This window comes from Papio anubis, chromosome 8 (genome assembly GCF_008728515.1).
Source record: "Papio anubis isolate 15944 chromosome 8, Panubis1.0, whole genome shotgun sequence".
Taxonomy (NCBI): domain Eukaryota; kingdom Metazoa; phylum Chordata; class Mammalia; order Primates; family Cercopithecidae; genus Papio; species Papio anubis.
The window spans coordinates 36,223,228-36,294,551 of NC_044983.1; the positions used below are offsets into that span (position 1 = coordinate 36,223,228).

At 47.0% G+C, this 71,324-nt stretch overlaps 1 protein-coding gene across 3 annotated transcripts; it reads right to left on the reverse strand.

The window, feature by feature from the left end:
* Window positions 1–3,026: 3,026 nt before the first annotated feature.
* On the reverse strand, window positions 3,027–46,878 carry RAB11FIP1 (RAB11 family interacting protein 1). Of its 3 annotated transcripts, none has more exons than XM_003902645.5 (6): window positions 46,424–46,878; window positions 23,596–24,038; window positions 20,735–21,542; window positions 17,485–19,383; window positions 16,627–16,735; window positions 3,027–7,978 (listed from the first exon to the last, which is right to left on the reverse strand). In XM_003902645.5, exons 1-6 carry the CDS (start codon window positions 46,792–46,794, stop codon window positions 7,760–7,762), a joined length of 3,849 nt encoding a protein of 1,282 aa, XP_003902694.3. In that variant the 5' UTR covers window positions 46,795–46,878; the 3' UTR covers window positions 3,027–7,759. The 3 variants fall into 3 exon arrangements, with proteins under 3 accessions (XP_003902694.3, XP_021797896.2, XP_009211146.2); XM_021942204.2 differs by lacking the exon at window positions 46,424–46,878 and adding an exon at window positions 36,277–37,173; XM_009212882.4 differs by lacking the exon at window positions 17,485–19,383 and having other exon boundaries at window positions 46,424–46,874.
* Between the last annotated feature and the right edge of the window lie 24,446 nt (window positions 46,879–71,324).

Here is a 71,324-nt window from a genome sequence, read left to right on the forward strand (position 1 = left end):
TTTTAGTAAAGTTGGGGTTTCACCATGTTGGCCAGGCTGGTCTTGAACGCCTGACCTCAGGTGATCTGCCCACCTCGGCCTCCCAAAGTGTTGGAATTGCACATGTGAGCCACTGCGCCCAGCCCTCCGTATAATTTGTATGTGTCAGGAAATACTGTTGTTTTGGTTCTTTTCTTTATTTTTTGGAAATAGGGTCTTACTCTGTCACCCAGGCTCCCTGCAGCCTTAAACTCCTGGGCTCATGCAGTCCTCCCTACTTGGCCTCCCAAGAAGCTGGGACTAGAGATGTGCACCATGCCTAGCTTATTCATTTTTTATTCTTTATTTTGTAGAGATGGTGGTGGGGCGGCAGGGGAGTCTCACTGTGTTGCCCAGGCTGGACTCAAACTCCTGGGCTCACAGTATCATGCCTCAGCTTCCGAGGTGCTGGGATTACAGGTGTGAGCTTCTGCACCCAGCTGACTTTTTTTGAAGCATTTAAAAAAAAAAAAAAAAAAGTAAAAACCGTTCTTGAAGGTTATACAAAAACAGGAGGCAGGCTGTAGTTGGCTGACCCGTTCTAGGCCTGCAAGTCAGACAGGTTATAAGATCAAATCCTCTCTTAACAACTCACAGTGTGACTTAGGCAAATGACAGTGCTGCTGCCTCTCTGGGTCTGTTTGCTCAGCTGCACAATGGAGACATTATTGACCTGGATGAGAATTATTAAAAATAGTACATCTCGCTGCTTTAAGAAGCAGGCCTTCCTTTTGCAATCAGGATTTAGCCTGAAGTGAGCGGTCCATAAGGACAGAGGCAGCTTTTTCTCAACTCTGTGAGAGCCATATCATGTCCCCAAGGCGACTCTTTCCCAGGCTCAAAACACAGGTATCTGCGTAAAGTAACAGAAAGTCAAAAGGCCAAGTAAGGACATAACCCCTCAGGAGGCTTTTTGGCATTGGAAAACCCTGCTCTCAAAGGGCTCAAGGAAGCCAGTTTTGAGTCAGAAGTGATAGTTCATGACGTCCCAGTAGGGGAAAACTGCAGGGCCCAAAAGCTGACACCCGCAGAGCAGCCCAGGGGCCAGGCTGCCTTTGTTGAGACTGGGTCCAAGGGCTAATGGAGGCTGTTGTGCTGACCACTGGCCCCAGTTAAAGAATGGTAACCACGCCTGGTAAGTGACTGTTTTCCTGGTTGGGGGTGGGCAGGGTGTTCCCCGGCAAGTCCCCACTGTGATCCACAGGTGGCTACGATTGTAACCTGGGCCGGAAGGGACCTAGATTGTCTTTGTGACTGCTGTAGCTTTTTTTTTTTTTTTTTTTTGCCAAGGGGAATTGTTAGCCAGGAAAAGTTCTCCTGGGAATTCTATCAGTCCTTGTTGCAGAACACACATAGCTGCCCGCTACCAAAAGGCATGGAGATACGTTCAAAACAGTACAGACAGTGTGATCCTATCTTCCTTGTAAGGTGTGGCTCTTTATATGAGAGGAAAAAATCCCAGGACAAGTCAAAACTACGGTGGTTACCTCTTGGTAGTGGGGAAATTAGGACTTTTTTCTTTTCCAAGAACAAACATGTTATGATGTTACTTAGAAAAATCTAGAGTGAGGGCTGGGAGCCGTGGCTCATGCCTGTAGTCCCAGCACTTTGGGAGGCGGAGGCAGGTGGATTGCCTGAGGTCAGGAGTTCGAGACCAGCCTGGCCAACATGGTGAAACCCCATCTCTACTAAAAATGGAAAAATTAGCCAGGCATGGTGGCGGGTGCCTGTAATTCCAGCCACTCAGGAGGCTGAGGCAGGAAAATCGCTTGAACCTGGGGGGCAGGGGTTGCAGTGAGCTGAGATTGCGACATTGCACACCAGATTGGGCAACAAGAGTGAGACTTCGTCTCAAAAACAGAAAAAAAAAGAAAAAGAAAAAAAGGAAAATCTAGAGTGAGTCAGCAGACGGGAGTGGAGGAGGGGAACAGTGTCTATTGCTCCTCCAGAATGGAGCACAAGGGAATTCAGGTCACCTAAGAACAACTGGGGCCACCTAGCCGAATGGCTGGCCGCCTCTAAACCTTTGGGGCTTGACTTCACCTCAGAATTCTGGATTTGGGAAAGTTCGCCTTTTATGTTGTTCATATATCCTGTAATTATTTCCCTTATTTTCTTTTTTTTTTGTTTTTTGTTTTTTTTGTTTTTTGTTTTTTTGAGACGGAGTCTCGCTCTGTCACCCAGGCTGGAGTGCAGTGGCCGGATCTCAGCTCACTGCAAGGTCCGCCTCCCGGGTTTACGCCATTCTCCTGCCTCAGCCTCCCGAGTAGCTGGGACTACAGGCGCCCGCCACCTCGCCCAGCTAGTTTTTTGTATTTTTTTAGTAGAGACGGGGTTTCACCATGTTAGCCAGGATGGTCTCGATCTCCTGACCTCGTGATCCGCCCACCTCGGCCTCCCAAAGTGCTGGGATTACAGGCTTGAGCCACCGCGCCCGGCCTCTTTTTTTTTTTTGAGATGGAGTCTGGCTCTGTCACCCAGGCTGGCATGCAATGGCATGATCTTGGCTGACTGCAACCTCTGCCTCCTGGTTTCAAGTGATTCTCCTGCCTCAGCCTCCCAAGTAGCTGGGATTATAGGCATGCACCACCATGCCCGGCTAATTTTTGTATTTTTAATAGAGACAGGGTTTCACCATGTTGGCCAGGCTGGTCTTGAACTCCTCACCTCCGGTGATCCATCCACCTCAGCCTCCCAAAGTGCTGGGATTACAGGAGTGAGCCACCGTGCCAGGCCTGGTTATTTATTTATTTATTTATTTATTTTATTTTATTTTATTTTTTTCAACTTTCCATTACTAGCTACTGGGCTAAGGGGACTCAAGAGAAAAGATGGTTGTGTCTCCCTCCTTGGGCCAGAATTTGAAAAATACAATTGCCTGGCTCTGAGAGCTAGGTTTGGTGGCAGTAGCAGGAATCAAACAGAGAGAACTCCAAAGCAAGGGGGATAAATCTGAGAGAGAAAAGTTGGGGTCATTTGTGTAATTAAACTTTCCTTCCTTGAAGACCTTCCATTTAGAGGGCTGTTTTATTAAGAGATTTAATAAATAAAATAACATGTATTAAGTGTCTTCATGTCACTACACATGGCGATCAATGTCCACTTGGAATCACCAGGCCTCTCCACCAAAACCAGGGAGGCCTTCAGGGAAGCTCCCCCATCCCAGCCCAGGAGTCTCACAGGCACCGCCTGCCTCTGTCGTACAATGTGACTCATCTGTAAAAGCAAAAGCATTGCCTCTATTCCAAGAGGTCTGGGACCTTGGAGTGTGGACCACGTGCACTGCTTGCGGGGCAGGCACACCTCTCACCTCCTTGGGAAGGGCCTGGGGTTTGGCGAGATGAGCTCCAGGAGACTCCTGTGCATCCCTAATACCCTCTGTTCACACATGGACCAACTAAGTCAACTGAACAAGGACCTGGTTCCCAGATGGGGCAGTTGAGCCCAGCCTGAATTCAACTCATGCCCGCAAAGTGAAGACATTACTCTGTGGGAACCTGTGTGTGTGGTGGGGGTGGGAACTGAGGAAAGACCCTGTCCATATGCTCAGCCAAGAGTACTGGCTGCAAAGGAAAAGGGGGCAACACGTTCCAACTCAGTTTCTCTGGCCAGTGCCATGGTACTTCAGGCCAAGGTGAAGGGTGCATCCGAAGGGACCAGACATGTCCGTCCTCTCTGAGAAAAAGGACCTTGGGACTCCTGGGCACCAGGCAAGATGGCAGCAGCAGAAATCCCAGTGAGAGACCCTCATGGGATGAGAAACATCCCCCGACCCCCACCAAGAGAGGTTTTCCAGGAAGACAGAATAAATTTTTATTGCACCCATACCAAACTACAGACACAAATCTTTGAAAGGTAGTACCATTTCATTTAGTGTTGTAGGAAATGTTGGGTTACTTCTTAAAAATGAAACCAAAGAAATTCAAAAGTCTCAAAGAAAGAAAGCAGGAAATAATTCTATAATCCAAAAACATTGGGCGATCCTTCAGTTGGAGGAAGGGGGCGTCAGTTAAGTAGCTCACACAGTAGATACGGAGACACCACGGAGTTAAGTTTGGTGGATACTAGGAATTAAGTTCTCTACCTAAGGCAATTAATTTTTCAGTCGTGAGAGATAATTATTAGTTCTAGAAAAAGAAAAAAGTTGACTGGGAGAAGGGACCCGGGAAGGAAGAATGGCGTGTCATTTAACATTAAATTGCCTCTCCAGTATACGGCTGAGCATCATGGACCTTCCTCCCTCTCTGCCCCGTTGAGCTCCCACTGTTAGCAAAACTGAGAAGCACACGCCTGTGTCTTCTTCATACAGGCATGTGCACACACACCTGTATCTCCTTCATACAGGCACGTGCAGAGCCGTCACCAATCGGGGCCCACAGCTGTTCAGCATGGCAAAGGGCAGGCTTGCTCCTTCATCCACTCTGCTGCCTTGATGAGGTGAACACACTGGAATAAGACGGAGGGCAGGATACCTGCCAAAGCCTGAGGAATGAGATGATCTGAAACAATCGGGCAAATGCTGGACATTTCAAAAAGCTGACCTCTAACTGCAGTTTATGGGTATAGAATTTGATGCTTCCTTCAAGTCCTAACTGCTCTTTCTGAGGCAGCCAGGCTAGGCCAAGAATGAGCTGCTCCAGTTTCTCCAGAGCACAGCTGCCTCCCAGGGCCTGTCAGCATCTGCAGCAGTTGGAAGGAGGTCCCACCTCTTCTGAGATACAGTCCATTTGTAGGATTCTCCAGTGCTCCAATTCACTAATGTCTGCTAATGGCTCAGAACAGGCTAAAGCTTCTACCAGATAACCCCGCCCCTCAGGGACAGTTGTTGACTGAATGATCTCCAGGTTATCTACTTTGGGAGGTGCAGAAATGCTATAAATTGAATTTTTTCTCAGCAGCAGCAGAAGCCAGGCACCCTTGAGTCAATTGTCCTTCATTGTCCAGAGCTCCCAAGTGGCATTTCAGAGCACAGGAATTCACTCCTCCACCCAGATGTCCCTCTCATATGGCCTGAGTCACACACCCCAGGTCCTAGCAGCAGACATCTCCAAACCAACATCCTTATGAACACTCCAGCTCTCCAATGGAAGAAGAACCACGCAGAGCACAACTGCCCCCAGTGCATTTGGGCTATCACAGTAAAAATACATTTATATCAAGTAAAAAACATAATGCGGGACAAATATATACATGCACACTTCCTTTCTTTCTTTTTCTTTTTTTTTTTTTTTTGAGACAGAATCTCATCTGTTGCCCAGGCTGGAGCACAATGGTGTGATCTCGGCTCACTGCAACCTCCACCTCCCTCGCTCAAGCGATTCTTGTGCCTCAGCCTCCCAAGTAGCTGAGATTACAGGTGGCTGCCACCACACCCAGCTAATTTCTATATTTTTAGTAGAGATGGGGTTTTGCCATGTTGACCAGGCTGGTCTCGAACTCCTGACCTCAAGTGATTCACCTGCCTCGGTCTCCTGGGATTACAGGCATGAGCCACTGCATCCAGCCATACCTGTACATTTTCAGAGTTCAAGTGAATATACAGTTTTCTTTATAAGTATGTAAATAAATTTCATAACACTACAAAAATACAAGTCATCTGAGAAGTTTACAGTGTTACAGTGATCCCAGTACTGTAGGAGAGAAATAAAATAGCTGTAGATAATTAAAAGCTAATTAGATAAATCAAGTTACAGTATCATCCTTCAGATTAAAGTGCTCTGATACAGCCAATGCCACAGCAAACAAAATCCTGGAAAGGGATTGCACTGCCAATGATTTTGCCTTTTAACCTCAGTGTAACAAGGACATACATAAAAGTGATTCTCGATTTAATAACTGCTAGCATCTCCACCCCTGCCCACGCTATTGGCCTGTGACATTCTTCCCCTAGGAGAGGTGTCAAGGTTAGATGAGATTCTATCATAGCCAGGAGAAAAAATGAGCAATATCGGAAACATACTAATTCCAGTCTTAAGTGAGTAACAACAAAATTAACTGAAAAATCTGAACTGGTGCTTTTAGCTAAGAAGGAAGCAAGTGTCCTAGTTTAAAAAAAAAAAGTCTATAAATCTAGTTTTAAAAATACAAATTCAAAAATAAGTATCATCTTCTTGCTCTGCACAATTTTATAACAAGGGGGTAAAATACTGGTGAGTCTATTCATGAGGAAAAATGGAAAAAAAAGCAACCATTTGAAGGCTGAGGCATTTCTGTTTTCTACTGACTTTTCACTTTTATTGACTACATTAAGCCCTTCACTACAATTTCCCCAGTATCCCAGAAATAATTTGGGTTTCCTTTTGGGCAGGCAGAGAAAGTGTTCAAAGGACAGACATGCAGATGCAGTTCAATCCCTTTGTGGTCCAGTCCGTGGTCTCCTGTCCCCTGCACAGTGAAGGAGCTTTTTTCTTTCTATTTTTTTTTTAAGACGGAATCTTAAAAAAATTGCCCAGGCTCTTTAAGAGTCTTAAAAAACCTCTTGCCCAGGCTGGAGTGCAGTGGCGTGATCTTGGCTCACTGCAGCCTCCATCTCCCAAGTTCAAGTGATTCTTCTGCCTCAGCCTCCCAAGTAGCCGGGATTACAGGCACGCACCACCACACCAAGCTAATTTTTGTATTTTTAGTAGAGACAGGGTTTCGCCATGTTGGTTAGGTTGGTCTCGAACCCCTCACCTCAAGTGATCCACTCTCCTCGGCCTTGCAAGGTGCTGGGATTACAGGCATGAGCCACTGCGCCTGGCCTGAAGGGGCTTCCTCATCTTGGGGAGTTGGTGGACCCTGTCTCTGCCCCTCACAAGGAGTGTTGCTGAGGAAACCAGGGCACCGAGCAAAGGCACAGGGGGAAAAGGCCAAGCAATCCTATTGACATCATTCCACACCTGCCAGAACTGTATGAGCGAGTGCGTGGACCACCCAAGCAAAGTGCTGAACAGGCTGGTCTAGCCAGCAGGAACCTGGCTGTCATAAGAAGAGGGGCTTTAACCAAGTTCCTCAAATTGAATAAAGAGTAATTCTTTCAATTCCTGAATTCTACTTTTCCAATCTCCAGTAAAAGGGCCCTGGATCTAAGCAGAACATATTTTAAGGCTAGAGAGTAGTAGAAGTTGATGTTTAGAAAAGGCCGCTTGTTCGAAATCCGAAAGGCACACTCAGAGGCTTATTCTAAACACCCCTGCTCCCATCAAAAAACAAAACCCAAGTTTGAGAAGCTGGGTAGGTTTACATGGTATCAAAATTTAACATCTGCAGCCAAAAGCCACACCTGAGCTACTCAAAAGCCAAGAAAGTATGTGTATGTAACACAGCACCAATGGCATGGTCCTTTTTTCATTTAAAGCTTTCTCAGGTAAGCTTTAAGAGCTGGAGGATACATATTGAAAAAAATCTCAGTATGAAAGAAAGAAAACCCCAGGGTTAAAATACATGAATACCTCCTGTGCCATCTGAATCTCTGGCTCAGGATCAGATCTTATGACCACGTCTCTGGTGGGCATAAAATATTTACAACCTAGTTAAAGGCACAGTGGCATTTACAAATAAAGCCCTGGGAATGTATAGTAAAAGATTCATTGTAATCATTAACCTGGCTTCCATTGGTAGAATTCACTCTTGCCAGATAACATGTGAGGGAGACGGTGATTCGGAGCCTGCTGGCTGGTTATCAGGCAGGGTGAGTCCTTGACCCCTAGAGCAGGTGAAGGTGAAGTCACAAAAACGTCTCGGGGTTTTTTTTCCTGCTGATTTACATCTTTCCTGCTTTTTTGCCAACCTGCGTCGGGATGCGGAGGATATTGGGGGTTTCTTCCATGACTCTGACAAGCAGGTTGTCAATGTAGTCTTCCAGCTCTCGGACCTGGAACTCCTTCTTGCTTATCGTTTCCTTCTGTTTGAGGACCAGCTGGATGAGCTCATCATGGGTCAGCTGTGCGTATGCAAATGCAGGGTCCGAGGGGCTGTATTTCTTTGGAGAGGGGGAGAAAGTTGGGAAAAAGGAGTTATGAAATCAGCACAGAAATCTAAAACCTAAAAGAAGTACAAAGGAGGAAAAAGTCACTAGTGATCTGGGTTTCTTGGGAATCCATTTTCTTTCCTTTTTTTTTTGAGACTGAGTCTCACCCTGTCACCCACCCTAGAGTGCAATGGCATGATCTCGGCTCACTGAAACCTCTGCTTCCTGGGTTCAAGTGATTCTCCCACCTCAGCCTCCTGAGTAGCTAGGACTATAGACATGTGCCACCATGCCTGGCTAAATTTTGTGGGTTTTTTTTAGCAGGCACAAGGTTTCACCATGTTGGCCAGGCTGGTCTTGAACTCCTGACCCCAGGTGATCTGCCCGCCTCAGCCTCCCAAAGTGCTGGGATTACAAAGATGAGCCACCGTGCCCAGCCAGGGAATCCATTTTCAGTTTATGGTGAAAACAGGTTGTTGACTGATGAAGTTTTCTGGAAAGGGCCAGATAGAACATATTTGAGTCTTTGCAGGCCACAGATGGCCTTTGTTAATATATTCTTCCTTGTGGTTTTTTTTTTTTTTATTTGTTTGTTTTGTTTTATTTGTTGTATGACCTTTCAAAAATGTAAAAACCATACTTGGCTCACAGGTCGAGGACCTCTGGACTTGACTCTGGGTTTGGATTTTAAGCAATGCCATCATGGGAGGACTCAGTTCTCCAAATGAGTGCTCACTCCTCTGGGAACACTAGGAGCTCACACGACCAAACACCAGTGCAGAGCTGGAGACGACTCCCAAGCCAGAGGGGGCCCAGGAAGACATAGCTGTGACAGCAGGTGCAGGGGGCAAGGGCTCTCCTTCCAGGGCAGCAGGTCGAGGTCCAGCCCAACTGTCTGCTCCTGCCAAAGCTGTGCTCAGAAGGACTCGGTGAGCAGGTGGATGCAGAGGACACCCAGGGACTCCAGTTCACATCACTTCATACTTGAGAAATATGCGGAGTCAGAGCCAGGTGCCATCATGCCCCGTCCTCACCCGTGGCCATCTAGGCACGCCCTTGGGTACACAGCGGCCTGTCCCAGAGCTGAGTGTTCTGCTCCCGAGGAGAGCACACACCCTGTGGAGTCACTGTGCTTTATCAGCATTTGTGATCTGGGGCCCCTGCCAGCCCAAGCAGCCTGAACCAGGAGGACACGCAAGATAAAGCTTAAATGAAAAGTCACACGCTGTGCAAGTCCCCAGTAAGGAAAAAAAAAGTGACTTTTCCTGAAATCTGTAGCCTGAGATTTACATGTTTAAAGAATCAAAATGATTTTGCTGGCAGAGTTCTGAGGCAGGAATAGCTTTATTGCCCTGAGGGTCTAACGGTCTCACTGTCTACCAGGAAGGCCAAGAGACTACCTTCTCCAAGAAGAATCAACACTCGCTCCTCAGTGACATGATAGAAGCCCCAGTTCAGTCCAGTGACGCAAACTGCCTGGACACGAGCCAGAAGTCAAAGGAGGGATCCCAGCCCTCCCATCCTGGCCAGGAACAAAAGCACGATGATGGTGGTACTAACTTAGACACACAACACCAATGTTTCCATAGACAGAGTGAGTTCAACCCCATACAGGCTGCACATTCAGAGGCGAGACACTGGACTGCTTTTCCAAAACCTGCTTCTCCCCTAATCTTTGTTTTTTAAAACTTTGAAGGCATGCATTCATAGCGCACCTTCTCTGGACCTCAGTCACTGTAGATGTGACTTCCAAAACAATATTTCATTGAAAAGTTGCATGTCTGGAAAAAAGCCCTAGAGATTGGTTGTACAACAATATGAATGTACATAATGCCCTTTTTTTTTCCCCCATAGAGACGGGGTCTCGCTATGTTGCCTAGCCTGGTCTCAAACCCAAGCTCAAGTGATCCTCCCACCATGGCCTCCCAAAGTGCTGTGATTACAGGCATGAGCCTCCACACCCAGCCTTACATTTTATATCAAGAAAAAAGAGTCACCTTTGTAAATCATGGCAAAGAGTATGTCCTCAAGGGATTTTAGATTATACTTCTGTCATATAAGGATCTTATTTATTTATTTATTTATTTATTTTATTTATTTTTTTTTTAAGTCGCAATACATAAGATATTCTGCATGGAATTTGAAAGAGAGAGGGATACAGAGGCTGACACCTGTAGGGTGTCCTATAATTAATTCCAACACCTAACATTTGGGTCTCTTTATTTTTCCTGGGATTCTTTTTCTTTCTTTTTTTGAGACAGTCTCACTGTGACGCCCAGGCTGGAGTACAGTGACACGATCTTGGCTCACTGCAACCTCTGCCTCCCAGGTTCAAGTGATTCTCCTGCCTCAGCCTCCCGAGTAGCTGGGATTACAGGCACCTGCCACCACACCCAGCTAATTTTTGTATTTTTAGTAGAGATAGGGTTCTACCATGTTGACCAGGCTGGTCTTGAACTCCTGACCTCAAGTGATCCTCCCGCCTCAGTCACCCAAAGTGCTGGGATTACAGGCATGAACCACTGAGCCTGGCCTTCCTGGGGTTCTTGATGATATGTTTTATAATGTCAGCCTCATACAAAGTAATAGTTTTACAGCTTTGTACTATTTAGTAAGCATTTTTTCCATCATAACATTTTAGCAAAACTTGCTTTTCTAGTGGATGCTTAAAATCCCATTATATTTTAACTATTCCTCTATTGCTAGATATTTATGTTGTTTTCAATTTGTACAATTATATATAACATTTTAATCAAAATGCATGAACATAAATCTTTGGCCATATCTCTAAGTACTTCCTTAAGATAAATGCCTAGAACTGAAAATGTGTACACACTTAAGGTACTTCATACGAACCATCAAACAGCTATTTAATTTGGATTATGTAATTCAAAGGGAAAAAGGATATAAAGGACTTTAAAATCATTAGAAGAGCCTAGTTTTGTGATATTAAAAAATTATAAAACAGGGCCAGGCATGGTGGCTCACATCTGTAATCCTAGCACTTTGGGAGGCTGAAGCAGGTGGATCATGAGGTCAGGAGTTCGAGACCAACCTGGCTAACATGGTGAAACCTCGTCTCTACTAAAAATACAAAAATTTTTTTTTTTTTTTTTTTTTTGAGACGGAGTCTCGCTCTGTCACCCAGGCTGGAGTGTGGTGGCCGGATCTCAGCTCACTGCAAGCCCCGCCTCCCGGGTTCATGCCATTCTCCTGCCTCAGCCTCCCAAGTAGCTGGGACTACAGGCGCCCGCCACCTCGCCCGGCTAGTTTTTTTTTTTTGTATTTTTTAGTAGAGACGGGGTTTCACCATGTTAGCCAGGATGGTCTCGATCTCCTGACCTCGTGATCCACCCGTCTCGGCCTCCCAAAGTGCTGGGATTACAGGCTTGAGCCACTGCGCCCGGCCAAAATACAAAAAATTATCCAGGCATGGTGGCGGGCACCTGTAGTCCCAGCTACTCGGGAGGCTTAGGCAGAAGAATCGCTTGAACCCGGGAGGCGGAGGTTGCAGTGAGCCAAGATCGTGCCACTGCACTTGAGTATGGGCAACAGTGCGAGATCCTGCCTCAAAAAAAAAAAAAAAAAAATCATAAAATAATCCAGCATCATAAAAAGTGAGTAATGGCCTTGAAGAAAAAGCACAGAGAAAATACCCACAAATGCAAGAAAGAATGGTGCCCACTGTCATGTATTTCTCACCAGGATTCTTACCCTGGACTTTTCCTTTTACGTAGTTGTAATAATGACATACATTCAAATGTGCATCCAACTTTTTCCATATCACAGATGATTTTTGGATCTAGTTGGCTTTATTTTAAAACGGAAATGTTAAAGCCACCTGGGTAAATAAGACACTCCCAGTTATAAATCATCTATAAAGGATGGAGACCCTAAAACAACAACCAAGAAAAAAAAAATCACTGTAGTAATGATCCAGCTAGCTTTTCATAACTTTAGCTATGCAATTTCTTTCCCTTAAACCTCTCTTACTTTGCAACATTCCAAAGAGTAGGTATCTTTATAAATACTGTCTTATCCCTTAACACAAAACATCTATCATGCGGCAGGCCAATAGCAGAGTCTCCAGGAAATGTTCCGTATTTACCCAGAATGTTTACTAGGCATGGTCCAGAACCAAAAGATGTGTTGCAGGCAGGCAGCAGGGCGGCAGTCAGGCTTACAAATCATGAGCAAAATAAGCAGCAGTTGCCTTTGTTTTGAGCTAAGTTATTCTCTTAGGGCCAGGAGATAAGCCATTGAATTAAATGAGCTTTGAAGAGGAAATAAAATGGTAGCCAAAGGTCTTGCTAACTTCCCAGAAACAAGGTGTTTGTTTCTCTTTGGAGCCACACTGCATTCCACAGTAAAAGGAAGATGGATGGGAAGCTGCTGAATGACTCTAATGTTCATTGCTGTCCTTTTATCCCATTTCCTGATAAATATCATTAACTCCAGGAAGACAAGTGCTGCCTCTTCTATCTGCAACAACCACACAGAAGCCAGGCAAGCTGGTTCACATATTGTACATTTTTAGGCTAGGGCTGAAATGTAGTAGGTACACAGTTCTGGCTGTGGCTGATAATTTTGAGACCAATGCTTACCACCTGCCCTGTCAATGTGTTCTACAAAGAAAGAGTGGGGGCCAGGCACAGTGGCTCACACCTGTAATCCCAACACTTTGGGAGGCCAAGGCGGGTGGATCACCTGAGGTCAGGAGTTCGAGACCAGCCTGACCGACATGGTAGAACCCTGTCTCTACCAAAAATACAAAAAAATTAGCTGGGTGTGGTGGTGCATGCCTGTAATCCCAGCTACTTGGGAGGCTGAGGTTTAAGAATTGCTTGAACCTGGGGGGTGGAGGTTGCAGTGAGCTGAGATCGCACCATTGCACTCCAGCCTGGTCAACCAGAGCGAAAATCCATCAAAAAAAAAAAAAGGAAGGAAGGAAGGGAGGGAGGGAGGGAGGGAAAGAAGAAAAGGAAAGAAGGAAGGAAAAAAAAAAGTGGGGCAACAAAGAAGATGCTAACTTGTTTTCAGCAATCATCAGTTAGGATTACTTGGCTTTTTACCAAAAACTTGGACCTCCAGCTTCCTGTGAACCTTTATCCCAGCTCTTACTGGTAGATGTGCAATGAAGCCAGAGGGAATAACAAGTACCCAGCACTTGAAAAACACTTTCAGCCAAGCATGGTGGCGCATCTGTAGTCCTGGCTACTTGGGAGGCTGAGGTAGGAGGATCACTTGAGCCCAGGAGTTCGGGGCTGTGATAAGCTATGATTGCACGTGTGAATAGCCATTACCCGCCAGCCTAGGCAACAGAGCAAGACCCCATCTCCATTAAAAAATAAAACAGGCCGGGCGCGGTGGCTCAAGCCTGTAATCCCAGCACTTTGGGAGGCCGAGATGGGCGGATCACGAGGTCAGGAGATCGAGACCATCCTGGCTAACACGGTGAAACCCCGTCTCTACTAAGAAATACAAAAAATAGCCGGGCGAGGTGGCGGGCGCCTGTAGTCCCAGCTACTCGGGAGGCTGAGGCCGGAGAATGGCGTGAACCCGGGAGGCGGAGCTTGCAGTGAGCTGAGATCCGGCCACTGCACTCCAGCCTGGGCTACAGAGCGAGACTCCGTCTCAAAAAAATAAAAAATAAAAATAAAAAATAAAAAAAAAAAATAAAACAAAGCTAGGCATGATGGCTCATCCCTATAATCCCAGCACTTTTGGAGGCCAAGGCTGGTGGATCACCTGAGGTCAGGAGTTCGAGACCAGCCTGGCTAACATGGCAAAACCCCATCTCTACTAAAAATACAAAAATTAGCTAGGCATGGTGGCAGGCGCTTATAATCCCAGCTACTCTGGAGGCTGAGATAGGAGAATTGCTTGAACCCGGGAGGTGGAGGTTGCGGTGAGCCAAGATGGTGCCATTGCACTCCATCTTAGGTGATGAGAGCAAAACTCCGTCTTAAAAAAAACAAAAAAAAAACAAAAAAGAAAACTATTCAATATCCAGAGTCCCTGGGACTGTAAAATCTATGATGGAATGAAATTTTAGCTGCTCTGAACTAAAATAAAAATAAAGTGTATTTCTATAGACTGCAGTTCCTAGTGTCAGTTGGGAAGTCCCTCTCTACATATTTGAAATACAACATATCCTGCCCACTAAAGGTCACCAATCCCTCAGTAAATCATTCTCTTCTAGTCCAGATAATGAGTTGAAGACCAGGGATTCGCAGCAAGGCAGTATTCTAAATCCTTGATTCTAGAACCAGAAAGGGCAGGATGAAGACACTCCCAGGCAGAGTTCATCTGGGAGGCTGGTTTTCTTTTGTGGGGAGTTGTTTTTTAATATGAGCCCATACTTTTCAAAGAGAAGAGACCCTCCAAATGAGCAAGATACTTCCTGGAAATTTAGCTTAAGGAAATCATCCAAAAGAGGAGAAAAAGTTCCATATAGAAAATTATTGACTATAGTGTTAATTCATACTGAAAAACAGAAAACAGGCTGGGCATTGTGCCTCACACCTGTATCCCAGCACTTTGGGAGCCCGAAGCAGGTGGATCACTTGAGCCCAGGAGTTCAAGACTAGCCTGAGCAACATGGTGAAACCCCATCTCTACAAAAAATACATAAATTAGGCCGGGCGCGGTGGCTCACGCTTGTAATCCCAGCACTTTGGGAGGCCGAGGCGGGCAGATCACGAGGTCAGGAGATCGAGACCATCCTGGCTACCATGGTGAAACCCCGTCTCTACTAAAAAAAAATACAAAAAATTAGCTGGGCGTGGTAGCAGGCGCCTGTAGTCCCAGCTACTTGGGAGGCTGAAGCAGGAGAATGGCGTGAACCCAGGAGGTGGAGCTTGCAGTGAGCAGAGACCATGGGCCACTGCATTCCAGCCTGAGCGACAAAGCGAGACTCCGTCTCAAAAAAAAAAAAATAAAATAAATAAAATAAATAAATAAATTAGCCAGGCGTGGTGGCGCTCGCCTGTAGTCCCAGCTACTTGGAAGGCTGAGGTAGGAGGTTTGATTGGGCCCAGGTGGTCGAGGCTATGATGAGCCGTGATCGTGTCACTCCATTCCAGCTTGGGCAACAGAGTGAGATCCTGTATCAAAAAAAAATTTCCTGATTTTGATGAATCTCCTTACTGTTAGAAATATTTAGGGGTAAAAGGAGCATGAGGTAGGCTGGGCGCAGGGGCTCATCCCTGTAATCGCAGCACTTTGGAGGGCCAACACAGGCGGATCACCTGAGGCCAGGAGTTCGAGATCAGTGTGGCCAACATAGCAAAACCCTGTCTCTACTAAAAATACAAAAATTAGCTGGGCATAGTGGCGCATACCTATAGTCCCAGCTACTCAGGAGGCTGAGGCAGGAGAATTGCTCAAACCCAGGATGGGGAGGTTGCAGTGAGCCAAGATTACACCACTGCACTCCAGCTTGGGTGACAGAATGAGATTCCATCTCAAAAAAAAAAAAAAAAAAGTTCCCTGATTTTGATAAATGTCCTTATTGTTAGGAATTACACAGTTAAGTATTTAGGGTTAAAAGGAACATGAGGTACACAACTTACTTCCAAATGATTAAAAAAAAAAATTATGCATACATCTGCATGTGTATATTCAGAAAGAGAGAAGGCCAGGCAGAGGAAGCAGAGAGGATGAGACTGATTGGCAAATGTGGTCAAATGTTAACCACTAACAAACTGGGAGGAAGGGTTTACAGGAGCTCTTTGTACTGTTCTTGCAACTTTTTTTTAACATTTGAAATTATTCCAAATAAAGTTACCAGAAAAGTATATCTATGCAATGATTGCAATTATCAGAATTTTACATTCTTGCCAAAGGAACGGAAACAAGAGGGAAAAAGAAAATACCTGACCTGAATGGGCCAGATTGTGGGTGACAATTTCTTCTCATTAAAAAGAAGCGCCAGGCTGGGTGTGGTGGCTCACGCCTGTAACCCCAGCACTTTGGGAGGCCAAGGTGGGAGGATCACTTGAGCCCAGGATTTCAAGACCAGCCTAGGCAACATAGTAAGACTCCATCTCTATTAAGAAGGAAAATGTTTAAATAAAATTTTTTTTTTTTTTTTAATTTTTTGAGACGGAGTCTAGCTCTGTTGCCCAGGCTGGAGTGCAGTGGCCGGAACTCAGCTCACTGCAAGCTCTGCCTCCCGGGTTTACGCCATTCTCCTGCCTCAGCCTCCTGAGTAGCTGGGACTACAGGTGCCCGCCACCCCGCCCGGCTAGTTTTTTGTATTTTTTAGTAGAGACGGGGTTTCACCGTGTTAGCCAGGATGGTCTCGATCTCCTGACCTCGTGATCCACCCGTCTCGGCCTCCCAAAGTGCTGGGATTACAGGCTTGAGCCACCGCGCCCGGCCAATACTTTTTTTAAAAAAGAAGGACCAGTGTCAATCATGTTGCTTGAGACAAAAAAAAATTTAACAATAACTAAACAAGTAAACAAGTATAAGAGAATAAAGTAATTATCCAGTGGAATGTCTGGGGGCTTCCAAAGTTTACTTAAAGACTCCAGATGTATGACTAAGTGGTTCCTGGCACCACCAGCTGCCCAGGGTGAGGTATACGATGGTGACTATGGAAAGAGGTGCTCTGTCAATCCCTAACGAATGCACCAGCTTCCCAGAAGACATACCTTCATCATGGCCTCGTTGTTCAAGTTCTCACTGATGATGGTGGCAGTTCCCAAGCTGGAGTTAGCAACCTTGGTGGTCGTTGCATTCATTGGCTTCACAGGATGAAGTCTAAAGAGAAGGGGAAAAGGATCTTTAGACCCTCCTGACATGGCAAAACTGAGCAACTGCCCACCACAAAGATGGCAGCCAGTAAGCCAGACAAGGGGCAGGTGGGTCACATGCTGCCCTCATCTCCGGGCCAACACACTCCAATGTCTCAGTGCCTGTGGAAACAAAAGTAGTCAGGACTGGGCCGCCACATGCAAGCCAGCAAAGCATGTCCTTGCCCAGATGTCCTGATATCTTCACGGGACCCTTGGTCTTGTTACAAACATCAGAACATTAAAGGCAGTCTCTTATTTTTTGAAGTCAGCTAGAGCCTAGGCGTTCACTGTAAAACTTTGCAGAGGCTTCTGTCCCTCCACAGTAAAGAGAGTTCAAAACAAACATACAAGCTTCACGTTGGGCAGTGCTTGAAGAAGTTTTTGACACTGCTAGATGCTACCACCACTCAATGCCAGTTAGTTCTGAGACTGTTAAGATACTGGTGGCATTGCGTTTCTGCAATGTGAGCGCTCCAAATCTGACTGTGCAGAATAATTCCTAAGCTATATTTACAGACTGCTATTATGTTCTTGCTATAAACGCAGCAGCGTCTTGAGGTATTACCACCACAAGGGGCAGTCCTACCAGCAGGACAGTGACAGGCGGGTTGTCCTGTCAGACGTCTGTGTGGTTAGAAAGCCGTAACCTCTGCAGGTAGGAAGCAAAGGGGGACATTGCTGACATTTACATAGACAATCTCCCCCATCTCTCACCTGTGCTTAGCTGACCCAGTTCCAGCGCCTGGCTGAGCTGAGACTGGATGTGTCTCCGAGGGTGAGACCCAGGCCTGGAGGAGTGGCTTCCTCTTGCCAAAATTTTCAACTCTACCAGCGGAGCCCTCTGCTGTGGCTTTTTTTTGAGATTCTGCTGTGCTGGTGTGGTGAGTGTCAGAATGTGCAGAGCTGGGGAAAGACTGTGTGGCAGGAAAGAGCTCAGAAGGGGAGGGACTGGGTACAGGATTGTCCAGGGACGTGCCAGGAGGCGGGCTTGGACTCCCATTTCCCATCGGTTTTTCTTCCTCACCACCACTGGGGCCTGGCAGCTGTTCATCAGAGCTTGAGCTCTTGCCAAGATGTGGTTTGTGAATTCCGAACTCTGTGGTCTGCTCTGAAGGAGCTGTCACAGATGCTTTGGGTGCTTGCAGGCTGAAATCACGCAGGCCCTCCCCCAGTGCCAACCTATCTGCCTTGCCACTGGGCCCCTTTCCCCTCTCAGGACAGGGGACTACCAAGCTCAAGGACGAAGCTCCTATGTCCAGAGTTGACGACTTTGCTGTCTCTCCATCATCTTCAACCTGATCTCTGTCATCTTCAACCTGATCTATTCTTTCATCATCCGATGCGACTTCAGGAATGGAAGGAAGGCTTAAGTTCAGATCGGCTGTGACTGGAGATTTAAAATCTGAGGCCAACTGAAGGTCACTCAAGGGGTCAGACAATAAACCTTCATGGTCACTGGCTTTGCTCTGATACTGAGTCACAAGGGCATCCTCTCCCTCCATCCTAAAGAGTGGAGTGTCTTTCGCTGAGCTTGCTTCACTCGTGGGGCCTTCGGAGAAACTCTCCTCCTGGGAGGGGAGGAGGAGGTGACCCGCCAGGGAGGCTGGCGCACCGCACGTCGCTGGCCCAGGTGTGGTCACCGATTCCCTCTCTGAGTCCTCTGTGTGGGGAGACCCAGGAGGCTCTCCATCAGAGGCGTTTCCAGCAACAGCCCATGCAGGGGTCAGCTCCTGGGGACAACTGCTGTGTCCTTCCACCAGCGGGACGGCCCTCTCTACCACCTCTTCTGTGAAGAGCTGCTCAGAAAATGACACGCGCTTCTTGGTTTTCTTCTGGCCCTCACGGAGGTTCAGATCCATCTCTTCCAGCTTCTGCATCGTGGAATCAATGGAAGGGACCGATTCTCCCATGGGAAGAGGGGGTGCTGCTTCTTCAACTGCATCCCTAGCTTTGCTCCCCACAAGAGACCCAGCCTGACTCTCCAAGTCTTTGTCTCCTCCTGCCACAAGCTCCCCAACGGGGCTCGCAGCTCCATCACTGCTGAGTGAAAGGGCAGACGGTACTTCCTGGGCCTCTCCAGATGATGGGCTGTAGTCTTGTTTTTTGTGGGGGAATCTCGGAAGTTCTTCCTCTTGTCGCCCCGTTTCAGGCTGCTCCAGGAGAGACTCCTCCAACTCAAGGCTGCTGGTGTTCTTCTCTGTGCCTGTCTCACGGGTCCTGCCCATCAGAGAATTTTCTGTCCCTTTATTCGCTGGAATGGATGGCTGTTTGAAAAGTGATCCCAGGGCAGAAGAACCAGAATTTGGAACTGGTGTTAAACTCTCCGTTTGTAACTCTGCCTTAGGGAGCAAGGGTGGTTCTTCAGACTTGGCCTGGCCCCTATCTATGAGAGGACAGCTTTCAATTGGAGTGGATGTGGAAATGGGAGCTGCTATGGGAGATGAGAGAGAGGAGAAGACAGAAAGACTCTCAGAAGACTGTGTGTCTGTACCATGTCCCAATTCAGAGGGGACAGGTGCCTGGCCAGAACTAGAAGGGAGAGGAAGAGAAGAAGGGGAGTCAGCGGGGGAAGGAAGCCTGGCTGTGGGTTGCGCCTCCGGAGACACTTCCAGTCTGCAAAAAGGACAAAATAAAATCTGCAGGTCAGTGCAGATGCATCATGAGAGACAAAGAAAATACACAAAAATCAAGTCATTCACCAGGGGAGAACGTCTTTACACGTGGGGCAGTACCTTAAGAAGTTAAAAAAGGAACACTAGCCAGGCTCAGTGGCTCACGCCTGTAATCCCAGCACTGTGGGAGGCCGAAGCGGGCGGATCACCTGAAGTCAGGAGTTCGAGACCAGCCCAGCCAACATGGTGAAACCTCATCTCTACTGAAAAATACAAAAATTAGTCGGGTGTGGTGGTGTGCACCTGTAGTCCCAGCTACTCTCAGGAGACTGAGGCAGGAGAATTGCTTGAACCTGGGAGGTGGAGGTTGCGGTAAGCCGAGATCGTGCCACTGCACTCCAGCCTGGGTGACAGCGGAAGACCGTCTCAAAAAAAAAAAAAAGGAACACTAACACTTAACAGACACTTTTACAACCAAGCAGATCTGTCACACAAAAGTCTGTTGCCATAGAATGAAAAGATCCCAGTAAAGATCTGGTTTCTTGTGGTGATTAACACAAGGCCCGAGCATTTGATTATTACAGGACAAAATGCACCTAAAAGTTTCAAAGTGGTTAAAGATGTTAACACAAAGCAATAGGTACAGATAAGTTCAAGAGGAACAGTGTGTATGTGTGTATGTGTGCATGTCAAAGTAAGCAGAATCTCTCAAAAAACAAATCTCTCACTCCCCAGACCACAGAAATATTGTCAGTGTCAATGTGAGTCACACAGAAAAGCACAAGTCCCCAAGGCCAGTCCCCAAGTCTCACGCTGGCTCTCACAACAAGGGGCAAAGTGGACACAGAGAACTGTCACTGTCACTCGAGAGAGGACCGTCACTGTCACTCGTCACTGTCACTGTCACTCGAGAGACCAAGGGTCTCTCCTACCGGAAACCAATGCCAAAATGCAATGAGGCAGGATAACATCTGGCTCAAGGGGAAATATGAGATAAGAACTTCGTAAACACAGGTACTGCATATACTACAACCCAAACCCAGTATTCCCAACTTGCAACACCCAGAATCTTGCTACAAACCATTGCATTCCACTGAGATCTGATAAGCTGACAGAAAGGACAGACCATGCCTGCAGGGCGGTAGCTCTGGGCTAGGAAACATCACTGCAATTTGTACAGGGCAGGCCAGGCTGGCAGTAGGGACTCGTTAAAAAAAGAATTTAGATCAGCAAACCTTTGGCATGTACGGGTACTGTGACATCATGGAACCGGCAAGAGCGGGTCTAACATAAGCCTGAAAACCACCAATGGCGAGGTAGACATGCCCTGCATGGGAAGAGCCAAAACTCACCGGGGCTTGACAGCTCTGGTCTGGGGAGCCCTCTGAGAGGAAATTGGAGGTTTCGGTTCAGACCTGGACTCCGGCTCAGCTTCTGGTTCTGTGATCTGCACATCTTCAAAGGGGTTCAGGGAGCTGCCCTGTCTGGAGACAACAGCTGCGGTATCTTTCTCGGATCTTCTCACAAGGTCTTCAGCAGGCCCCGACGCGTCCTCCCCGGGCTTAACCCCCATCAGCATGCCTTCCTTCTCCCTCCCCAGGACCGTGAGAGGGTTTTCACCTTCACTGCTCTTAGCCACGTCCTTCTTCCCCGTCATCAGAGACAGCAAAGAGGACCTCCTGCTCTCTGGTTTCTTGCTCTCCTTGGCTTCTTTTGCTGCCTCCAAGTTTGCAGGGGCCATGTTTTCCCTGAGGTCCCCACTGACCAGTGGGGCAGGTCGGTAGGACGGCAGGGTCATAGACTTCAAGGAGTCCTTGGTGGAAGATTCGGAGAACCGCCTGTCAGAAGACAGCCCACCTCCTTCAGCAGGCTCCTTCCAAGACCCAGCTGCCAGGTTCTCCGTAGAAGAGAACAAATGCTTCTTTCTGAAGCCCCTGGGGGATGGGGAGGAGGATGGGCTACTGTCCTTGGTTTCACCCTTGCCTTCTGGCTGCTCCAGGTAAACATGGTTCCCATTGATGCAGACATTAGAGCGGGAAAGGACATCGTTCTTAGACCGAAGGCCGCCAAGAAAGGAAAGTCCTTCCTTCTTGGGAAGGGTGAAGTTGACCTGGTTCAGTTGCTTAAGATCTGTACTCGCTGTTCTCTTGTGAGACATGACTTTGGGAAGAAAAACAAAGAACAGAAAGGGGATAAGATGTTAAACGGGTGGTTTGCAGCGTGGGGGCATCTGTCAATGTCTGGATACATTTCTGGTTGTCACAGCTTGGAGGGGGTGTGCTGCTATTCGTATCCAGCAGGTAGAGGACAAGGATGATACTGAACATCTTACAATGTATAGCACAGTCCCCCCTCGACAAAGGCCTATCTGGTCCAAACTGTCCACAGTGCTGAGGCTGAGAAACCCTGGATTAAACCAATGAAAAAGGCAGCAGTAGAAGGTAGAGTAGCAGAATCCAGCCAGTGGGAGGGATTTAGACATTGAAATCGAAGTTCAAAATACATAATTAACTCAGAGCTAAAGGAACCAGATTCCTTGGCTTCTGATAAGGCTATATCCCACAAGGGTTAAGCACATCACAGGAACTCAATAACTACCTGATGAATTAATGAAATATCAGAATTACTATAAGGTTTCATGGTTTTACCCTTAAAAAAAAAAAAAACAACTTTGAAGACACTCGTTCTATTAGCTCTAAAAGCTTGTACTAACGGACATCATTTATAGAGCCAGAAACTCTGGAAAAGGAATTTATGCATTCTTAGAAACCAGAGGGTATAATCCCAGCACTTTGGGAGGCCGAGGCAGGCAGATCACTTGAGGTCAGGAGTTCAAAACCAGCCTGGCCAACATGGTGAAACCCCGACTAAAAACACAAAAATTCGCCGGGTGTGGAGGTGGGCACCTATAATCCAAGGTACTCGGGAGGCTGAGGCAGGAGAATCGCTTAAACCCCAGAAGACAGAAGTTTCAGAGAGCCAAGATCGTGCCACTGCACTCCAGCCTGGGTGACAGAGCAAGACACCATCTCAAAGAAAGAAAGAAAGAAACCAGAGGGCTTAGAAATAGAGAGGGCATCTCAGCTATGGGCAGTGGTTCACACGGGTCATACCAGCCATTTGAGAGGATGAGGCAGGAGGATTACTTGAAGCCAGGAGTTTCAGACCAGCCTGGGCAACATAGTGAGACCTCATCTCTAAAAAAAAAAATTTTTTTTAATTAGCCAGGTGTGATGGTGCACACCTGTAGTCCCAGCTCCTCAGAAGGCCAAGGTGGGAGGATTGCTTGAGCCCAGGAGTTGGAGGCTGCGGTAAGCTATGATCGTGCCACTGCACTCCAGCCTGGCAATAGAGCAAGACCCTGTCTCTAAAACAAACAAACAAAAAATATTTTTTCTTTTTTTTGAGACAGAGTCTCACTCTGTCGCCCAGGCTGGAGTGCAGTGACACAATCTCGGCTCACTGCAAGGTCCACCTCCTGGGTTCACGCCATTCTCCTGACTCAGCCTCCTGAGTTGTTGGGGCTACAGGCGCCCACCACCACGCCTGGCTAATTTTTTTTTTGTATTTTTGGTAGAGACGGGGCTTCACCATGTTAGCCAGGATGGTCTCAATCTCCTGACCTCGTGATCCACCCGCCTCGGCCTCCCAAAGTGCTGGGATTACAGGCATGAGCCAACAAAAAATATTTTTAAAAAAGAAACAGATAGGGCTTTTTTTTTTTTTTTTTTTTTTTTGAGACAGTCTCACTCTGTTACCCAGGCTGGAGTGCAGTGGCACGATCACAGCTTACTGCAGCCTCTACTTCCTGAGCTCAAGTAATCCTCCCAGCCTAGCCTCCTGAGTAGCTGGGACTACAGGTGTGTGACATCACATCTGGCTAATTTTTGTACTTTTTGTAGAGACAGGGTTTCACCATGTTGCCCAGGCTAGTCTCAAACTCCTGGGCTCAAGCGATCTGCCTGCCTCGGCCTCCCAAAGTGCTGGGATTACAGGCATGAGCCACCATGCCTGGTTTGAGAGACGGCATCTTAACCACCACTATCATTACCACCATCACCATGATTTTGTAACTGAGGAATTGAATTAAACTCTTTCTCTTAAAATTTGTCTGTTTCTTCTCTCTCAGAATGAAGCATGGTAAGTGGAAGAAGAGATGTCACTTACCATGCTTCATGGTAAGTGGAAGAAGCAGGAAGAGGCAGAAACTCACCATCCGAGGCTGAGGAGGACTCGTCCTCATTGTCGTCTTCATCCCACTGGGACTGAAAGTCTCCGGGACGAAGCAGCACTTTTTCTGGCTTTGAAGTCGGCAGGACAGACATGGACTGGGAAAGAGGCGTCTTCTGCAAATTCGACTTGGAAAATAAGGTCTTGATCTTCGATTTCTTTTTCTTGTCTTTGCCCACAGACTCATCATCACTGTCGACCGAAGGTGTCGTGCTAGGGATGATGGCTGAGGCGGTGTCTGACCCGCTGTCCTTATTCTTCCCCTTGATCTTGTCCTTCAGTTTTCCAAATGGATTCCGAGACTTGTCTTTCATAGAAAGGTCAAACATGCTGGCAGTCATGTTGTTTCTCATAAACTGAATGTCAACCTCAATTTCTCCTCGCTCCTTGTCCTTCTTTCCTGGTTTGGATTTCAGCTTATACCACCTGAAAGGAGAAAGGCCGAGGAGTTACTTTTGAATGGAAGCAACTGCAACAATGTTCACAATTCCCATGAACTGGCCTCTCCTCTTTGCTACCAACAGCCTCTTCAATGCATGCATTCTCACACTTTCTCTTTGGGAAAGCAGAATGAGAGCAGAATTTTTTTTTTTTTGACACAGAGTCTTGCTCTGTCACCCAGGCTGGAGTGCAATGGAGTGATCTCGGCTCACTGCAGCCTCTGCCTCCCCGGTTCAAGTGATTCTCCTGCCTCAGCCTCCTGAGTAGCTGAGATTACAGGAGCTCGTCACCACGTCCGGCTAATTTTTGTATTTTTAGTAGAGACAGGGTTTCACCATGTTAGCTAGGCTGCAGTCGAACTCCTGACCTCAGGTGATCTGCCTGCCTCAGCCTCCCAAAAGGTTGGGATTACAGGCGTGAGCCACTGCGCCTGGCTGACAGCAGAATTTGCACTTTTTTTTTTGAAACGGAGTCGCGCTCTGTGGTCCAGGCTGGAGTGCAGTGGTGCTATCTCGGCTCACTGCAAGCTCCGCCTCCCCGGTTCATGCCATTCTCCTGCCTCAGCCTCCCCAGTAGTTGGGACTACAGGCGCCCGCCACCACGCCCGGCTGATGTTTTTGTTTTTTTTGGGTTTTTTTGTATTTTTTTAGTAGAGACGGGGTTTCACCATGTTAGCCAGGATGGTCTCGATCTCCTGACCTCATGATCTGCCCTCCTCGGTCTCCCAGAGTGCTGAGATTACAGGCATGAGCCACCGCGCCCGGCCTGCACTTTTATTTCTTTCGTTTTTTATTTTGCACTTTTAAGACATGCACTAGACAAAGATAGGATCCAGTGTTGTGCTTAGTGTATAATCACCTCAGATCCTGATTCAATCAAGAGCTCATTCTAAAAATAAAGAAAAAAAAATATTCTATGGAATCACTTCCGTTGACTGATGCTTTCCTTCAGTAGGGTAAAAATGCAATGATCAGGGCCAGCACGGTGGCTCACACCTGTAATCACAGCACTTTGGGAGGCTGAGGCGGGTGGATCACAAGGTCAGGAGTTCAAGACCAACCTGGCCCATATGGTGAAACCCTGTCTGTACTAAAAATATAAAAATTTAGCCGGATGTGGTAGCAGGCGCCTGTAGTCCCAGCTACTCGGGAGGCTGAGGCAAGAGAATCACCTGAACCTGGGAGGTGGAGGTTGCAGTGAGCCGAGATCGCACCACTGCACTCCAGCCTGGGCAACAGAGTGCGACTCCATCTCAAATAGAATAAAAAAAAAAAGCAAAGATCATACACAAACAGCTAAGAAGGGTGGCGTGCAAATTATGTATAATTAAATCTCAGAGAAAATTGAGTTTGTAGTAAGGAATAGTCCCTGGAGGGAGTAAATATATATATATATATAAAACACAGAATTTAAAAAAATAATTTTAAAAAGGTGGGGAGGGGGTTGGGCATGGTGGCTCACACCTGTAATCCCTAAGCTTTGGGAGCCTGAGGCAGGAGGATCACTTGAGGCCAGGAATTCAAGACCAGCCTGGGCAATATTGCAAGACTGCATCTCTATAAAAAATTTTAAAAATTTGCTGGCATGGTGGTGTGCGCCTATACTCCCAGCTACTCAACATAAGCCTAGGAATTCGAGGCTGCAGTGAGCTATCATTGCACCACTGTACTCTAGTCTGGATGACAAAGTGAGACTCTGTTTCCAAAAATAAATAAATAAAAATAAAGAACTTTTTTAAAGAGTGAAATTAGGCTACGCATGGTGACTTACACCTGTGATACCAGCACTTTAGGAGGCCGAGGCAGGCAGATCACCTGAGGTCAGGAGCTCAAGACCAGCCTGGTCAACATGGTGAAATCCCGTCTCTACTAAAAATACAAAAATTAGCTGGGCATGGTGGCGAGCGCCTGTAATCCCAGCTATGCAGGAGGCTGAAGCAGGAGAACTGCTTGAACCTGGGAGGCAGAGATTGCAGTGAGCCAAGATCATGCCACTACACTCCAGCACTCCAGTACTCCAGCCTAGGCGACACAGCCAGACTCCATCTCAAAAAAAAAAAAAAAAAGAGTGAAATCAGTCATTTAGAAAATGACAAACACTATATGAGTCCGCTTATGTGAGGTTCCTGGGTTAGTCAAATTCATCGAGTCAGAAAGTAGAATGGTGATTGCCGGAGGAGGGGAAGGACAGAATGAGGAGTTAATGTTTGATGGGTATAGAGCTTCAGTTGCGGAAAATGAAAAAGTTCTGGAGATGGATGGCGGTGATGGTCACACAACAATGTGAATTTTTTTTTTTTTTTTTTTTTTTTTTTTTTTTTGAGACAAAGTCTCACTCTGTCACCCAGACTGGAGTGCAGTGACCGGATCTCAGCTCACTGCAAGCTCTGCCTCCCGGGTTTACGCCATTCTCCTGTCTCAGCCTCCCGAGTAACTGGGACTACAGGCGCCCGCCACCTCGCCCGGCTAGTTTTTTGTATTTTTTAGTAGAGACGAGGTTTCACTGTGTTAGCCAGGATGGTCTCGATCTCCTGATCTCGTGATCCGCCCGTCTCAGCCTCCCAAAGTGCTGGGATTACGGGCTTGAGCCACCGCGCCCGGCCGTGAATGTTCTTAATGACATTGAACTACACACTTAAAAATGGTTAAAATGGGGCCAGGCGCAGTGGCTCAGGCCAGTAATCCCAGCACTTTGGGAGGCCAAGGCTGGCAGATCACTTGAGGTCAGGAGTTTGTGACCAGCCTGACCAACATGGTGAAACCCCATCTCTACTAAAAATACAAAAAATAGCTGGGGGTTGTGCCACATGTCTGTAATCTCAGCTACTCTAGAGGCTGAGGCAGGAGAATCGCTTGAACCCGGGAGGCGGAGGTTGCAGTGAGCCAAGATCACACCACTGTACTCCAGCCTGGGTGACACAGCAGGACTCTGTCTCAAAAAAAAAAAAAAAAGGTTAAAATGGTAAATTTAATGTTATGTATATTTTACCACAATAAAAAAAAAATGGGACTTCTTCCCTAGCTTAATAATCAGAAAAAGGAACATTTCGAACACTATCCAAGTATTACACTTGGTCATTTGCAACCTACTTTAAGATGTGAAAAATGACATTATACCAGTCCAACTTCACTGAGAGACAAGGTTAAGAAAAAGGAAATCTCATGGCATTCATTTTCTACTTAGGAACCCTTTACCTTTGGTGAACTCTAAGAATGTGAGCCTGGTTGGGTACAGTGGCTCACACCTGTAATCTCAGTGCTTTGGGAGGCTGAGACAGGAGGATTGGTTGGATCCAGGAGTTTGAGAACAGTATAGGCAACAAGGCAAGATCCCACTTCTCTTAAAAAAAAAAAAAATTTTTTTTTTTTTTTTGAGACAGAGTCTTGCTCTGTCTCTCCAGGCTGGAGTGCAATGGTGTGATCTTAGCTCACTGCAACCTCTGCCTCCTGGGTACAAGCAATTCTCTTGCCTCGGCCTCTCAAGTAGCTGGGACTACAGGCATATACCACAATGCCCAGCTATTCTTTGTATTTTTAGTAGAGATAGAGTTTCATCATGTTAGATAGGCTGGTCTCAAACTCCTGACCTCAAGTGATCCACCCACCTTGATCTCCCAAAGTGCTGGGATTACAAGCATGAGCCACCAAGGGTGGCTAAAAATATATTTTTTTAATTAGCTGGGTGCAATGGTGCGCACTTAATAGTCCCAGCTACTTGGGAGGTTGAGGCAGGAGGATCACTTGAATCCAGGAGTTCGAGGCTGTAGTAAGAGCTATGATTGCACCACTGCACTCCAGCCTGTGCAACAGAGTGAGACCTTATCTCTTAAAAAAAAAAAAAAATATATATATATATATATATATATATATATATGCACATTAGTAGCAAGACCATACAATGGAAGAAATAACTCCAAATACCTGGTCTATAGCGAGCTGTCTACCGGGTCACCCTCACAAACTGAGAACTCACATTCTGATGTTCTTTTCGGTGACCTATTTAAGAGCTGAGGGTAGTGGACTTAAAGGAAATGATGGTTTTGCCCAAATGAGCACAACTTCCTCTTTCACCTTCAGCCATGGCTGGCGGCTCATTCACAGGGCAGATCCCTGCCCCCACTGCTATGGCTCCTTCTACACTTAGAGGGAAGGTGCAGGGGAAAGTCGAAACCTAACCTAACACCTAAACGGCACCTGTGGCATACCTGACACTGCATACGCACAGAGACATCCTCATTTCAGCCTCACAAGAATGACAGAGTAGATATTATACCCATTTTATAGACGAAGAAATTGAAGCTCAGGTCTGAAAATTGGCACAAGGTCTTGCAACCATTATGGGGTTGCAAATGGGATTCCAAATCAGTTTCCCCAAAGCTCCTATTCTTTCCTCTACACCAAGATTCCTGCTTTAAATTCTCTAATTTATCTTGGACGGGTCATCTTTTGTAACTTAGAGAAAGGAGGGTTCAAATTTAAATTCTTTTTGAGAAACATTTAAGCTTCTAATTTAAATGTTAAAAGATAAAAGAAGAAAGGAAGGAAACTAACATACCTTGCCATCAGTCATAAATCTAACATAGCTTGCCATCGGTCATAAATCGTTAAGATTACTTAAAGGCCAGTATACAAAGTCATCAAGAAGAACTTAAAATGAATTCACAAAATACAGCAAAGAGAGGATAAAACTACATGAGCTATAATTTTGGACCTTTAGGAGACAAATCTTTTATGGTTTTTATAACCCCAATCCACAGCTGGGCAGGCGGGGAGTGGTGGGTGTTGCAAGATGCAAGGTCTTTTTTTATTTTTTATTTTTTGTAACAGGGTCTCACTCTGTTGCCCAGGCTGGAGTGCAGTGGTGCGATCATAGCTCACTGCAGCCCTGAACTCCTGGGCTCAAGTGGAAGATGCAAGGTCTTTATAGACAATGTCACCCCTGCCAGCCTAGTGTCTGTCCAGTACATTTTCCAGGGCCTGGCCTGGAATCGTTTGCATATTTGTCACTTCGATTTTGAGAGGATTATTTATATTTTTTCTCTTCTGACAGTCATGTGGTAAATGGTAGCCTTGGTGATGAAGGGTGTTTAGCTTTTGTAAATACCAGTTGCAGGCCCCTGAAAAGGAGAAGTTGCTGAACACTGACCGAGGAGGTTTCGATGACCTCGCCAACCGCAGGCAGGCAGCATGCTTCACCTCCCCGCCCAAGGCAGGAGCATCAGGCAGGGGTTTCTCCACAGCTCTTCCACATAGCCCCTTCTGTTAGCCCTCCCCCAGGATGCAAAAATGTGACAGGCCTCCAAAGTAGCTGTCAGAGGCGTTCAGACCAGAGCAACTCCATCTTGAGTGAGGGCTAGGAAAATGAGGCTGGAACTTGCTGCGCTGCATTCCCAGAAAGTTAGGTATTCCTAGCCTCTAGATGTTTATGGGTAAGGGAACAGATGGATAATGTTTACCAAACAGACTCAGACTTAGGAGTGTTCTAATATCCCAAATCTGGAGAACAAAGGCAATCCTAATTTTGCTTTAAAGATACTAATACTGCTTTTTGAAAAATATAGTAATTAAGAAAATTAATCCTTTATCACAAACCCTTGTAGTAGGGCACATCTCTTGATGATCTTTTTATCCTGTATATAAATAAGCATACTACCTAGAGTGGATGCGTTCTCCTCTTACTTTCGGGAACGTCCTACTCTGTCTATGGAGTAGCTGTACCTTCAATACTTTACTTTCTTAATAAGCTTGCTTTTACTTTGCACTGCAGACTTGCCCTGAATTCCTTCTCACAGGAGATCCAAACACCCTCTTTTGGGGTCTGGATCAGGACTCCTTTCCTGTAACACAGCCACTTGACAATTCCAAGGGCCAGCCTTGCCTTTCCAAAAGTATCAGTGAGGTTTTGTTTGTACTCCTAATGGTTTTTGAGCAAAGCTACAACCAATTCCAGAATCCTCCCTCGGGACCAATTATTACCTGATTCTTAGGTCCAATCCCTGGGTCCTAAAGTGGGATTTGCTTTGGAAACTTCCAACACCATTAGGAAGTGCAAATAAAAATGTCACCGACTGTTCTTGCTGCTTCATTTCACAAGCAAACCTAAAACCAAACATCAAGTAGCCAGGCATAGCCACTGGGCTATTGAAGGATATGAAACAGGCTGAATCACAGACCAGCAGGGAAACAGCCCAGGCAAAGGGGCAGAATTTACAAATGTGTGCTCAATGTATTAAAGCCGGAAAGGAAAACAAGAATTGTTTCTTTTTTTTTTTCTGTTTTTTTTTTGAGAGACTGAGTCTCGCTCTGTCGCCCAGGCTGGAGTGCAGTGACATGATCTCAGCTCACTGCAACCTCCTCCTCCTCCTGGGTTTAAGCGATTCTCCTGCCTCAGCTTGCAGAGCAGCTGGGACTACAGGTGTGCACAACTATGCCCAACTAATTTTATGTTGGCCAGGTTGGTCTCAAACTCCTGACCTCAGGTGATCCGCCTACCTCAGCCTCCCAAAGTCTTGGGATTACAGGCATGAGCCACTGTGCCTGGCCAAGAATTCTTTCTTTCACTAGCAATATTATCCTCAAATTCAAAAACAGTTTAAGCAAGGGATGTTTGATACAAGCATATTTTGATAAGATAGTGAAAGCCACAGTGCTTGAATATCTTGCCCTAAGAAATCCCAAACCAGAAGAACACATCTGTGGGTTTTTATATTTAAGATCAACTCAGTTTCTAAGTGTTACTGCCCATGAGTTTTTCAGTTCACTTAATTCCTGCACCTCACAGAAGTCGCTCATAAATAATAAAGTCCCAGCTTAGCAACATAGCATGTGATGGCGGCATGGGTGTGTTCCTGTATTATCTTTCACATAGGCCCTGAAAGCTTGAATTATCTCAGAAATCAGGGTTGGGTCCATTTCCCTAGTCCAAAGGGCAGAAAAAGACAGCCATAATCCCAATGTAGCAAGTTTATTTTTAAGTCTATATTCTGAAAAAATCTTGCCATCTATCGAAAGTAAAAATCAAATATTCCTTCAATAAGCAAATCATTATGGCTTATCATTAAACTCAGTTCTGCAAGAATTAAAAGGATATCTGGATATGTAGAAAGTGACTTTTTTTTTTTTTTTTTTGAGACAGAGTCTCACTCTATTGCTCAGGCTGGAGTACAGTGGCACAATATCAGGTCACTGCAACCTCTGCCGCCCAAGTTCAAGTGATTCTCTTGCCTCGGCCTCCCAAGTAGCTGGGAGTACAGGCGCACGCCACTGCACCCGGCTAATTTTTGTATTTTTAGTAGAGACAAGGTTTCACCATCTTGGCCAGGCTGATCTCAAACTCCTGACCTCATGATCCACCCACCTTGGCCTCCCAAAGGGCTGGGAATACAGGCATGAGCCACCGCACCCGGCCAACATAAAATTTCTATAAACTATATACACACACATATATATATTTTGAGACGGGGTCTTGCTCTGTTTTCCAGGCTGGAGTGCAGCGCACGTTCACAGCTCACAGCAGCTTTGAAGTCCTAGGCTCAAGTCATCCTCCCACCTCAGCCACTTGAGGAGCTGGGACTAAAAGCATGTGCCACCACACCCAACCAGTTGTCGTTGTTGTTGTTGTTGAGACAGAGTCTTGCTCTGTTGCCCAGGCTGGAGTCCAGTAGCATGATCTTGGCTCACTGCAACCTCCACCTCCTGAGTTCAAGCACTTTTCATGCCTCAGCCTCCAGAGTAGTTGATATGACAGGCATGTACCATCATGCCCAGCTAATTTTTGTATTTTTAGTAGAGACAGGGTTTCACCATGTTGGCCAGGCTGGTCTCGAACTCCTGACCTCAAATGATCTACCTGCCTCAGCCTCCCAAAGTGCCGGGATTACAGGTGTGAACCACTATGCCAGCTAGTCTTTTGTTTTGTTTTAGAGATAGGGTCTTGCTATGCTGCGCAGGCTGGTCTTGGACTCCTGGCCACACAGAATCCTCTCACCTCAGTCTCTCATAGTGCTGGGATTATAGGTGTGAGCCACTGCACTTGGCTTATATTCTTTAATTTTTTTTTTTTTTTTTTTGAGATGGAATCTCACTCTGTTGCATACGCTGGAGTGCAGTGGCGCGATCTCAGCTCACTGCAACCTCCACCTCCCGGATTCAAGCAATTCTCCTGCCTCAGCCTCCTGAGTAGCCGGGATTACAGCCGTGTGTCACCACACCAGGCTAAGTTTTGTATTTTTAGTACAGACAGGGTTTCATCATGTTGGTCAGGCTAGTCTCGAACTCCTGACTTCAGATGATCCATCCACCTTGGCCTCCCAAAGTGCTGGGATTACAGGTGTGACCCACCACGCCCAGCCCCCAGCCTATATTTTGAAGTAATAACAGGCATTGGGTAAAAATTCAAATCACACAAAATGGTATAGGATGAAAAATTCCATCTTCCCACCCCTCCTGATCCCATGCCCCTCAGTCTCCGTATCAGAGACAACCACTATTATCAGTTTTATACACCCAAATGGTGGTCTCACCACAAACAAGCAAAACTGTGTATTATCCAAATAGGCTACCCTGCGGTTTTTGTTTTTGGGGATTTTATTTTTTTGGTCAAACACAAGACAAGGCACAAATAAAAGTATCCAAAAAGTCATTTAAGTTTTCTATACTTTCAAAAAGATGTTTATGAAGAGAAATAAGGGAACACAGAAAAAGAATGAACTAAGTACAGTGCAGAAAAAAACACGAGCCTGTGCCCACACACAAGAGCGGGATGCAGGGCACCAGCCCGCCTCCAGAGTAGCCCACTGGGGAGCCCGTGCCTGCATCCATACTGCGAAATCTCTTGGGCTTTTCAGTCCTTCTGGAGCAGCTAAGACCATTCAACCATGCCTATTCTCAGGGCCGGTGTGCCTCAGAACGTGGTGCTGGCTTCCCAGACACACCCGGAGCTGACCCCAGGGGGCCTTCTGTTGGAATGGGGCAGGGTCAGGGCAGCCTGGCTCTTGCTATCGGGAAATGAAAAGCCTTCCCTTGCAGCCCTGCAGATGTTCACGATTACACTGGTAAAGGACTGACTAGTATGTCTCAAAAATAATCTTTCTGCAGCCGAAACAAACATGTTTTTTCCCTTGAAAACATTCTGGAGAGCAGACATATGCAGAGAAATGATGCCTTCGGAGATTCAGTTCCAACGTGTCTACATGCCAAATGCTGGAAATACAGAGAATGAAGAGGACTAAAAAGCTTACCCTACAATGGGATGGGGAACAGGCTCGCCCAAGATCACAAAGCATTTGTCGCACTGGGGCAACTGTTTCCAACTTTCTAACTTTCAGGCATGAGAGAAATTAATTACAGGTAAAACTCCTGCTAAAATACACAATTTCATCACAAATAATGACTCACGTACAAATAAGGTTTCAGGTCATTTAAGCCCCAACGGGCTATCAGAACCACCTATCTAGCGACTGTTCAGCAAGTGAATAAATACTTCATCCCCATATTAAACACAGGAGTCTCCAGGAAAGGCCAGGCAAGGAGGATCACCAGCTCTCTGGGTTACCTCCACACTTTACACGTGTCAGTGTTAATTTCAAGGGATCATTGTTTCTGCATGCAGTTTGGACTCCTGGTTCGGTGAGTACTGCCTACTTCCTTGGCTGTACAAAATCCCAATCCTGATTTACAGCATGAGTCATCTCCACGTTAACCAGGCATCATGACACAGGGGATGATGGCCTCAAGTGAGGAAAGAAGCAGGAAGAACAGAACCACCCCTGACCTAGGGTGGGACAGAGGACACACTTAACCTTTCTTAGATGAAGAAATTTCAAAAGCAGTTCATGAACTGTCTTCCCCAGGAAATAAAAAATCAGGCTGCAAATCATGTGGTTAGCAGTTGAGAACATCTTTTTAAAAGGGTCTGAAAAGGAGTGATTCCACATGGGTAAAATGTCCAGTTTCTTCTTCTGGTCACCTAGAAGCAATGCACAGCAAACAGACAGAAATGTTTATGACCTATAAAATGTTTGTGCTGTGTACCTTCCAGAAGCTATGCAGTTTAATGAGTGCTGGTATTGAACAAGGTGGCTAGTCATCATAACCTAACTCTGAACACAGAATTACCCATCAGCCAAGCTTGCCTCCCTAGACCTTCCCCTCTGCCCACTGTCAGCTACTTGGAAAAACTGGTAAATCACGAGGGTAGCAAATCGGTCATGGCTCATTTTTTTGGCCTTAATTCCTAAAACAGCCACTCCAGCAGCATGGAAAGGCCGTTTGTAGCCACCAAACTGAATTCTAAGAACTGGTAAATGACAGACAGGCACGGAGGCTCACGTCTGTAATCCCAGCACTTTGGGAGGCCGAGGGGGGCAGATCACTTGAGGTCAGGAGTTCGAGACCAGTCTGGCCAACATGGTGAAACCCCACCTCTACTAAAAATACAAAAATTAGCTGGGTGTGGTGGTGTGCACCTGTAATCCCAGCTACTCGGGAGACTGAGGCACGAGAACTGCTTGAACCTGGGAAGCAGAGGTTGCAGTGAGCCGAGATCGCGCCACTGCACTCCAGCCTGAACGACAGAGTGAGAACGCCATCTCAAAAAAAAAAGAAAAGCAAAAATGAACTCAGTCCCATGCTAATCTGAACACTGCCTTTTTATAAATCTTCCTGAAGTCTTTTTCCCATACATTTTAACAACTAGCAGCTGAGACACCTTCGGCAAGATATTTAACCTCTTTGTGGGACAGGCTCCTCTTCTGAAACAGGGTTAGGAACACCCACCTCATAAGAATGTTAGGAAGATTAAATGGCTTAATGTATGCAAAGTGCTTAGAACAGTAACCTGGCCATAAGTCTTAGCTATAATTACTACTTAGCTGTACATATGCAATTTTCTTTGTAGTGCATTATACATTACTGCCTTATAATTGTCAAACTTTTAATTTTGAATGGCTAAATGATATTCTGTGAAATGGGTATACGCCATAGTTTATCTACCCATTCAGATGATTCTCAAAAGGGAACTTAGGATTTTAATAGTTTCAACACACTGTATTATTAACTACCCTAACTTATCGACCAAATATAAATAACAATGATTTGCATTTGAAGGGAACAGAAATGACTCACTTCCAAAACTGGTTTGTATTACATAATTTCCAAAATGATGTACCTGTTTATCTATTTTTTTGAGACGGAGTCTCACTCTGTCGCCCAGGCTGGAGTGCAGTGACGCAATCTCAGCTCACTGCAGCTCCTGGGTTCAAGTGATTCTCCTGCCTCAGCCTCCTGAGTAGCTGGGATTACAGACACCCACCACTACACCCGGGTAATTTTTGTATCTTTAGTAGAGACGGAGTTTCACCATGTTCGCCAGGCTGTTCTCAAACTCCTGACCTCAGGTAATCCGCCCCGCTTGGCCTCCCAAAGTGCTGGGATTGCAGGCATGAGCTACCGCACCTAGCTAAATTTCCAAACTTAAAAAATATATAAAATTCTTAACAAACCATGATCAGTGTGTACTTTCTTTAAAAAAAAAAAAAGAATGTGTTTGTCTTTATTTTTTTTCAGATGGGCTCTGTTGCCCAAGCTGGACTGCAGTGATGCCATCACGGCTCACTGCAGCCTCAACCTCCCAGGCTCAAGCAATCCTCCCACCTTAGCCTACCGAGTAGCTAGGATTACAGGCGTGCGCCACCATACCCTGCTAATGTTTTATTTTTTGCAGAGACAGGGTGTCATCATGTTGCTTAAGCTGGTTTTAAACTCTTAGATTCAAGTGATCCTCCCACCTCAGCCTCCCAAAGTACTGGGATTACAGGAATGAGCCACCACTGCACCCAGCCCCTCAATGTATACTTTCTGTAACTTATTGAGAGATGTCATGATCCTCATGGACCCCTTCAGGGTTTCTACACAGAAAAGAAAGAGACAAGAAACAGAGGGCTCTCGAACTCTCAGAAATAGGCCAAGATGGCATAATTAAGTCTATGAATCAAGATAGGTTTTCTAAGTGGAAAGCAATACTAAATTTCTTGTAGGTGAAAACTAAAGGAAATACCAAGCATCTTTATTTTAGCAATTCTCTAATAATTAGAAAAATTAACTCATTTTTAAATATTTAAGTCTACCACACTCACCATCATGACTTACCAATTCTTTTTCAAAGCTCGATCCTATCTCAAAAAGCCACGCATGTTAATATTCTACCATCAAATCCAGTATCTCACCTCTTGGTCAAATGTAACTGCCACTGATGCATTTATTTGTTCTGTCAAAGAATACTGTCTTGTGGCAACCATGGGGTCCTCACACACAGAGACTTTAAGAATGGAAAAACAAAATGCAATAGTTTGGTTCACCATCTCTTAACCAGACAAAAAACAAACTTCAGCATGACCGACATCAGGGAACACTCAGCCCTTCCTCACCACATAAACTCCCACACTTCTATGAGAGTTCCTGGCAAGGAACAGAGTATCTGTGATTTATTCCATAAGCAAGGTAAGTCCAAATGAAGGGAAAATAATTACACCAAAAGCATTGAGACAGAGTCTCACTCTGTCACCCAGGCTGGAGTAGAGTGGCACGATCTCGGCTCACTGCAAGCTCCACCTCCCGGGTTCAAGTGATTCTCCTGCCTCAGGCTCCTGAGTAGCTGGGGTAACAGGTGCCTGCCACTATACCTGGCTAATTTTTGTATTTTCAGTAGAAACAAGGTTTCACCATGTTGGCCAGGCTGGTCTCGAACTCCTGACCTCAAGTGATCCACCCACCTCGGCCTCCCAAAGTGCTGGGATTACAGGTGTGAGCCACCGTACCCGGCCTCACCAAAAGCATTTCTAAATCCTGTTTTAATAACAAATGATTAGTAAAAATGAAAAGTTCTATTTTGGTGAACCACGTCACAGTGCTCTGCATGGGAAAGGGGCAGATTGAAGAAACATCTGGGGCCCCAGCCGGCTGCTACTGTATTTCACACAGGATGCCCATTCTTTTATAATAACCAGAGGCCTCTTTAGACCAGGCTTTCTAGAGGCTTAGTTGTTTTACCTAGAGCCTAGCCATGTCCTTTTTTTTTTTTTTGAGACGGAGCCTCCCTCTGTCACCCAGGCTGGAGTGCAGCGGCCGGATCTCAGCTCACTGCAAGCTCCTCCTCTCGGGTTCACGCCATTCTCCTGCCTCAGCCTCCAGAGTAACTGGGACTACAGGCGCCTGCCACCTCGCCCAGCTAGTTTTTTGTATTTTTTAGTAGAGACGGGGTTTCACCGTGTTAGCCAGGATGGTCTCGATCTCCTGACCTCGTGATCCGCCCGTCTCGGCCTCCCAAAGTGCTGGGATTACAGGCTTGAGCCACCGCGCCCGGCCTAGCCATGTCCTTTTTAAAAAGTGAAGGGTGTGTGGCAGTCACACCTCTAGAAATATTTTTTAGGGATTTCTTATAAATACCTTCCCTCTACTTCATTCAAAGGCCAGTATTCAGGAAAAGATACTTAATTACCATTGCCTTTTTTCTCTCTACAGGCACATTCCTAAATGTGTCCCCCAGGAACACCCTGGAGACTAAAGCCCTTGATTTTCCTCTAACAGATTATCAACAGGCGTCTCCCTGCAGGAGAGGAATTTCTGTCTCATTAGTGGTGAAAACCGCCTCCTTTGCCACAGGCATCATTAGCCAGCAAGCCGCAGAAGGTAACCTGCTTCTTCAAGAGGAAAAGGGTACTCAGGAGGCTGAGGGAGGAGAATCATTGCTTGAACCTGGCAGGCGGAGGTTGCAGTGAGCCGACTGCTGCATTGCCCTCCAGCCTGGACAACAAGAGCAAAATTCCGCCTTAAAAAAAAAAAGGAAAGAAAGAAAGAAAAGGGCACTGACCACAAAGCCATACTCCAAACTGGGAAACCGAAAGAAGCAGAGCTTTGATTTCATACTTCCGACATCCCCAGTCTGTAATCTACGGAGCTACACATAAGATTAAATGTGTCTCCTCGTTCACCCAGGCAATCTACTGCCTGCCCCGTGCCTACAGGAACCACAACCACTGCCTCCCTCGCAGATGCGTTTATTGAGCCCCTGCGCTGGGTCACACAGCAAAGGACACGACAGAAGTGGTCCCTGTCCCAGAGGAAAATAGGGCAAAGTCAGGCTTGGTCTCCTCCTGAGCCAGCTGGGGCATGAGATCTGAACCAGGACACCTTATGGAGAGCAGAACCCCTCTCTTTGCCAATACAACGGTCTGGGTGTTAATTTTGTTGGAATTCAGAGACACTTAGGTCTGGAGATCTGTGCCAGACCCAGAACCAAAGGCCACCTAGGGAAGTGCTCTGAGATGAAGGCCTAAAATGACCTCCCATCACTCTCTCTTTTCAGGGCTAGAGTTTCTTAATCCTTCTGGAGCTAAGCCAAAGCTAGCTGTCCCTCCTTCAAAAGTATAGGGTAAGAAGCACAATTTTCCAGGGCGTATAGCTATGAAAACCATAGTATCTTAATGGATATCTAAGATTATTGTTAAGGGAGAGGAAGAGTAATGTCAGCAAATACATGTTGGAGTTGATGGCATTTTAATAAGCATGTGGATTGCTTGTAATGTAATTATAACTTTTTTAGTTAATAACTACAATTAAAATGACATATCAGATACTCTTTATAAAAATCTTCCTCTGATGGGAGTTACAGAAATACAATAGAAGTCTTTGTAACCAAAGGCAGTTTAAGTAAAATGAAAAAGGCACAAGACTCTTTTCTATGCTTACAGTTTGTAATGCAAAGAACATTTAACTGGTTCACTTACTTGAGAATTTTTTTTTCATTTATGGGTCTAACTTTACTAATGTTATATATTATGTTCTCCTTTTCTTAGTCCTATATCCCTTAAAGCAGTGACTTCATCTGCTGTGTGAGAGCACATCAATGAGATCATAGCAGCTCTGCTGTTACAAGACAAAGACTTGGCGGTACTGAGTGGGTAAACACTTGCAGACACATACATACACGCCCTGGTTTCAATGGCATTTCCTAGTAATTCACTCCAACAGAAATCTCCACTCACAGCCAGGTGTCACAGCCCAAAGCTGTCTTTGTAATGGTGACCTCACCCTGGTATCACAGTGACTGTGAGGGAAAGAAAGCAGCTGCCACTTCCTGGTTCACTTTCAACACCAAGCTCTCCTGATTTTATGTGTTCATTCTTATTACTTCCTTTCCCTCCCGCCCTACCATATCCAATCCATCACATGTCAGGTCAGTTGAACCTCTAAGATATTTCTGAAATCCACCCACCTCTGTCCACCTCCACAGGTGGCTTAGACATCATTCTAGTCCAAGCCACCACCGTCCACCATCTAGATTACTGCAACAGCTTCCCGTTTTGTCTGTTCAATCCAGGTTAGGTCAGCTTCAAATCCATTCTCTACCCAAGAGCCATGGTGATCTCTGACAAATAAATTGGATCATATCAACCCACTACATTTATTTATTTATTTATTTGTCGTTATTTATTTTGAGATGGAGTTTTGCTCTTGTTGCCCAGGCTGGAGTGCAATGGCACAGTCTCAGCTCACTGCAACTTCTGCCTCCCAGGTTCAAGCGATTCTCCTGCCTCAGCCTCCTGAGTAGCTGGGATTACAGGTGCCCGCCACCACAGCCGGCTAATTTTTGTATCTTTAGTAGAGCCCATGTTGGGCCAGGCTGGTCTCAAACTCCTGACCTCAAGTGATCCACCCACCTTGGCCTCCCAAAGGGCTGGGATTACAGGTGTGAGCCACCGTGCCCAGCCTCCACTGCTTTTAATTTTAGCAGTCAGTGGCTTCCCATTCCTCCTAAGTAAAGCCCCGCCTTCCTCTTCAGCCTCATCTTACACAAGTACTCCCCCACTTTCCAGGTATTCCTGCCTCAGGGCCTTTGCCCGGGCTGCTACTCCTCCACCAGGCCCCCTTCCGCTGCTCCTCACTAGAAAAATTCCTTTTCATTCTTCAGCTCTCTGCCTCAGAGAGGCTACCTGCAATCTCCTTCTTTTTTTTTTTTTTTTTTTTTTGAGACAGAGTCTCGCTCTGCCGCCCAGGCTGGAGTGCAGTGGCGTGATCTTGGCTCACTGCAAGCTCCGCCTCCCGGGTTCATGCCATTCTCCTGCCTCAGCCTCCCGAGTAGCTGGGACTACAGGCGCCCGCCACCTCGCCCGGCTAGTTTTTTTGTATTTTTTAGTAGAGACAGGGTTTCACCGTGTCAGCCAGGATGGTCTCGATCTCCTGACCTCGTGATCTGCCCGTCTCGGCCTCCCAAAGTGCTGGGATTACAGGCTTGAGCCACCGCGCCCGGCCAATCTCCTTCTTTAAATCATGTCCTTCCTGCCCTTTTCTTCTATAATACCCTGTCCTCTTTCTCCACAGTACTTACCACAATATATGATTATTTATTTGTGAGTTCATTTGTTTTTTTGTTTTTGTTTTTTGAGACAGAGTCTCACTCTATCACCCAGGCTGGAGTACAGTGGAGCAATCTCGACTCACTGCAACCTCTGCCTCCCGGGTTCAAGTGATAATCCTGCTTCAGCCTCCCAAGTAGCCAAGATTACAGGCGCATACCACCACACCTGGCTAATTTTTGTATTTTTAGGAGAGACAAGATTTCACCACGTTGGCCAGGCTGGTCTCGAACTCCTGACCTTAGGTAATCCACCTGCCTCAGCCTCCCAAAGTGCTGGGATTACATGTCCATTTGTTTAATGCCTTCTCCCCCAGAAGGCTCTGGGTTTCCTGAAAGCAGGGATCATCCCTGTTTTCTTCACCATTGTTTACACTGTATATCCAGCACCTGACACTTAGTAGGCAATAAAAAATACTGACTACAAGAAAGGATGAGGTTGTCCACGGTGGCGCACACCTGTAATCCCAGCACTTCAAGAGGCTACAGCAGGAGATTGCTTGAGCCCAGGAGTTCAAGCACAGCCTGTAACATAGTGAGATTCCATCTCTGCAAAAACAAAAACAAAAAATAAAGTAGCTCGGTGTGGTGGCACACCCCTGTAATCCCAGTTACTCGGAAGCTGAGGGGGAGGATTGCTTGAACTCAGGAGGTCGAGGCTGCAGTGAGCTGTGATTGTGTCACTGCACTCCAGCCTGGGAAAGAGTGAGACCCTGTCTCAAAAAAAAAAAAAAAAAAAAAAAAAAGATGACCTTTAGAAACAAGAAGATGGAAAAAAAGCAGGTAGAACTTTCTCCATACTAACTGAATGTCTTACAAATGAAATCATAAACAATACCATCAAAAAAAAAACCATGAGGGAATATCTTCCACATCACCAAAACAACTCTGAAGGACTCTCATCCTTTTTAGTCATTTGATTCCTTTGTTATAAGCAGTTTAGGGTTATTTATTGTAGAACCTACAGAGAATTCAGGCTTGAGCACCGAGTTGTCTCAGTTTCCTACACTAGAGTGGGAGGGGACTGTGGCTTCATAAGACCTGCGGAGGTTTCCAGTAAGGCTCAATATTATCTTTAAGGGAAATTCCAAGAAAAGAAAAATTTAATCAGTAATAACATTACTCAAATTTTCCAACCTATTAAGCAAAATCTAAATGTTCTTAGGAAACCTAAAGGTATAAAAACAAACACCCATTGCTTATAATTTGTGAATTATGAACCTCTATGGTCATCTATGTCACTTTTCTGCATCCAACTCTCCCAGAAAAACAACTATCTAGCCCTTGCTTTTTTTTTTAATAACCCACATTTCTGTTGGCAACTTATTTCATCATCTTATTAAACTTGCAGTTCTTCCAAGTATCTAACCCTTTATAATACCTACGTCCTTTCATATGCAACTAAATTCTCTCTTGAGTTTTAATAGGTATAAGAACATGGCCCTTCATCACTCACGCTCTCTCTTCATGTGGGGAGGACTATCGCAATATTAAGTTTCATGGTGCTTAGTTACACAACGGCCTTCTAGTCACCAGGCTGCATAAATATTTGTTCTAATCTATACTTAAGAAATTATTTCCCTAAATTTTCTTGCTCTTAGTATCCTAAAAAGGTTTTTCATTTTGATTTATATATACATAAATACATACACACACACACACACACACACACACATATATATATATATATATTTTTTTTTTTTTTTTTTTTTTTGAGAGGGAGTTTTGTTCTTGTTGCCCAGGCTGGAGTGCAGAGTGGCGTGATCTCAGCTCACTGCAACCTCCACCTCCTGGGTTCAAGCATTTCTCCTGCCTCAGCCTCCCGAGTAGCTGGGATTACAGGCACCCAGGCACCCGCCACCATGTCCAGCTAATTTTTTGTGTTTTTAATAGAGACAGGGTTTCACCATGTTGGCCAGACTGGTCTCAAACTCCTAACCTCAGGTGATCCACCCGCCTTGGCCTCCTAAAGTGCTGAGATTACAGGCGTGAGCCACCATGCCCAGCATATTTTTTTTTTCTTTGAGACAGGCTCTCACTCTGTTGCCCAGGCTGGAGTGCAGTAGCCTGATCACAGTTCACCCTAACCTTTAACTCTTGAGCTCAAATGATCTTCTCACCTCAGCCTCCGGAATAGCTGGGACTAAAGATGCCTGCCAACATGCCCGGCTATTTTTTTTTTTTTTTTTGGTAGAGTTTGGGTCTCAAGTTACCCAGGCTGGTCTTGAACTCCTGAGCTCAAGTGATCCTCCTGCCTCGGCCTCCCAAATTGCTAGGACTACAGGTAGGAACCACCACGTCTAGCCTCCTAAAAAGGTTTCTATCAGTCTAGGATCCCAAACTACATAAGACTAGAGAGTTGAGCAGAGAATCCCTCAAACTGGTCACCCGATTCTACCTCTTCGATTCATGTCTGTTTTGCAGTCACAGTACTTGACCGATTCCCAGTTTCTGAGACCCACTGAGACCCCAGGTCCTTAGCAGATGTGTAAGTGCAAAGTCAATTCATTTCAATTTTTCCTAATGGGCCACACATTCTTCCCTATTAGATGTATCCTATTTATTTGTTAGCCTCTGGTGTCTTAAAAGTGTACATCATCACATCGTGACTCTAAATAAATGACACTGGGGTCTTATCAATAAAACAAATGGAAATATTTGCACAGTTAGCTTTTAACTCCTTGAGTTTCAGCTTCTGGACCCAAGATAAAAGTCATATTCTGTTGCAGCAACTCTTCTTTGCTAGAGATTAAGACAAAGACAGACAGACACACAGAAACACAGACACACGGACAGACCAAGATTTAGCTTTTGTTTCTTGTTTTTAATGTCTGAAATGGAGTCGAACCATTAATAACCAGTTCAAATGACTTTTGTAGCACAACTCATTTCCTCATTTCCTTCTGTTAAAATTCCACCTTTCACCGGGCACGGTGGCTCACGCCTGTAATCCCAGCACTTTGGGAGGCCAAAGTAGGTGGATCACCTGAGGTCAGGAGTTCGAGACCAGCCTGACCAACATGGTGAAACCCCATCTCTACTAAAAATACAAAAATTAGCCAGTCGTGGTGGCAGGAGCCTGAAATTCCAGCTACTCGGGAGGCTGAGGCAGGAGAATTGCAGAACCCGGAAGGCAGAGGTTGCAGTGAGCCAAGATCGTGCCACTGCACTCCAGCCTGGGGGACAGAGTGAGACTCTGTCTAAAAAAAAAAAAAAAAAAAAAATTCCACCTTTCAATGCATATTTTATTCTTTAAATCTCAGCTATCTTGGGCACCGGGGCATCAGACAGCACCCTTGGCACCTCGGAAAGTCCCAGAAAGTTGTAGATGGAAAGTGGAAAGCTTGCAATTTCATGTACCCATAGAGATGCAAAGAAGCCTTCCTTTGAAGTTATTTTAAGAAGGAAAAAAAAAATCAATTAAGCACCATTTTCCTGGAAGTCAATACTGTGACTAGGTGGTAATTGGTTCATATAATAGATGGGAGTTATCGTGTAGGTTTAGGGTTACATTGGATAAAATGAGAAAAATGAAGATGCAGAGACTGAACTCTTCCTGAAAAAAAGAGCTCAAGGAGGTTTCAATCTTTCACAAAGCAGTTACAGAACCTTTTCAATCACTTCTTGAATACATTGGCCCCATTAATCCAGGAACCCAGAAACATCTTACAAACATCAATTAAGTCTGGCAACATGCTTTATTTACAAATAGGGAAACTTGGCTGTTTAGGGACAGAGAAGCCCAACAATGAGTCAGGGCTGCTGTGGGCACTGGACCCGGGACTCTGGAATCTCCATCTCTGGCAGGGAGATGTGATCTACCTCTCAAGGGGATAAAATGTCCACAAGAAACAGGTGGCAGAGAAGGAAGTGAATACACACTTGTTGGGATGGCGCAAGACAATGGATGGCCAACAGCACCCGTCTGAAGCTGGAAGGGAAGCTGACCCACCGCCCCCAGTGTCATTTAATCAGAGGGAAGATCAGCATTGCTGCAGCCCCTCCTTAGCAAAAACACTGCTCACCTTATGGCTTGTAAATTGATGCTGTGAGATACCCCACATCCATCCTCACATCAAGGCTAGTTTTATCTGATTTGAGTTCAGAAATGCCTGATCATCTTTGGCCAGGTAAGTGCATCATCAGATATTCCATTTGCAAGCCTACATGCTGAAATGGAACCCACCCCACAGTAAAGGGAGCCTCCGAGGACAAACCCTCTGGCTTTTCCTGTCTCCCTCACAAGGGAAAGTTAAAAGGCTATGTATATCTAAAACACACAAAGCGAATCAGTGTGCTTCCTAAACTGTAGGCTTTTGGTGCTGACTGGCCTGCATATTTAAGATCTAACAAAGTAACCAGCTAAGCTAATCGAGGCTAGCTTTGGTATACTAGATGAATATAATCAAACGTTCCTTTGGGTGAAGTACTGCCCTTTCTGAACACCTGTGAAAGGGAACAAGTAATTCGGTAATATCATGGAGTGAATGGTTTTTGCCCCGTTTTTACTGCGGAAGTGAAATACCGTGACACAATCTTTGGGAGCTACATCCACCAGGATTAGGACCAGAGAGAATAACTCTACCAACTCCAAAAAGAAACAATGCCCAGTTCTGCTCGGCCAAGGGCCCATCCGGGCTCCCTCCAACCCGGGGAAATATTTACTAACGTGGGGCCCAGGGCACATACCACACTGTTGTAACATTCTTTCTGGAGGGGCAAATTCTCTTCACCAACCCCCCAGGCAAGTACAAGGTAGAAGGGGTTAGCAGTCAGGTGACAGCCCGCATACACCATTCCCCTCCCCCAACCTCCACCCGCCCTGCATTGTAAAGGCGTTGCCACCGGGGTTAGCCTTTAGGGCGGGGGTGTCAGCTGGTTTCATGCCTCCGGTTCATCTGCCCTGAGCCCTAGCCCAGTCATTCTGGGCTCGAAGTGTTCTTCCATTCAGTGAAATACCCAGGAGGCCTTCCACCCAAGCGAAGACGAGTATCAGACACGGACTACCACCCTAGTAAGAAGGCACCTGCCCATGTTTAGTTGGAATTCATCTCAAATTCACTTAGTGCTTACTGTGTGCCAGACGCTGAGGGGCGTCCTGCAGACTCAAAAGCGCCCCAGGCCGGGCGCGATGGCTCACGTCTGTAATCCCAACACTTTGGGAGGTCGAGGTGGGCGGATCACCTGAAGTCAGAAGTTCGAGACCAGCCTGGCCAACACGGTGAAACCCCGTTTCTACTAAAAATACAAAAATTAGCCGGGCGGGCCAGGCGCGGTGGCTCACGCCTGTAATCCCAAAACTTTGGGAGGCCGAGGCGGGTGGATCACGAGGTCAGGAGTTCAAGACCATCCTGGCCAATCTAATGAAACCCCGTCTCTACTAAAAATGCAAAAAGTAGCCGGGCATGGTGGCGAACGCCTCTAGTCCCAGCTACTCGGGAGGCTGAGGCAGGAGAGTCGCTTGAACCCGCGAGGCGGAGGTTGCAGTGAGCCGAGATCTTGCCACTACACTCCAGCCTGGCGACAGAGTAAGACTCCGCCTCAAAAAAAAAAAAAAAAAAAAAAAATAGCCGGGCGTGGTGGTGCGCGCCTGTAATCCCAGCTACTCGGGAGGCTGAGGCAGGAGAATCACGTGAACCAGCGAGGCGAAGGTTGCAGTGAGCCGAGATCGTGCCATTGCCATTGGCACTCCAGCCCGGGCGACAGAGACTCTTTAAAAAAAAAAAAAAAAAAAAAAAAAGCGCCCCAGACACGGCCCCTTCTTCCAAAAAACCCCAAAGCTGGGAGAGCTGGGCGGGACAGAAGGGGAAGCCAGGTGACCAGCACCGGCCGAGGGCTCAGTCCCGAAAGGCCTTCCTTGACGCTGCCCGGCTTACTCTCGAAGGGTCCAGGGCCCAGACCTCCCTGCCAGAGGGGTCCGCGCCCCCAGGAAGGGCCCTCCCCTCCCCGCCCGTACTCACTGCGTCTTCCTGCGGCCCTGGTCGCGGTGCAGATCCCGCAGGTCCACCTCGGCGCGGCCCAGGAACTTGTCGAGGCCGAGCAGCGCGCGGTGCAGCACGGTGAGCTGCAGGGTGGCGGCGGCCGCGGGCCCGGAGGACAGCAGCGGCGGCAGCTCGAAGGTGGCCTCCTCGCGCCACACAGGCGCGCCCAGGCTGCGCTCCGACACCGAGGTGGCGTACTTCTCCTTGCCCACCTGGATCACCGCGTACGCGTCGCTCGTGCCCCCGGGGCCCTTGGCCCGCAGGCCCCGCGCCTGCAGCACCGTCACCTGCACGTGGGTTGGGGACCACACGGCCCCCAGGCCCCGGCCCGCCGAGGCCATTAGGGACATGGTGACGATAACGCCCCAGACGCGAGGAGAAGATCGCGGCGACTGGCGGCCTCTACGGCCCGCCCCGGCAACCAGGCCACTTTAAGGCTTCCGGCCACACCCCCGACAGGCCACGCCCCTCACGGCTAAGGCCACGCCCCTGCCCGAGTCTCCTGCTCCACCTGCTGCGCCGCGCCGCGCCCCGCCCCGCCCCACCGGCCTCAGCAGAGCGGTCAGCTAGGGGCAGCCAGGCGCCGCAGGCGGGGCTGGCGCGGCCAGGTAGGCGGGGGAATCACGTGAGCAGGGGCGGGTGCATCGAGAATCCGATCTGAGATGTGGTAGGTGACGGATGGGGTCCCCAGCTGCCAAAGGTCGCACGGCGGGAAGGAGCTGGCCGAAGCACTGACTTGGAAGTCAGACCTCATTTCCTGGGTCACAGCGCCAGTCGTGGCCTTGCGCGGGTTACCTAACGTCAAGTCTCAATTTCTTCACCTGACAGGCACCTCCTAGGATTGCTGTAAAAAATAATAATAATAATGCATTACAGTTCTTGGCCCAGTGCCTGGCTCATGGTGAGTTGTCAGTAAATAACCATGACCAGCACGTTGAGAGGCTGAGATGGGAGGCTCTCCTGAGCCCAGGAGTTCGAGACCAGCCTGGACAACATAGCCAGATCCCTGTCAATACAAAAAAAAATAAAAATAATTAGATGGAAGTGGTGACAAGCGCCTGTGGTCTCAGCTACTTGGGAGGCTGAGTCTGGAGGATCTCTGGAGCCCAGGAGGTCGAGGTGCAGTGAGCTGAGATTGTGTCACTGCACTCCCAGCCTGGACAACAGAGCAAGACTTTGTCTCAAAAAAATAAAGTTGGTAACTATGAGAGTGCTAAGGAAGATGCCCACCCAATTCACTACGCTTTCTACTTCTCCCGCTGGAAAGCCTTGCTCTGGAGGAAGGTAGCTGCAGAGGAAGGTGAGGACCTTGTGAGGGCCGGAAAAGGTGAAGGTATCCTGGGGGGCATGAGTTCAATGTGGGAGTGTCCTATTTTGCCCTCCCCTCACCAGATAAGGCAAGGCTGAGTTAGAAAAAGGGAAGAAAGGAGGAACTGAAAATGGGATTGCCAAATCAAACATCGGGACAGTGGCAGGCCCCTAGCCCGCAGTTCCCCATTTCTCCCTTGCCAGGCCCTCTTTAGTCTCTCCCTGCCTCTATCCCTGGGCTCCCAGGCAGTCCTTTTCTTGTTCCAAATGCCTAATAGATTGGCTGCTTCTCTTCATTTCCCAGGTCCTAGTTCAAAGGCTCAACTGTTCAACTGAGTCATCAGATTGGAAAGGTCACTTGGAAGGTTTTAAAGTTTTACAGTTAAGGAAAGGCTCAGAAGAGAGGAGTGACATGTCCAAGGTCCCTCTGCAGAGCTGGGACTGGGATCCCAGTGTTCTGACTCCCAATCAGCTGTTCAGTGCATCTCTTGATTCTTCCAGATCCACAGAACCCCAGTCGTGGATGGCTACTCGTGTCCCTCCAATCTCCAGGCTCTCCCTCTGGTCCACACTGCACATTGCTTCACTAACCTGCTGGCTGCCTCACCAGCAACCACATTATCTTCGGACTGAACAGAGATTTCAAGACATTCCATTTTGGCCCCACCCTACCTCATTCTCCTCTATCTCCCGAACAAGCAAAGCTGTAGCCCAGACACTTTTTACCTCCAGGCCTCTATGTTGTACCCTTGACTGTCCTTGCCAACCTCTCACTGCAAGGGTTCACTCATATTTCTCCAAGATTTTACTTTCTATGCCCTGCTGAAGGCAGGGACCAGGCGGTGACTTATTCAACTTGTCTCCTTCACAGCCTCCAGCACAAACCTGGGTACACAGTAGGTACCTAGGAAGTGCTACTGAACTGAAGAGTTTGCAGGTTAAGTCGGCCAACCATGAGGACCAAGTGTTTCCTTTTACCATGTAGGAAATTAGAAGACAGAGGTATGCCTCAGGTTTGCAACTGAAGGCAGCTGCAGTGCGGGAAGGACCTGTTTAGTATGTTGGAATTTTTTTTTTCTTTTTTCTTTTTCTTTTTGGAGACAGAGTCTTGCTCTGTCACCCAGGCTGGAGTGCAATGGCGCAATCTCAGCTCACTGCAACCTCTGCCTCCCGGGTTCAAGCAATTCTTGTACCTCAGCCTCCCAAGTAGCTAGGATTACAGGTGTACACTACCATGCCCGCTAATTTTTGTATTTTTAGTAGAAATGGGGTTTCACCATGTTGGCCAGGCTGGTCTTGAACTCCTGACCTCAAGTGATCTGCCCACCTTTGCCTCCCAAGGTGCTGGGATTACAGGTGTGAGCCACTGCACCTGGCCATGTTGGAAATATGTAAAGGTGATGGGAGGAGCGGGGGAAAGGACCCAGCAGGCATAGAAGGGGCAAGAAAGCCTAACAGGACTGTGTTGTTTTGGTGCCATTTTCCCTTCTGGATGATCCATTATACTCATTCAATATTATGGCTCAATTAATTTCCATAAAGGCTTCTTGAGGCCAGATGCAGTGACTCACACCTGTAATCCCAGTGCTTTGGGAGGCAGAGGTGGGAGGATCGCTTGAAGCCAGGACTTCAAGACCAGCCTGGGCAACACAGCAAGATCTCATTACTACAAAAAGATAAAAAATAAAACCAATAATTAGCCAGGCATGGTGGTACGCACCTATAGTCCCAGCTACTCAGGAGGCTAAGGTGAGTGGATTACTGGAGCCCAGGAGTTTGACGCTACAGTGAGCTATGATTATGTCACTGCACTCCAGCCTGGGCAATAGAGCGAGACCCTGTTACGATTTATTGAGCACTTGCTTTCTGCCAGGCATGTGCCAGGTGCTACCAAGGGCACAAAGCTGAATGAGACTCAGTTCCAAGGTACTCCATCATCATCTAAAAGAAATCCTGATTACTATGATGCTTTGGGTGTTTTGAGGAGAGAGCGATTTCTGTAAGTTGGTGGATTTTTGTGAAGGAGGAGGGGCTCAGCTGGGCCCTGAAGGATGTATCAGATTTGACAGAAAGAGGAGGAGACATATGAGAAGAGCGTTTCAGGAGACAACAGGAGGACAGCCTATGCAAAGATATGGGGACCAGAGAGTCGTGGCATTTCCAGGTTTCACATACGCCGTTGTGACTGGAGTGTAGGATGCTTTAGGAGGCTACTGAGAATGAGTGGTAGAAATAAGACAGAAATAGGACAGGCTGGGCTCAGACCATGAACACCAGGCTAAGGAGTTTATGCCACAGTGTGAGACCGGGGAGCCAGCCTTCAGAGAACTTTGAGCAGTGACCTGGTTAGGCTGTTCTCAGATTGCAAGGAGATATGAGCAGAAGGAGCCCAGCAGCCAACAGCTTGGCAGGCAGGTCACAGCCAGATGCCTTCATTCATTTTCACCTGGAGATTGTCTGCCTTCTGCCCCAATCTGTCTACCCCTTCCCCATCTTGGAGTCTCTTCTAAGTTGGTACTGAATTAAATAAGAGGGTATACACTTTCCTCTTGATTATCCTACCTGTCCAATGTTCTACTACACACTAGCCGAACAAAGTCATAGATTTCAGTTCAAAACTGACCTGGGGAGGTAGGGCACAGCGTCTCACACCTGTAATCCCAACACTTTGAGAGGCCAAGGCTAGAGGATCACTTGAACCCAGGGGTTCAAGACCAGCCTGGGCAACATACTGAAACTCTGTCTCTATAAAACAAACTTCAAAAATTAGCTGAGTGTGGTGGCGTCCACCTGTGGTCCCAGCTACTAGGGAGGCTGAGGTGGGAGGATTGCTGGAGCCCAGGAGTTCAAGGCTGCAGTGAGCTATGATTGCACCACTGCACTTCAGCCTCAGCAACAGAGTGGGACCCTATCTTTAAAAACAAACAAACAAACAAACAACAGAGCCTGGGAGGAAGTTTTTCAGCTCTAGTCCCCCCCTCCTCTCCAACACTCACATTTTTAGTGCTGCTCCCCCAATAAAGAGAACAAGGCATAAAGCCTAGCTGGACAGCCTCCCCAGCTGAGTATGAAACAAAGCGTGTCTTCCACTCATGGAAAGGATTAGAGGACAAAGAGGGTGGGGAAGGACCTGTGACCTCATGTGTTTGAGTTTCTGTGAGACACAAATAGACTTTGGTGAAAGCCGATGTGGTAGTTTGGAGGCGGGCGCAGCTGCCTCACCACCCAGGAGAAATCCAGACCATTCTCATCAGACACTGGCCACTGGCAGGGGTCAGCTCAAAGGAGTGGGGGCTTCCCAAGGCAGGAACTGGAAATTTTTCAGAGAAGAGAGCGGCTGGAGCCCCAGCACCAGGTGTGCCGCAGAGCTGCCTTGCTGCCTCCAGCTGCTTTGGTGGCTGTTTTTTCCCCTCCACCAGCCCAGAGCACATTGTCCCCACGACTCTCTGCCCAGGAGTCACTTTCTTCTCCCAATTTTCCAGACCCAGAATCCAGGCTGGGGCATGCACAGGGACAACAGCAAGGGCAGTGACAAGGCGGGCACCCTGCAGGCCCCCGGCTCCCTGCCAGCCCTGGGAAGACTCCACCGTGGCCGACCCTCCCCGCTCCCAAAGGCCAGGCCGTGCTGGCCGGCTGAATCCGCGCAGGGTCACTGAGTTCCAGGAGTGTTTGTAAATACCTCCCGCAGCCAGGGTGCAGCGGCGGGACAGGAGAGCTGCACCTTCCTCCCACCCTGCCCCGCCTCTAGCTCGGACTGAAAGAGGAAGAGTTTCAATCAGCCCTGAGCACGTGGACAAGCCTGGCAGGTTAGACTGGACAGGTGAGACACCTGTCCTACTTCAAAAACAGCAGAGCAGAGAGTGCTAGGACTCTCAACCACGTGGATGGTCCTGGGCAGCCGAGCTGTGCAGTTAGAGCTGATGAGAAGGCAGGGCTGTGTCTAGGCCAGCAGGAAGCACCTCTTGCATAAGAGAGTCTCTGGTGTCATGCTGGGGGAGAGGAGAAAAGGGGTTCCAGGGAGAGAACCCTCCTGGCAATCACTCCCCTAGAGCCCTTTAGTGTCCCCAATCACCCTGCTGCAGGGACACTAGCTCAGAAACCATCTCTGGGGACTCCAGATGGGCTCTTGTGCTATCCTATGGAGGAGCAGAAAGGGACTGGAAATGGCTCCTTGACCTTCTGCTTTCCTTCAGACTCTGGGGTGTGGTGACAAACATCCACACAGGGTGATTCACTCACCTGGCTCTGAACAGGTGTCGGGCTTCCCCGTGTCCAGCTGCCTCAGCCTCCTGCCTGCTTGGTTGGCCGTGGGCACCTTCCAGGTGTAGGTTTGAGGAGCAAGGGCTTCCTGCCTTGTGGGGTCAGTGAGAAGCAGGGAGGTCGAAGTGCCTGACATCGGGTTCTCTTTCCGTTGCTCCAATAGCTGTGGCAATGTGGAGGTTGAAACCGTGGCCCAGGCGCCTTGGTGGCTGTTTTCTCCCCTTCACCAAGGCAGAACACATTGTCCTGAGACTCACTGCAGTCCCCGCAGTGCTGCAATCACAGCTCACTGCAGCCTCAAACTCCTGGATTCAAGCAATCCTCCTGCCTCAGCCTCCCAAGTAGCTGGGACTACAGGCACACACCACTATGCCTGGCCAATTTTTTAAAATTTTATTATAGAGACAGGAGTCTTGTTGTGTTGCCCAGGCTGGTCTTGAATTCCTGAGCTCAAGCAATCCTCTTGCCTCGGCCTCCCAAAGCAGTGGTTTGTAGGCACGAGCCACCGTGCCAGCCAGTACTTCACCTCTGCGTTACCATTTCTAGCTTTCCTGATTGCTTGCAAATAGAAGGCAGTTCAAGGTAAGTAGATCCATAAATGACGTGCAAGCCTTCGGCATGGACAGAAAACTGGACAGAAAATGATCTCAACAGGTAAGTGGCTAACCATTTCCCCTGCAACCTTGTTAAGAGCATGGCTTTGTTGAACAAAGCTTATGTTATAGATAATGCAAACGTAATGTCTTTCCAATTTGTCAGGTCCCCTCAAAGAAGACCCCTGGATCCCATAAATACAATGTAGTAGAAAATGTGCACCCCTTTCCTTCCCTTCCCACTACACAAATCCCTCCTTTAGGCCTGTCCTAGCCAGATTGCTTCTGTTTCCTAGTTGATTTCTTATGCTTTATTCAGGACTTGCTTTATTCACTTGGAATCATCTCAAAAGCAGGAAATGGGCACCTCACCTTTGTTTCTTGTTTTGTTTTTTTGTTTGTTAGTTTGTTTTTAGAGACAGGGTCTCACTCTGTCGCCCAAACTGGAGTGCAATGATGCAATCATCACTCACGGTGTTATGGGATAGAAAGTCTTGACTGTGAGTTGTCCAGGTTCTTGATGCATTAAAGAAAGAATTGAACAAAACACACAAAGCAACAAAAGGAAAAAGCAACAAAAGTGCAGATTTATTCAAGTGAAAGTGCACGCCACGGAGTGGGAGCAGGCTCGAGCAAGTGACTCAAGAGCCCCGACTGCAATGTTCTTTAGGGTTTTTATTAAGCTAAAGGAATTTGGTAACACCCCAGGTGCCCTTTAGAGGCCTCCATTGGTTATACCCTATGACGGATTGGTACACAACAAATCAGAGTCTGAAGTGTTATCACAGGAGTGAGGATGTGGCCTGGATGCTGCCTAATCTTGCCTAGAACTGGCTGCACCTGTTGTTCTTTTGCTTATGCCTTAACCCTTAGTTACCCTAATTCCCTATTCTCCTGCCTCAACTGCAACCTTGAACTCTTAGGTTCAAGCGATCCTCCTGCCTCAACCTCCCAAGTAGCTGGGACTATAGCTGTGTGCCACTATGCCCGGCTTTCTTATTTTTTGTAGAGATGGGGTCTCACTGTGTTGCCCAGGCTGGTCTCAAACTCCTGGCCTCAAGCTGACCTCCCACCTGGGCCTCAGAAATCAGTGGCTTGCAGGCATGAGCCACTGCAGCTGGCCAGTACTTCACCTTTCTATCACCATTTCTAGTTCTCCTGATTCTTTGTAAATAGAAGGCAGTTCAAATTAAGTAGAACAGACATAAATAACTTGCAAAGCTTCAGCATCTGTCCATTCAATCCTTGCCACCTTTAGCACTACACCGTGTATAATTAGCTTTCTAAAATATAAGGTTTAGGCCAGCACAGTGGCTTATGCCTGTGATCCTAGCACTTTGGGAGGCTTGGGTGGGAGGATCCCTTGAACTCAGGGGTTCAAGACCAGCCTGGCTAGTAACATAGTGAGACCCCCATCTCTATCTTTAAATTTAAAAATTATTGTTTGGCTGGGCACGCCTATAATCTCAGCGCTTTGGGAGGCCGAGGAGGGTGGATGACTTAAGGTCAGGAGTTTGAGACCAGCCTGGCCAACATGGCAATACCTGTCTCTACTAAAAAAATGCAAAAATTAGCCCGGCGTGATGGTGGGTGCCTGTAATCCCAGCTACTCAGGAGGCTGAGGCATAAGGATTGCCTGAACCCAGGAGGCAAATATATATATATTTGCTTTCTGATGCTAAAAATACATCTGTTCATCGTAAGTCAGGCATGGTGGCTCACACCTGTATAGCAACAATTTTTTTTTCTTTTTTTGAGATGGAATCTCATTCTGTTGCCCAGGCTGGAGTGCAATGATGCGATCTTGGCTCACTGCAAACTCCGCCTCCCATGTTCAAGTAATTCTCCTGCCTCAGACTCCTGAGTAGTTAGGATTACACGCGCACACCACCATGCCAGGCTAATTTTTGTATTTTTAATAGAGACAGGGTTTCACCATGTTAGCCAGGCTGGTCTGGAACTCCTGACCTCAGGTGGTCTGCCAATCTCAGCCTCCCAAAGTGCTGGGATTACAGGTGTGAGCCACCACACCCAGCCAGTAATAAGATTTTTTAAAACAAACTTCATTAAAATGTAGCATAGCTATAATAAAGGAAAGAGGATGAAAAGAAAAATGTATTATAGCCATCCTATGCAGAAAAAGTGTACCTTAGCCAGACATGGTAGCGGGCGCCTGTAGTCCCAGCTACTCAGGAGACTGAGGCAAGAGAATAGTGTGAACCCAGGAGGCAGAGCCTTCAATGAGCCAAGATCGTGCCACTGCAATCCAGTATAGGCAACAGAGCGAGACTCCGTCTCAAAAAAAAAAAAAAAGATAAAGTGTACCAAAATGTTTGGTTTGGTGAATTTTCACCACCCAGGTAAAGAAATAGTATCAGCACCTACAGAAATCTGCCTGTGAGTCCTTCCCAGTCCCCCTCCTCTCCAAAAGGTACCCCTGTCCTAATTTCTATCTTCATACATTAGTTTTGCTTTTTTTTTTTTTTTTTTTTTTTTTTAAGAGACAGGGTCTCATTTGTCACCCAGGCTGGAGTGCAGTGGCATGATCATAGCTCACTGCAGCCTTCAAACTCCTGGGCTCAAGTGATCCTCCCACCTCAGCCTCCCAAGTACCTGGGATTACAGGTGTGAGCCACCTCGCCCAGCTTAGTTTTGCTGTTTTTGAACATAAGTGAATCAAACACTTATCAGACATTTGGGTCTGGCTTTTTTTTTTTTTTTTTTGAGACAGAGTCTGCTCTGTCGTCCAGGCTGGACGACTCACTGCAACCACCGCCTCCTGCATTCAAGCAATTCTCCTGCCTCAGCCTCCTGAGTAGCTGGGATTACAGGAACATACTACCATGCCTGGCTAATTTTTGTATTTTTAGTAGAGACGGGGTTTCACCATGTTGGCCAGGCTGGTCTCAAACTCCTGACCTCAGGTGATCCACCCACCTCAGCCTCCCAAACTGCTGGGATTACAGGTGTGAGCCACCACGCCCGGCCAGTCTGGCTTCTTTCAATCAGCATTATGTTTATGAGATTCACTAATGCTGTTCCTGTAGCAATAATTTTTTCATTCATATTGGTTTATAGTATTCCATGGTATGAATATACCACAGTTTATTTTCCATTCTAAAGCTGATAGGCATTCATGTTATTTGTAGTCTAAGGCTTGCAGTGGACTGAACAATGGCTCTCCAGAAGATATGTCCATGTCTTAATCCTCAGACCTGTGAATGCTACCTTGTTTAGAAATAAGAGTCTCATGGGGCGTGTGAGAAATAAGAGTCTCACATGCATACAGGCATGCACCTGTAGTCCCAGCCACTCAGGAGTCTAAGGCTGGAAGATTGCTTGAGTCCAGGAGTTCTGGACTGTAGTGCACTAGCTTGCTTTGGTGTCTGCAGTAAGTTCAGCATCAATCTGGTGAGCTCCTGTGAGCATGGAACCAGTAGGTTGCCTAAGGAGGGGTGAACCATCCCAGGTTGGAAACGGAGAAGGTCAAAACTCCTGTGCTGATCAGTAGTGGGATCACACCTGTGAACAGCCATGGCACTCCAGCCTGGGCAATATAGTGAGACCCTATCTCTAAAATAAATAATTTTTTTTTTTTTTTTTTTTTGAGACGGAGTCTCGCTCTGTCACCCAGGCTGGAGTGCAGTGGCGCCATCTCAGCTCACTGCAAGCTCCGCCTCCTGGGTTCACGCCATTCTCCTGCCTCAGCCTCCCGAGTAGCTGGGACTACAGGCGCCTGCCACCTCGCCCGGCTAGTTTTTTGTATTTTTCAGTAGAGACGGGGTTTCACCGTGTTAGCCAGGATGGTCTTGATCTCCTGACCTCGTGATCCGCCCGTCTCGGCCTCCCAAAGTGCTGGGATTACAGGCTTGAGCCACCGTGCCCGGCCTAAATAAATTTTATATATATAACAAGAGTCTTCGCCAATGTAATTAAATTAAGGCCCTTGATATGAGAGATCATCTCGGATTATCCAGAAGGACCCTTACTCCAGTGACAAGTGTCCTAACAGAACAAGGCAGAGTGAGACTACACAAACAAGAGGAGAAAGCCCTGAGAAGGAGGAGGCAGAGATGAGACTGATGCATCCACAAACCAAGGAATGCCCAAGGCCACCAGAAGCCAGAGGACACAAGTGACAACACCTCCTTAGAGCCTCTGGACAGCGTTCAACCCTGCTGACACCTTCATTCTGGACTTTCGACCTCCAGAACTGACAGTGAGAAAATAAATATCTGTTGTCTTTTTTTTTTTTTTTTTAATTTGAGATGGAGTCTCGTTTTGTTACCCAGGCTGCAGTGCAGTGGCACAATCTCAGCTCACTGCAATCTCTGCCTCCCAGGTTCAAGCAATTCTCCTGCCTCAGCCTCCCAAGTAGCTGGGATTACAGGCGCCCACCACCATGCCTAGCTGATTTTTGTATTTTTAGTAGAGACGGGGTTTCACCATGTTGGCCAGGCTGGTCTCAAACTCCTGACTTCAGGTGATCTGCCCACCTTGGCCTCCCAAAGTTCTGGGATTACAGGTGTGAGCCACTGCGCCCGGCCATCTCTTGTCTTAAGCCACCCAGTTAGTGGTAATTTGTGACAGCAGCCACAGGAAGCGAATACAGGGGTATGGGGAATAAAATTGCTCTACATTCTCCTCTTTCAGTGCATAGACATAAGTGTGCACCCACACCCAAGAATGGAATTGCTGGATCAAAGGGTGAGTGTATGTTCGGCACTAAGGGATATTGCTAAACAATTTTCTAAATAGGTTATACCAATTTATACTCCCACCAATGTTTGAGATCCAGTTTCTCCACATCGTTGTCAACCTCAGTGCTATGGTTTGAATATTTGACCCAACCAAACCTCATGCTGAAATGTGATCCCCAGTGTCGGAGGTGGGACCTAATGGGAGGTGTTTGGGTCATGGGGGCGGATCCCTCAAGACCTCAAGGCAGCTTGGTGCAGTCTTGGAAGTAGTAAGTTCTTGCTCTGTAAGTTCCTGTGAGGGCTGATTGCTTTCTTTCGTTTTGTTTGTTTGTTTGTTTTTCTTTGAGACGGAGTCTCGCTCTGTCACCCAGGCTGGAGGGCAGTGGCCTGACCTCGGCTCACTGCTACCTCCGCCTCCCAGGTTCAAGCAATTCTCCTGCCTCAGCCTCCTGAGTAGCTGGGATTACAGGCTCCTGCCACCATGCCCAGCTAATTTTTGTATTTTTAGTAGAGACGGGGTTTTGCTGTGTTGGCCAGGCTGGTCTTGAGCTGCTGGCCTCAAGTGATCCACCCGCCTCTGCCTCCGAAACTGCTGAGATTACAGGCATGAGCCACCACGTCCAACCTGGGCTGGTTGTTTAAAAAAAAAAAAAAAAGCCGGGCGCGGTGGCTCACGCCTGTAATCCCAGCACTTTGGGAGGCCGAGGCGGGCGGATCACAAGGTCAGGAGATGGAGACCATCCTGGCTAACACAGTGAAACCCCGTCTCTACTAAAAATACAAAAAATTAGCCAGGCGTGTTGGTGGACGCATGTAGTCCCAGCTACTCGGGAGGCTGAGACAGGAGAATGGTATGAACCCGGGAGGCGGAGCTTGCAGTGAGCCGAGATCGCCCTACTGCACTCCAGCCTGGGCGACAGAGCGAGACTCCGTCTCAAAAAAAAAAAAAAAAAAAAAAAAGACTGCTACCTCCCCTCTCTCTGTTGCTTTCTCTCTCACCCTATGGTCTCTGCACACGCAGGCTTCCGTTTGCCCTCCGCCATGAGTGGAAGCAGGTTGAGGCCCTCATCAGAAGTAGATGTTGGTGCTGTGCTTCTTGTACGGCCAGCAGAACCAGCAGCCAAATGAAACTCTTTTATTTATAAATTACCCAGCCTTGGGTATTCCTTATAGTAACACAAGCAGACGAAGACATTTAGTATTGTCTTTTGTATTTCACCCTTCTGGCGGCTGTGCAATAGTTTTAATTTTTATTTCCCTGGTGACTAATGAGGCTGTGTGCTTTTTCTTAAGCTTTTTCACCGTTTGGATATGGTTTTCTCGTGATGGGCCTATTCATATCTTTGGCCCATTTTTCTTCTGTCTTTGTATTGATTTGTAAATGTCAATACAAAGATAGAGATATCAAACCTATAATGTAATGCAAGTATCCTCTCCCACTCTGTGAAATGCCTTTTCACTCTCTTGGTGGTGTTTCTTGATGAAAAGCAGTTCTTAATTTTAATGACACCCAAATGATCAGTCTTTTCTTTTATGGTTAGGGCTTTAAGTCCTGTCTAAGAAGTCATTGCTGTCCCAAAGTCATGAATATATTCTCCTTTATTGTCTTCTAAAAGCATTTTACTTTGCCTTCCACCTTTATATTAGCAATTCACTTAATTTTTTGTATTATTCAAAGTTAATTTTTTTTGAGACAGGGTCTTGCTCTGTCACCCAGGCTGCATGATCATGGCTCACAGCAGCCTCAACCTCCCAGGCTCAAGTGAGCCTCCTACCTCAGCCTCCCAAGTGTGAATAGCTGGCACTACAGGCATGAGCCACAATGCTTGGCTAATTTTTGTAGTTTTTGTAGGTGTGGGGTTTCTCCACATTGCCCAGGTTAGTCTCAAACTCTTGAGCTCCAGTGATCCACCTGCCTCGGCCTCCCAAAGTTCTGGGATTACAGCGTGAGCCACTGTGCCTGGGCAAAAGTTAATTTTTTTTTTTTTTTTTGAGACAGAGTCTTGCTCTGTCACCCAGGTTGCAGTGCAGTGGCTCCATCTCACCTCACTGCAACCTCTGCCTCCTGAGTTCAAGCAATTCTCCTGTCTCAGCCTCCTGAGTAGCTGGGATCACAGGCATGAGCCACCACACCCAGCTAATTTTTGTATTTTTATTTGAGATGGAGTTTCGCCATGTTGGCCAGGCTGGTCTCGAACTCATCCTCAGGTGATCCACCTCCCTCCGCTTCCCAAAGTGCTGGGATTACAGGCATGAGCTACTGCACCCAACCCAAAAGTTAATTTTTTTAAAAAGATAAAATTATGAACTTTCATACAGACATGAAAATAAACATATTAAAATTTTATTTCACTTATTATTAAGAAAAATTAGCAAGGTGTTAAAACCAGTTCAAAGGTGAATCCAAAGAATAGACACACTTAGAGACCAGAAATATTGAAATGAATACGCAAATGGAGGCAAAGCTGGTTTTTCTGGAGGAGGGGGCAGGGAGTGTCCCTCCACTAGACAATTTGCTTTTATGAATTTTGCATTGCTATCAATTGTCTACCAGACACAGAGCTGTAAAACAGCTACCACAGAATCAAAATCAGATAATCCAGAGAATGTGCTATAGATAATGCAGTTTTCCAATGAAGCACAAAATTTTCCCTACCACATAGTATCTGTTGGGACCAAGATTCATTTTTCCCCATATGAATACTGAAAGAACCCAAAAGATTTCACTCCAAAATGTACTTTGGCATTTAAAAAAATTTTTTTGAGACAGGGTTTCACTCTGTCACCCAGGTTGGAGTGCAGTGGCACCATCTCTCACTGCAACCTCCACCTCCCAGGTCCAGGTGATTCTCCTGCCTCAACCTCCCAAGTAGCTGGGAGTACAGGCATGCATCACCACACCCGGCTAATTATTATTATTATTATTTTTTGAGACAGAGTCTTGCTTTTTTTATCATTGCCCGTGCTGGAGTGCAGTGGCACAATCTCGGTTCACTGCAACCTTCACCTCCTGGGTTCAAGCGATTCTCCTGCCTCAGCCTCCCAAGTAGCTGGGATTACAGGCATGAGCCACCACACCTGGCTAATTTTTGTATTTTTAATAGAGATGGGGTTTTGCCATATTGGCCAGGCTGGTCTTGAATTCCTGACCTCAGGTGATCCGCCAACCTCAGCCACCCAAAGCGCTGGGATTATAGGCATGAACCACCGCGCCAGGCCTAATTTTTGTATTTTTAGTAGAGACAGGGTGTCACCATGGTGGCCAGGCTAGTCTCAAACTCCTGGCCTCAAGTGATCTACCTACCTTGGTCTCCCAAACTGTTGGGATTACAGGCGTGAGCCACCGTGCCCAATCTTAAATCTTTTTTGAGACAGCATCTCTCTCTGTCCCCCAGGCTGGAGTGCAGAGATGCAATCACAGCTCACTATGGGCTCCAGCAATCTTCCCACCTCAGCCTCCCAAAGTATTGGAGTTACAAGCATGAGCCACCACATCCGGCCTAGTTTGACCAGCCTATTTTGAGATGGTTGTTCAGAGGACCTGTGGACAGAAGGAGTCCTACCAAGTTGTCTTTTTTTTTTTTTTAAGATGGAATTTCACTCTGTAGCCCAGGCTAGAGTGCAGGGGCACCATCTCAGCTCACTGCAGCCTCTACCTCCTAGATTCAAGCAATTCTCCTGCCTCAGCCTCCTGAATGGCTGAGGTTATGGCGCCCTCCACCACACCTGGCTAATTTTTGTATTTTTAGTAGAGATGAGGTTTCACCATGTTGGTCAGGTTGGTCTCGAACTCCTAACCTCAAGTGATGTGCCTGCCTAGACCTCCCAAAGTGCTGGGATTACAGGCATGAGCCACTGCGCCCAGCCCCAAGCTGTCTTTCATGAGGGAGATTTGCATCGGTTGAGAATCTGTGTGATACAGTTAGGCTTTCTCTGAAGTCCTTCCTTGCCTGGATCCAGGAAAGATGAACACCATTAAAGGTCTGAAAGGAACATTTACCACCTATTCTCTCTGAAGGCTCCTACCTGTGAGATCTCCGTATAACAAGACACCTTTGCTAGCCAGTCCCCTCTTCTCTCCCTCCCATAACCTATTTTGCCACCAATCCAAGCCCCTATTCTTTCTGTAACTTCAAGATAGTATAAAAGCATCAATGATATTTTTCTTTGAGATCTTATATTTTGATAAGATTCCTGTTCATGTTAAAAAATTTGTAGGCCATTTCTCTTCCTAATCTGCCTTTTGTGAGTTGATTTTTCAGTGAACTTTCAGAGGGTAGAGGGGAAGTTTTTCCTCAGCCCCTACAATATCCCATAGACCCAGTGCCATTTATTGAATAACCCAGTTTTCCCCTATCAGCTTGTCAATATCATGTTTCTGAACTCTATTCTGTTCCCTGGTCTATTTCATTATTACTGTACCAATACCATACTGTCTTAATTACCACAGTTTCATAACATATCTTAATATCTAGTAGTGTAAAGTCTTCAGCTTTGTACTTCCTCTGTCAAGATTTATCAGCTATTCTTAGATCTTTGCATTTCTTTTTTTTCTTTTTCTTTCTTTTTCTTTCTTTTTTTTTTTTTTTTTTTGAGACAGGGTCTCATGCTGTCACCCAGCCCAGAGTGCAGTGGCACAATCTCGGCTCACTGCAACCTCATCCTCCCGGACTCAAGTGATCCCCCTGTCTCAGCCTCCCAAGTAGCTGGGACTACAGGTGAGTGCCACCATGCCCAGATAATCTTTTGTAATTTTGGTAGAGACAGAGTTTCACCACATTACCCAGGCTGGTCTCGAACTTCTGCATTCAAGCGATCCAACCGCCTCAGCCTCCCAAAGTGCTGGGATTACAGACATGAGCCACTGTACCCCACCTGGACCACTGCATTTCATATTCATTTTAGAATCAACTAGCCAGCCACAGTGGCTCATGGCAGTAATCTTAGTATTCCGGGAGGCCGAGGCAGAAGGATCAATTGAGCTCAGGAGTTTGAGATCAGCCTGGACAACACAACGAGACCCCATCTCTACAATTTAATTTTTTAAATTTTTTTTTATTTTAATTAAATAAATTAATTAAAATTGTTAATTTAATTTTAAAAATTAGCCAGGCATGGTGGCACATGCTTGTGGTTCCAGGTACTCGGGAGGCTGAGGCAGGAGGATCACTTGAGCTGAAGATTTGGAGGCTGCAGTGAGCTATGATTATGCTACTGCATTCCAGCCTGGGGGACAGAGCAAGCCCTATCTCTAAAAAATAATAATAATTGTGGGGAAAAGAAAGAGAGATCAGCCTGTTACTGTGTCTATACAGAAAGAAGTAGACATAAGAGACTTCATTTTGTTCTGTATTTGAGATGCTGTTAATCGGTGACCCTACCCCCAACCTTGTCCTTGCAAGAGACATGTGCTGTGGTGACTCAAAGTTTAATGAATTTTGGGCTGTGCAGGATGTGCTTTGTTAAACAAGTGCCTGAAGGCAACTTGCTGGTTAAAAGTCATCACCATTCTCTTAATCTCAAGTACCCAGGGACTTGACACTGCCAAAGGTCGCAGGGACATCTGCCTAGGAAAGCTAGGTATTGTCCAAGGTTCTCCCCATGTGATAGTCTGAAATATGGCCTCGTGGGAAGAGAAAGACCTGATCGCCCCCCAGCCTGACACCTGTGAAGGGTCTGTGCTGAGGAGGACTAGTGTAAGAGGAAAGAAGCCTCTTGGCAGTTGAGATAGAGAAAAGCATCTGTCTCCTGCCCGTCCCTGGGCAATGGAACATCTCGGTGTAAAACCCGATTGTATGTTCTGTTTACTGAGAAAGGAGAAAACCGCCTTAGGGCTGAAGGTAGGACTTGCTAGTGCAATGCTGCTCTTTATGCACTAAAAAGGTTTATGGAGATGTTTACATATGCATATCGAGGCACAGCACTTTTCCTTAAACTTACGTCACAGAGACCTTTATTTATATGTCTTACTGCTGACCTTCTCCCTACGATGATCCTATTATCCTGCTACTTCCCTTTTTCTACGATGGTAAAGATAATGATCAATAAATACTAAGGGAACTCAGAGACCGGTGCCGGCGCAGGTCCTCTGTATGCTGAGTGCCGGTGCCCTGGGCTCACTTTTTCTTTCTCTATACTTTGTCTCTGTGTCTCATTTCTTTTCTCAAGTCTCTCATTCCACCTAACGAGAAACGCCCACAGGTGTGGAGGGGCAGGCCACCCCTTCAAATAATAAGAAAGTTTCAGTCTTATGAGCTCAGAGCTTTAGAAGCTCTGCTAGGGGCATCAAGGGAAAGTTCATGAGTCCATAATGACAAGATGGTTAAAGCGTCCCACTCCACCCCACCCGAAAACTTGGTGGTAACAGCAGCAACCCTAGAAAAATGCCCAGGGGAAACATGGGGAATCCCAGGGGCCCAAAGTCATGGCTATGTGGTTCTGCTGCCTTTTCCCATAGGAGTTCATCTCTCTCCCACCAGTCTTGGAGGCTTGTAGATTTTATGGTTCCTGAGGGATGTAGTCATTTTCTTACATCAGCACAAGGTTCAGCAAATATCAAAACATCTAACCTTTTAGCGCTGTGTTTTTCTTTCTATTTATTTGTACCCTGTTCTGTTTCAAAAAAGATTTAAGATTGTTTACAACACCACATAAATTAAGTTAAACAATATAAATTAGAACACCATGAGAAAAGTAAGGCCAAGGGAAAACAAGGGTAGGGACACAGAGGTATGCTAAGAGAGACACCAGCGGGCCGTGAGGTTCCACGGGCTTTGGAGTGCAGGGCTTTTTAAAACTTGCTGAAGCTGCCAGACCAGTGTTGTGTTCTCACATCCCAGAATCCTAGCATTGTTGGGGGCAAAGCCCAGTGAAACAATCAAATACTGATCCCCAGGGTAGAAGGAGACCTCTTCCCTAATCCCACGCTCTGCCCACACAGAAAGCACCACAGTTCTGGAACCTGAGTTCACTGGATAAAAATCTGAAATTTAAAAATGCGTGTAAGTAGAGGCTTTTCGAGTGTTTGGTCTGTTTGACGGTGGAGCCCCGGAAACCTAAGAGCAATTCCAGCTTCCTAAGGAAAGGAGGTAATCCTAGGGTCAAGAGGAGCTCATAAAGCTGTTGAAGCTACCCTGAGCTGAGGAGAGGGTGAGTCAGCCCAGCCGATGGAGGGGTGTGTGAGGATGCCCTCGAATTTCCTCACCCCTCCCAGAAAGGCTGCACCTGAGCCACATTCCAGAGACGTTTGGGATACCAACACACGTGGGAAACACACATGAAAACAGATCTCAGCCCTCCCTCCTCCCTGGGGCCAGCAGAGGAGCTCTAAGGAGCTTAAAGAGGAAGAAGACTCCCACCTCCCATACCTTCCTCTGGCCTGGTAGACGGAAGGGAGAGTTACCCGGGTACAGGGGCCAATGTCTCAAGTTAAAAGTTCAGGTTTCTTCTGCTTGGCACCCAAGTTTGCTAAACAGCACCACCTGCTGCCTCAGAAGTCATGCAACTGGAAAGTAGCAATGCCCATGTGAACCTTCCAGATTCCCGATTAGGGTGCGCCCGTGAGACTCTCCGGAAAGGCAGAGGACAGGGTACACCAGCAGGCCAGCTTTGTGCTCTCTCCTCCCGCCCCTCCAATTAAACTCACTTTTTTTTTCTTTTTCTTTCTTTCTTTATTTTATTTATTTATTTATTTTTGAGACAAGTCTCACTGTGTCACCTAGGTTGGAGTGCAGTGGCATGATCTCGGCTGACTGCAACCTCCGCCTCCTGGCTTCGAAGCAATTTGCCTGTCTCAGCCTCTCGAGTAACTGGGAGTACAGGCCCAGCTAATTTTTGTATATTTAGTAGAGATGGTGTTTCACTATGTTGGCCAGACTGGTCTTGAACTCCTGACCTCAGGGTGATCCGCCCACCTCGGCCTCCCAAAGTTCTGGGATTACAGGCGTGAGCCACTGTGCCTGGCCCTTCAATTAAACTTACCCATTTTCTATAGCTTTACACTAATTCCACCACTGGCACCATCAATGATCACACCATCATCAACTTACCATTGACAAAACAGGCCCTAGACCAAAGTCTGTCATTGAGCTTATGCACTTTCTAGAAGGTAGGTCTGGCAGGGTAGACCCTAAACATTCTCATGGAGGACGTGATGGCCAGTAACTAAAAATTATGGTAAAGGCCAGGCACAGTGGCTCACGCCTGTAATCCCAGCACTTTGAGAGACCAAGGCAAGAGGATCACTTGAGGCCAGGAGTTCGAGACCAGCGTAGGCAACATAAAAAGACCTCATCTCTAAAAAAAATTTAAAAATTAGCCTGGCCTGGGCTCACCCCAGGAGGTTGAGGATGCAGTAAGCCGTGAACTTGTGCCACTGCACTCCAGCCTGGGTGGCAGAGTGAGACTTTGTCTCAGCATTTAAGTGTCTTACATTCAAGTTCATTAGTGTTACATACACTGACGTGGTTGTGTAACCAATCTTCAGAGCTCTTTTCCTCTTAGCCCCAGTAACATTGCCAGGCCATTCTCCCCCTCCTCCCATTCCAACCCCTATTTCTCCTGCAATTCACAGAGTTCTCTTGGTCACCATGTATCTTTCACTGAAACCATGAATCTTCGTGAAGCTCACAAAACATGCTCCTGTCCGCTTAGTCATTTCTCACTACTCACAGCCTGACTCGAAGTACTGGATGATTTTTTTTTTTTTTTTTTGAGATGGAGTCTTTCTCTATCGCCCAGGCTGGAGTGCAGTGGGGTTCAAGCAATTCTCATGTCTCAGCCTCCCGAGTATCTGGGTTTACAGGGGCACACTGCCACGCCTGGCTAATTTTTATATTTTTAGTAGAGACAGGGTTTCACCATGTTGGCCAGGCTGGTCTCAAGCTCCTGGACTCAAGTGATCCACCCGCCTCGGCCTCCCAAAGTGCTGGGATTCCAGGCGTGAACCACCTCGCCCAGCCTGATTTTGTTTCTTTCTCTCCCTGATCCCCTTAGAGCAGTTATTATTTCCTTCTCTTGGCACCTCCTGACAAAGGGAAGGCAGGAAAAGGGGAAAGAATTGAGGTCTGTTTTTCTGCTGCTGCAGTTCTGTGAGAGACTGCCCGGGAAGGTACTGAAGGTGTCATCTGGGCTACCTGGGTCTTGGGAACACTTGGGTGGCACTGGATGGGCTTCCCTGCGTCCAAGAGCCCCTGAGATTGTAGGCAAGTGTCATGTGCATGTGAGAATATATATCTTTCTAGAGAGACAGTCCCTACCTTTCATCAGATTCTAAAAGGGTCTCTGACCCAGAAAACGTTAAGAGCCACTGGCACACACCATTGGACACTGGCATCAGGACTTTCATGTATCCAACTCCTTCCTTGAACAATTGAGGGCTGTGAACCTCACGATGCCCAGTGGTACCCCCTGCTGCATATGTGCCCATGGTTGTGGAGGGAGAGAGTGAGGACATTAGAAAGTACAGGGGCATCACAAAAGGGAAATTTAAACCAAGAGCTAGGAAGAAAGATTGAAGTGGGATCATGAGATAAGGATTCTCATCTGCAGACATTCCTGGGAAGCCAGAGAAATTAAGAGGCTACACAGCAACCTTTCATGACCCACAGTGGCTGTGGTGGCTTCTTGAATTCCCTTCTGGGGACTTTAGTGATGAATTAACCTTCCGGAAATTCTGGAAGAGCTCTGCTAATAATAACTCTTACTGAGCACTTATCATGTACCAAGGTGTTTTGTTTTTTTTTTTGAGATGGAGTCTCACTGTCACCCAGCCTGGAGTGCAATGATGCAATCTCAGCTCACTGCAACCTCCACCTCCCAGGTTCAAGCGATTCTCCTGCCTCAGCCTCCCAAGTAGCTGGGATTACAGGCATGCGTCACCATGCCCGACTACTTTTTGTATTTTTAGTAGAGACAGGGTTTCACTATGTTGGCCAGGCTGGTCTTGAACCCATAACCTCAAGTGATCTGCCAGCCCCAGCCTCCCAAAGTGCTGGGATTACAAGCGTGAGCCACCATGCCCAGCTGTGCCAAGCTCTTTACATAAATGATCTCATTCATCATCACCACAAGCCATAAAAGTAGGGATATTTTATTTTATTTTATTTTATTATTTTATTTTTTGAAACAGAGTCTCACTGTGTCACCCAGGCTGGAGTGCAGTGGTGCCGTCTCTGCTCACTGCAACCGCTGCCTCCCGGGTTCAAGCGATTCTCCTGCCTCAGCCTGCCAAGTCGCTGGGATTACAGGCACCCACCACCACGCCTGGCTAATTTTTGTATTTTTAGTAGAGATGGGGTTTCACCATGTTGGCCAGGCCAGTCTTGAACTCCTGACCTCAGGTGAACTGCGCGCCTTGGCCTCCCAAAGTGCTGGGATTACAGGTGTGAGCCACCACGCCTGACCTTAAAGTAGGGATTTTTATCCCCATCTTACAGAAGAGAAAACCAAGCCTTAGGGAGAATAGAGAACTTGGCCAAGGCTCCACAGATCAATGCAGAACACGGATGTGAACCCAGGTCTGTTTCATGCCAAAGTGCAGTCTCCTAACCCCTAGGCTACACTTTTTAATTGTAATAAAATGGAGAAAAGCTAATTTTTCTCAAGCACAGAATATACTCCCACTGACCAAGGAAATCCACTTTCGTTGGAGGACTACTAACTAAGCTGCTCAGCTGTGTATCCAGGGAAGCATGCTCTATGAACTGCCTTCTAAAGGCAGGATTATACCGAAGGGAGGGTATAAGCTTGGGGTCTGAACTGATCTGCTCAAGGCCATTAAGAGATGTGAGAGATTCTAACAGAAACAAGCAAGAGGAAGAGGAGGAAAACAAGGCCACTGGTAGATCAGGGGAGTCTAGTGGGGATTTACTAAATTTCCCATATGGGGTAAATCCACTTCTCCATGTTCCCGTGACAGCTTCAGCGCTGTGGCATGGGACCAGTTTTGCAGGAACCCCGGGATGTGCTGAGTGTGTCTCAAAGAGGGGATGGCCCAGGCAGCTGTGGGAGGCCCACCCCCACTCAGAACTCGGTATTTATTTTCCTGAGTGCCAGGCCCTGTGTGAGGGCCCAGGCATTCTGCTCCTGCAAGGCAGCTGACTTAGGTGTCTAAGGGAGAGTTCAGGGTGTGAAGACCTCATTAGCCCAAGAAACGCTGGGGAAGGCCAGTGCCACACCCACAAACTGCTGGGCTCTAGCGCCCAACCGGGGACACAAGTCCCCAGCATTCTCTGGAACCCTCTGGAATCCCAGTGTATCCCGCTGAGAGAACCTTGGAACTGCCAGGAATTTTTTTTTTTTAAGTGGAAACAGGGTTTCGCCATTTTGGCCTGGCTGGTCTCGAACTCCTGACCTCAGATGATCCACCCGCTTAGGCCTTCCAAAGTACTGGGATTATAGGCATGAGTCAGCGTGCTCGGCCGCCAGACGCTTTCAAAGGCGGATTCACTTGAAGACTAACCTCCCTGACGGCAGATTTGGGGCGTCCTGTACTGCACTTTGGAACACTTCCTCTTGGCGACCCACTCCCCAACACCCCACCCCAATACTTGCAGAAGCCTGGGCCAGCCAGGTCCACGTGGGCCGTCAGCAGTGCCGGCGTGGTAACTGACAGACACCAGAAAACGCAGAGTCACCTTGTCTGCTGAAACCGCCTTGAGCCCGGGCCTTTCTGCAGCCACCTGCGTGCGCGAGGGCTGGTGCGCAGCTGGTGGGGCGGCTTGTCCTTTCTTTTTTCTTTTTTCTTTTTTCTTTTTTTTTTTTTGAGACGGAGGTTTGCTCAGTCGCCCAGGCTGGAGCGCAGTGGCATGACCTCGGCTCACTGCAGCCTCCGTCTCCTGGATTCAAGCGATCCTTCTGGCTCAGCCTCCTGAGTAGCTGGGATTACAAGTGCACGCCACTGCGCCTGGTTAATTTTTGTGGGTTTTTTTAGTAGAGACGGGGTTTCACCATGTTGGCCAAACTGGTCTTGAACTCCTGACCTCAGGTGATCCGCCCGCCTCGACCTCTCAAAGTGTTGGGATTACAGGTGTGAGCCACCGCGCCCGGCCGGCTTGTCCTCTCCATAGGGATTCCTCCAGGTAAGAAAGGCTGTGGACCCGCCCCTCCCTCCTGCCCGTTCCTTCATTTCCTTGGTTGTGCCAGCCCCGCTGTGGGCAAGTTTTCCTCCCTAACCGAGAACACTGTCTGCCGGCGGATATGCAGTTCCACCGTTCTTTGCTCTGTGCAAGGTGGTCCAGTGGGCTAATCCTAGCGTGCACGGACTCCAAGAGCTCTTGGCTTCCTCTGGGTCCTGCCCTGGGTGCTTAACATCTCCTCAGGGCAGAGCCTGTCCCCTGGAGACGGGAATGAAGGGGTGCTGGGGGGCCGCCTGGATGGGGAACACAGAGCTATAGCAGGGGTCAGGGCGCCACACATGGACGCCACCGGTGCCTCTTGCCAGCTGCGTGACCTTGGTTGGGCAGGTTACAGACGCTCGCTGGGGGCAGCGGCTCGCGCCTGTAATCCCAACATTTCGAGAGGCCAGAACCGGAGGATCGCTTGAGGCCAAGAGTTCAAGACCAGTTTGAGCAACATAGTAAGAGCCCCATCCAATTCTATTTAAAAAAAAAAAAAAAAAAAAAAGCAGGGCGTGGTAGCCTGAGCCTATATTCCTAGCTGCTCCGGAGGATGAGGCGGGAGGATCCCTTGACCCCAGGAGTTTGAGGATATAGGGAGCTTGTAGTCAAGCCACTGCACTCCAGCTTGGGTAACAGAGCCAGACCCTGTCTCCAAAAAATAAATAAATAAATATTTAAAAAGACCATAAAATGAGGATAATAATAATAACCACCTATATCTCATTGAATTGTTGTCAGCATTAAATGAGATGATGGACACAAAGGCTTAGAAGACACAGCTGGGGCAAGCACTTGAAAACCATTGGCAATAGCAGGAATCATGGCCCTTACCATGTGGATTCCTCGTGAGAGCCAGAAGCATTCACTAACAATTTACTCAAGCTAAGTCCCTGTGTTTCCCGTGTCCTAGGCCACGTCGCTAAGGGGGACAGGCCCCTAAGTTCAAAAAGTGAAAATATATTCCTTGCCATGTTAACTCCACTCCAGCATGAGGAAATTCAGATAAAAATATTAACCACCTCTTGCTCATGCCTGTAATCTCAGCACTTTGGGAGGCCAAGGCGGGTGGATCACGAGGTCAGGAGATTGAGATCATCCTGGTTAACACGGTGAAACACCGTCTCTACTAAAAATACAAAAATATTAGCCGGGAGTGGTGTCGGGCACCTGTAGTCCCAGGTACTCAGGAGGCTGAGGCAGGAGAATGGCGTGAACCCAGGAGGCGGAGCTTGCAGTGAGTCAAGATCTTGCCACTGCACTCCAGCCCGGATGACGGAGCAAGACTCCATCTCAAAAAAAAAAAAGAAAGAAAAGAAAAAGAAAAATTAACCACCTCTTATTATTCCTGACAAATCATTTATTTTCTGTCTTTCATATTATCTCTGGCTTACATCCATGTAATTTTATATTCTTTCATATTCTTTTATCATTTGTTATACAAGTATTTCCTTTGTTGTTGCTATCTGATTGTAATTATTGTCTTTTGGGATCTTTTTAGAGACAGGGTCTCACTCTGTCGCCCAGGCTGGAGTGAAGTGACACCATCATAGCTCACTACATCCTCAAGCTCCTGGGTTCAAGCTCTTCTCCCATCTCAGCCTCTGAAACAGCTGGGATTACAGGCACAAGCCACCATGCCTGGCTAATAATTGTCATCTCAATTGATACATTATAGTCCCAAAGATTGATATAATTGCTTAACCATACCCTTATTGTTGGGCTCTTAAGATGTTTACAGCTTTTCATAATGCTGCAATGCAATCTTTGTTAATAAGAGCTTTTTAAAGTAAAAGTATCTTTTTTTTTTAAATTGTGGCTAAAGTGACACGTAATAAACTGCACTTACATAAAGCGTGTAATTTGATAAGTTTCGATATATGTATGTACCTATGTATCATCA

Coding starts and splice junctions, on each gene's coding strand:
- RAB11FIP1 (XM_003902645.5), bottom strand. CDS start 46,794: ATGTCCCTAATGGCCTCGGCGGGCCGGGGCCTGGGGGCCGTGTGGTCC. Junction 21,543..23,595: donor GTCCTCCTCAGCCTCGGATG/GTGAGTTTCTGC, acceptor TTCTTCCCAAAG/TCATGTCTCACAAGAGAACA. Junction 16,736..17,484: donor ACTGGGTCAGCTAAGCACAG/GTGAGAGATGGG, acceptor CCTTCTCTTTAG/ACTTCATCCTGTGAAGCCAA.